The following is a 61,315-nucleotide window of genomic DNA, read 5'->3' as shown; positions in this document are numbered from 1 at the left end:
GGTGGAAAAATCAGTACCATCACATCCTTATCAAGTCCACCCTTCACTCACCCTGTGCCGCACTGACAAACATTACCTTAGCTTTCCGTGACTGCTTTGCCTTTGTCAGGTAAATACAAACCTTTTCTAGTTCCCATAAGTAGCTTGGTGTAATGTGTGGGTGTTAAGCAAGTCCAATACAATAGCGCTCTAAAAAGCACGCCCTGAAAAGGAAGAGTCGCATAGAAGCTCAACCGCGGTGGGGCTTCCCTGCTTGTTTTGGTCGAAAATGTGGAGTGCTCGCTTCTCATAGATCGATTTAAACTCCGGGTTTTAATTCATTATAAACTGCTATTCTTCTGCTCCAAGTAATTCAGCCTACAGGCTCCGGATGGAGGTCTTTCACACCATGAGACACAGGCGACCCAACTTACCTTATCGAGGATTTCCTGCAAAGAATCGTCACGGAACAACATTCTGCAATACCAACAAAACTGATCTTAAGAAACTTGTCAGGATTTGCTGGGTAAAAAGTTAGGCTTTGCCTGAAAAGGGCATCCCTTTAATTATCTCCCAAATTCAAATAAAAGGATTTAAGTTGACGTATGACCACGTGAGCACATAATACAGCGCATTATTGTGGCATTTGGATCGGAGACCTAGGCTGGCTTCGGCTGTGATTACGCTTTTCCACTTTCTGTTAAGAGCCAGCTTTTTTCTTCTAAAGAGATTGCACTCTGAGCGTCGGATTTCACATGAAGGAATATATGCGAGCAGGGAGAGATGCTGCATTTAGCGGAATGGATTTTATTTTGAGGTATTTCAAATGCTTCCTTTGATTGTTCATTAATGTGGTGAGTTATTGCTGTTCAAGGCAAAGGTCAGTGGAAAGGCTTACGGGTGTCAGATTGTGCCAGAACACGCTTAGTTTCCTCTTTTCTGCTTGTTTCGCCTCATAATCCATTTCCAGGAATGTTTTCTCTCCATATGGTAAATATAAAATAAGCTATTTTGTAAAATAGTATGCGGATCACATGTATGTGTTGTTCCTTAAAACATGAACAATCGAATATTGAAATCCTGTCAATGGCCGCTCTCTGTCCGAATAGGTGCAAACAAAAACAATGTATGTTTATCATATTTAATTCGACGCCAATATATCTGGTTGAAAAGGCCATTAATAAAATGATCATGATAACACATGGGCATTAATCTACATTTACCTATTCTGTTATTTTATTCATTATATAACAAGCTCTAATGAAAGGTTCATCGTCCATTTTTAAAAAAATCCTTGTCAGCTAGTTTGTGAATTGTTGTGTCCTTGAAATTAGGTTACTAGGTTTTTCCTTACTATGTGTAAATTGTCGAAATCATAATGAATCACGTCGCTTAATGGATGGGCGTTGAATATTCTATTCTGTGTAAATTGCACAGCGTTTTCATAACAAAAATGAAATAATCAAGGTTTTCAATGGTTGATCTAAAAACACATTGGCAACATTTGCGTCACCATCAGTGTGGTAATATCAGATTAAGGTAAAGTGTAAAGCAGGTTGTATCGGGAGATTATTTGCTAGCAGATCGTCGTTGTGTGGTGAATATTGAATGCGTGAAGAAATTAACGAAATAAATTAATAAGCGACGGAACCTGAACCAATACCGCCATTGCTTAAGCAATATGTGCGCGATGGAAAAGGCAGGAAAAGATCCGGTATGTTATGCTGGAGGTGAAAATGTTATAAAAAATTGCACCCACCAGTGAGCCCTGCTCAGAAAAGGTCAGGGTGCTGCGATTTGATTTATGTTTTTGGTGTGATGGGACAGCCATGCCAATGCAATCTGCTTTAACGAATGCTTTACTTCTTTTTTATATATGACAAACCACATTCGTAATTATTGATAGCCAGATCAGTATCCTACAAGTAATTCTACCAATCGTACAAAATTAAGCCAAATGTTGGGTGGGGTGGGTTTGTGGGTTGTGTGGGTTAAGAGGGGGAGGTATGCATTGTCGTGGTAAAAAATATATAATTGCCAATAAGTAAAGTTTGTTTTGGGGATCTATTGAATCCTAAGCGATTATTTAATGAATAATAGACATGTATTGAATTCTAACTTAACTTTGCAAATAGTAATGTCACAAAATGTACCATGTGTGTACAGTAATTATTGCCGCAGTTAGTATTTTTTCCCCCCTTTTCTGAGGTCTGAAAGTACGATTTTGTTTGTCCATTCGTGTATTGCAAGAGCCTTTTTTTGCAACCCTTTCACCCCAATATTAAATGTAAACACGGACAAATATTTTTCATAAAGGTTTAAAAGTTTTAATTGCAGTTCGGTTACAGTCTCTTTCTTACATACAATCCAATCTTGAAACAATTGGTCAAAGCTTAAATGCTCCTGCTTAACAACGTTTTACAGGTTGACTGGAAGTTTGGTGCAGATGAATTTGGGAAAGGCAGACTTACTTAAATAAGTTATTAGCAAGAACAAACAGTAGGTCTACAACATTTGTTTACGATAAGTCGTTAACCTAAAAAAATTCAACAAAGATACTGACATTTTTTACGCTATTTTCCCATTGATTGGAATATTGTAACTTCGTATAATCGATTCAAGATCTTAGCTTGGTTTCTGTCCGGTAATAATTCACATAGAATTAGTCGATGTTCATAATCGAGGATTTTAACTCCCCGGCGCCTTTCTTTTTTTTTCGCGTGGAAATTAATGATTTCTCGATTTCGTTGCAGACTTTGTCCTAAATAACATTTCCACAAGCAAATCCGAGACTGTACAAACTTTCGGTGAGTTTTCTAAACTTTTGCAATATCTAAAATTATTTATGGTCGTTAAGAATTTGAAATGTTCTCACTGCAAGGTGTCACATTTATTAGTTCCTGTCCAAGCGGTTGTTAATGCTGAGCTAATAAAAGAACCGCAATAGGCAGTTACAATTTAAATCACGTGTGCTTTAGGTTATCGGAAAATAAATCCCAGAAACATATCAGTTATAGAGGAAGTTGGATTCAAGCTATATTATAGGTCGTAAAATGGATGTTACATCATAATAGTTAGCATTATCCAAGCGTTGGAACAGCGACAAAAATGTAATCTTTTCGTTTATATCTTAGAATTCACATTATATCTTAGGTACATTCACATGAAAGTTATGATGATATCTGCTCTTTTGTTATAAAAACACCGGCGTCAATTGCTTATATCAATTCAAATCAATGTCGTTATATCCATTCTCCTCTCTCCGTTTACGTTCCCTTCTATAAATCTAAGCAATTGACTGAAAGGCTAATCGTTAATGAAAGAGATGAAACATTTCTTATCCAATATTTTAGTTCTCTACATCCAACGACCGTGTTTTACAAGGTACGCTGACATAAGCGGGGCCTTCAATTTCTATCCAGTTGCTCCTGAATTGAAATTCGTGGAGCCAGACTTAGTGACAGAAAGTTAAAGAAAATATCCAGCATCCGTTGGCGTTACCATTTCCCACCTTCGTAGATCTCATGAGAAAAGAAAAGTTGGAGTCAGCACATTAAGATAAGTGGGAAGGCTGATCATTGACAATAAAGTACTTCACTACAGAAAAACATCGAGCGGCTTACTTGTAAAGTTGCAAACGAGTGAATTTTTGGCCCTATCTTCCCTCCTACGCTGCTTGGCTTCCCCTTTCATGTAGTTGCTTCGCAATAAGCGATAGGGGCAAGTGTTTTCTCTTTAGTGCTCTGTTTACACCCTTAGTGCATGAAGTCATAAATCTTACGTAGCCATAAACGACAGAAGCATTGGTATGCATAAGGGGTGACTATAGCTCATATACTCTTTCATTGCTCGCCTTCTCCCCTTCGTTTTGTTTTCTTCCGGAGTGTTACTTTTCACTCCTACAGATGAAAGACCTTTACTTTAGTATTTTTAATACCTTTAGTTTCGGGAATATAAAAAAAATGGATTTGCTTCCGAACCAACCGAACCTATTTGAAAGCGGCTGCACTTTCACCCTTGCGCCGTATTTCCTCCTAACTATTCTCATGCTATACTTCAAACAAAGGCCTTTCCTCGCAACAAAGAGTTAATAAAAGTTAAGCCAGTACTTTTAATGCGCAAGGTTGAGCACATTTAAAGAATGCTAGGCTCTGTTAAGATCTGAGTGATTATTAAAATGTGCGTTGATTTACATGGGGCAAACTGGTTTCAAGTTTGATTGCCTAGATTCAATGATTGCCAAACCCAGGCGCTTGTGTTCTCCGTGTTGGTTAATTTGCATAATTTTTCACTTGTGACGCTATGTTTCGGGGGAGTTTACCCAGCCTGTCTGTTCAGTGCTGCCAGACAGCAAACTTAAAATCCGCGCTTTTAGCATTCAATATTCATAAGAAACATACCCCATTTCTTTGGTATTAGATAAGAGCAGCCAGGGAAGCTGATAGTAGTCTTATCTCCCTGACCAGGGCGCGCTACCATAATCACAAGGGTGACCATCCAAAAGCTAGAGCCTTCTCTCCAGTGGTTTTGTTTTGCAGCTCTACCATTTTCCTTTCACTATTTGCCGTTGTCGCCAACGAGTGAATTTTAGCGCATAAAGTAATTGTTTGCCTTCATTCCAATTAATTCCGAAGTTTTGAAACTCCTGCTTATCGATTTCCCCGGTGAATCTGAAAATATTGTGCCGTGGTCTGCGTCTATCGTCAGAGACTAAGGTAAGCTGGACACAAATAGGCTATCACTCGTGAATGGCGGAGTTTATGTCCCAGTGATTTATGACCATATGACTTAAATCTCGGTTCAAGAAAAGTTCACATGCTATAGTTTCCTTTCATATCGTGACTGATACCCGTAGGCTCCCAATTCGTCTTTTATTTCAATGTTCTGCTTCTCCTTCGCCCTTGATCCGTTTCTTTGAGCTATTTCCCTCGCATTTTCGAAGTTTTATGAATTTATTATTGCCTGCAATGCCGCCTAAGGCATACAACCACATCCACCAAGACACTCATGCTGTTGTTCTTGATATAATCTTAGTTCCAATGCTTTTCTTCCAACTTTTTTCTATCTTTCTAACCCTAGGGATATATAGAACGACCAAAGTTTTTATGGTGGCATTTTTCATGACAATTTGTGTAGCTTGATGTTACTTGAATCTTTAATTAACAACAGACTAGTAATTTAACAATTGAACAGATTTCCAACTTGGTGGAATGTTTGCTGGGTACATACTGTGTGTTACTTCAATAGACATTCTTTGTCCAAATGGCAATTAGTATAAGAAGGAACAGTAGATGCTAGTTTAAACTAAAGATAGACACAAAATGCTGGAATATGCATGCACGTACGTAAATATGCAGTAATAACTGTGCAAAGTGTCGGTTCCCTGATACAAACTGTCTCTTCACTCAAACATATGAACAAAACGAGAATGAATAATACTCCAAGATTAAATGTTTTGATTTAAAATGTGAAATGGAAGAAAATAGTTTAGCAAAATATTGGAGTGTTATTGAGTATAATCTGGTAGAATTAAATCTACGGCGTTTATCCAGGTGAGTAAAGTTGTGTGTTTGTTGCTTCAAGAAAAATGGCGGACGGTACATGGGCCAAGATACCAAAAGGTTTTTTGTTGTTTTTTGAGCAGCGATTTTATTAATTGGTTTTCATGAAGGAATGAATAAATCACAGCATTTCCTTGCTAGTTTAATAAGTTTTGATAACACAGAATAAGCTGTTTTAATGTAAATTAGTGGCAACTTCTTAAATTAATACCCAATAACACCATACTTTTGGTGATAACTAGTTCCTTGCGCACATATATCCCACGGCCTGGGGTTCAGGCTCATCTGGGGAGAGCCTGCAGCGCCATACTGCTCCTGTTATGGTTTCAATATTACAACTGCTTTGTTGTAATTAAACGCTGCTGAAAACAATGGCAGAGAATTCGTTCGGAAGATAGAAGGTCAAACATATCCGAGAAACTAAATTTGGCGGTTAAAGCATCCATTTTCAGAAACACACACAAAGGTGTCATTTAAAACCTGCACTTAGAGCAATTGTGTCCTCGCATGCTGACATCAGCAGTTTCGTTTTCATTTGTAATGTACAAAATAACAGCGGCCTTGAAGACCATGTTCAGGTCATATTCAATGGAATGCTGCGAAGTGTATTGGGATGTGCAAGAATATAAAATGGTCATGCAGTTCATTAGTATTTTGCCCGCCAATGACTGTACAAAGCACAGAGAAAACATTTTGAAATGAACGCTTTGAAAGTGTACGGTGCATCTCGCTTTACCAGGAGCCCGAGCAATTTTATAGTGGTCTCAGCTTGGCCTGTTGGATATCTCTAGCTTTTACTGTTTTATTTCAGCTTTTCATCATCTGCAATTGTTTGCATTTCACATATACCCGCTTTGTATGAGAGTGGCTGTTGCAAAGAAAGTCCTGGGAAACAATGGGTTTGCTGGGTTAGGCTAAATTCTTGATGAAAAGAATACTCAAATGTAAACAGGGATCCTGAGATACATCACCCACTGAAAGACCGCACTGGTGCCAATTATCCGAATATTATTTCTACATTAAATGGTTATCTCTAGGTCATGGCAAACTTTGTGCATCCGATGCGAAAATAATTCAACACTATGAACTTACTCCACGTGACAGATTAGACTTATTCTTTAACTAAGGGGATTGTTGTATTTTGGGGGGAAATAATAATTAACTGAGAAGCTTGAAGTGGGTTGTTTACTGCCGCTTGCTCGTGATGGAGGCGCTTTCTGTGGGCAGGGTTTCCAACTCTTCCCCCGGCCTAGTGACCCCATACATCAAATTACGAGCAGTTTCAGAGACAGAGCCTATTATCGTTTGGTTGGAAGAAAAGTTCACACCGTGGTCATGAAGAGGAACGCCAGTTTTTCAGGTTCCTGGCGCTTTCCGATCCATCATGCGTTTAACAGGTAGAATTCAAACAGTAAAAGGAAGCCTTGAAAATTTCCGCCCGACCAAATGGTGACCCGTTAAAAGTGGAACCAACAAAAAGCAAGGCATTTCTACTCGCTAGTCTGGGGAAGTCCGGAGAGTCAAAACAAACACAAGTTAAATTATTTAGAAAACAATGCACTCGATGCGGGGCACATACTGAAATTTTTGTCCAAAGCTACGGGCATCAGAATGTCAGCGATTTAAAACGAATCCCCCCCCCGCCCCCAGAGCAGAATAAATACGATTGATTTCCATGTGATAGGTATGTTCAAAATCTGGCTAACATTAAAATACAATCTGCGACGAAGTCTGGCAATAGTTTTCAGTGGTGTTCTAAATACTATATTCGCGCATGTTGTTGGCAATTAACTTGATGATTATCAATTTAATTGTAAAAGAAATATATCGAAACTTTGCAAAATCGAGTTTACGTTTTTGCACATTTCATTGCTGAGGAGTTTGTGCTGCTAAAGCCGCTTTGGCTCGTTTTCATTTAAAAAAACAAATATTGCAAGTGATGATATTTCATCTGTATGAATTTATCTCATTATATTTGCTTAATTAATGAATGGCACATGTAAAACCGACCAGTTTAAACAGATGTATAGAGATTTAAAAAAAATCATAACAAAGCCATAAAGCTCAATAACCAGCAGCTTAAAAAAATGTTTTATTGAGACGCAGTGATTCTTTTTAACTACTCAAGACAAAGGGTGCTTCCAGTTCAACCTACCGAAATCCATGTTTCAAACGAAACCATGTGTTGTATTGTGTTTCCATAATCAGAGAAAATAAAACAAGAAGTCAGAATCTGTATAAACTAAATGCTTGGTTCTCATCCACACTGAGTCTTTACTGCAGTTTTAAACCGCTGTTATACTCAAAATGCCTAGGGCTAAGCTGTGTGACCAAATATTGCTGCACACTTTTTCCTTTATGGCTTTTGATGTCAGTTGCTATTGAGAGTAAGATGGATTTGTACTATTTCACCATTATGGTTTTGTTTCTTCTAACACTAGGTCTACCCGAGGAGGCCATTGGAGGAAGAGTCACGTGACACCGGGTGCCAATGTTATTCTATAAGGGTGTCAAGACCCTGTCAGTTTGTGAAATAAATATTGGGAAACAACGAGATGCAAAAAGCGACATACTACGACAGCTCTGCAATTTTCGGTGGTTACACATACCAAGGAGCAAATGGTTTTAACTACAATGCCAATCAGCAGCAATATCCGCCTTCATCCCATGTGGAAAACGACTATCACCGGCCTGCCTGCTCTCTACAGTCACCTGCTAGCACTGTCCCTCATCACAAACCCAATGATATTAACGAGAGTTGCATGCGAACCAGTGCCAACCAAACGAGCCATCTCCCAGTTATTGCAGAGCAACAGAAGCCACCACCACCTCCACCACCCCCACCCCCACCCCCACCCCCACCTTCTGTATCCCCACCCCAAAATACCAGCAACAACTCGAATCAATCCAGCACAAGCAAAAATCCCACACTTACCTCACAAACCACCATTAGTAAACAAATATTTCCTTGGATGAAAGACTCACGCCAAAACACCAAGCAAAAGACCAGCAGCTCTAGTTCAGGTATATTGTATCCTATCTTATCCTTTGAGCGTTAATTGCCATGCCAGTGTGCCAATAAGTTAGGTGCTAATGTAGTGATTCCCATTCTCTCTATCATATATGGACAAACATGGAACAATTGTAATAGTTGTGGAACTCTAATCTATTAAAATGGGTCTCTTCTGAGATGCTGCCTGACCTGCTGAGTTACTCCAGCATTTTGTGAAATAAATACCTTCGATTTGTACCAGCATCTGCAGTTATTTTCTTATATTAAAATGGTTCGGTCATTTTCACACAATGATTGGACAAATAGCCTGTGAACATAAGCATCCAAATGTTCTAAATGTAGTTTAAGTAAATTAAGATAAATGTTTTCGATATGAGTTGAGAAAATTCATCCTATCTTCTCTTTATTGCAGTGTTCAACCCTCCTCTCTCTTTTCCTCCTATTCTTCGATACCACTGCTGTTATATCTCTCTCACACATACAGACATACATACACATTTATTCAATACTTTAAATTATTGAGCTTAAATTATACCAGGTTTATTTTAAGAATGTTTGTTGTTTATGAATATGATTGCACTGATTGGAAAAATACTCGCAAATCTTCAGTAATGTCCCAATGGTTAATTAAATATATTGTCAGTGCCCTGGACTGGGCAGTGAATAACATATTCTTCATATAATTTCAAGTTTTATTGCCCAGTGTATATGTGATTCAGCTTCAGTTGTCAGTTGCAAAATGCAAAATTTGAATATAAACACACATATATTTCCAAATGTATAGATATGTATATGAGAAGTAACAGGATTTGTGGACAGCAGTGATGCTATTATAAATTGAAATAAATTAGAAATGTTTGGAAATTTGAATTGCATCTGCGGTTGCAAGCCACTATTATGCAAACCTATATTTATATTCACAAACTGAAAAATATGTTAGTAAGGGGGTTTGATAAATTTTCTGTAAACCATAATTCCAAATTGTAATCAGTGGATATAAACTGGCATTATCCACATTTAATATATTTTTGTTCATTTATTAAAACTGTGCATTGCTGTGAAGGACAAAATCTTTTCCCCATTAATAATTACCTTTGATTATGTGTGGTGAGCCAACTTCTTGAACCACTGAAAATTGTATGTAACCAAGTGGCAAATGTTATATTTAAGTAACTGCTCAATAGCTTGAAATAACATGCCATGTTAGGAACTATGGTGACATAATGGTGGCTCAAAGGTGGCTCGAAGGGCCGAGTGGCCTCCTCCTGCACCTATTGTCTATTGTCTATAAACAAGCACTTTTCTCATATATGATGAGGGGGAATTCTATTTGGTTTGTTAGTGTTTTATGTAAAATACATCAAGCATTAGAAATTAGTTTTCATTTCTAAGCATAACCAAATGTTGTGATTAGCTATGTATATATTCTGTAACTTCATTAATAACGTGCATCATACTTTTTAAGAAGTCTACTTACAGATTGTTTCATGGATTATTGTAACTTTTTACAAGTATTTTGGAACGTTAATGCACATATTTCTAACCTTTACAGATACACTTAATGATTGTTTTCTTTATTTGCAGTTGAAAGTTCTACTAGTGAAAAAAGTCCATCAGGCCCTGCTTCCAAAAGGGCACGCACAGCATACACCAGTGCTCAGCTAGTGGAACTGGAGAAGGAGTTTCACTTTAACCGCTATCTTTGTAGGCCCCGGAGGGTTGAAATGGCCAATTTGTTAAACCTTACTGAAAGACAAATCAAAATCTGGTTCCAGAATCGGAGAATGAAATACAAGAAGGATCAGAAAGCAAAAGGCATGCTCACTTCCTCTGGCGGACAGTCACCATGCAGAAGCCCCATCCCACCTTCAGCTGCAGGAGGATATGCAAATTCGATGCATCCCTTGGCAACCAGTGCTCCATATGATCCTCACTCACCTACTTCATTTGGCAAACCTCATCAAAATGCATATGTCATTCCTACATCTTATCCTGGGCCTCTCAACAATTGCCTGCCTCTGCAGAAGAGATATGCTGGGACAACAGCTGTGACGCCTGAATATGACACACACCCACTTCAAGGCAATGGCGGCTATGGGACGCCTCATTTACAGGGTAGCCCAGTGTATGTTGGAGGGAACTTTGTAGAATCCATGCCAAGCTCTGGGCCTTCTCTTTTCAGCCTAACCCATCTTGGCCATCCTCCTTCTGGAAATATGGACTATAACGGTGCAGGGCCAATGACCAGCAACCATCATCATGGACCTTGTGACCCACATCCCACATACACAGACCTTTCTTCACACCATCCGTCTCAGGGAAGAATTCAGGAAGCACCCAAACTGACCCATCTGTAATGGACCAGTTGGCTGCTGGTTTACTATCACTTTCTTATGCATTTATGTCTTCTTCGCTATAATTACATTCCTTCTTCCACTCCTATCTCTTTTTTTGATTTAGTATCACTCTTTATAATTTCCATTTAATGGTGTTTCTATGGACAACCAATCCTTGCTTGTATTACTCTGTCTCTGGTTAGTGGTTGTTCTTTTCATGGACTCCAGCCTTAGCATTCAGTAGTAGAAGTGAAGTACTAAGGCTTCCAGAACTTTGCATATATAATCTTCTACTCTTATGGAACAGGGTATATGAACAAATTTTCTAAAAAAAATACCTGAACGTGAATTTGTTTGTGCTTTATTTTTCCTTACGAGGAACAGTATATGGTTTATATTGCACTTCTTTACATTGGATGGCTAAACAAGATCGATACATTTGTACAGGGGCTCCCTGGGCAAATAGGAGTTCTTGTCCATCTTTCAGTATGTGTGTATGCTGGTGAACATTCAAATTTATTTATTTGCTCTTTCAAAGGAGAATAATCTAAGTGTTTAAAATATTATTTATCCCCATTGACACATATTTATAAAGAGATCTGTACATTAACTATTTACTTGGTTATGTTCAGCCTTGTGTTTTAAGTCATGGTAAATATATATGTTTTTTTAAATTCCTGTAAGATACACAGAAAAGTAGTTTTCTGTTCATAATGTAATAAAGAATTGCAATTTGGTCAATTGTGGGAATGATGCCAAGAAAACAAAATTTAGTCTGTAACTGTAGTATTCTTAAAATGAAACACAGAATTGCCACAATTTTGTTTTAGATATGCATTCCATGCTGCAAATGAGATATCCGTTGAACAGCTAGTTCTGAAGAATAAATTTTTTTGTCAGCAATACGGTGTTGCTTGGAATGTTAACTCTGCAAAACATTGCACACTACTTCCCTTTTGAAATGTTTGTGAAAATGTAAGCTAGTTCAGCAGTACACAGCAAAACACACAGCCCTGCAGTCAGGATTCCTTTGTGTTGTGTGGCGACAGCCAAGTGCTTCAACCCCCACACTGTAACATCATCCATTTTCATGTGGCTTGCATCTGTCTCCAATGCTGCATTTATTGAAGCCCCAAAACAGAAGGACTCATTTTATTTCCCCATGCAGGAAAAAAAAGCTCGACAAGGATGCATATTGGATTCATTTTCTTTAATTATTAATAATAGATTGTTTGATCAAGACATATACATAGCACATATGAAAAGGTTCAGATATTACAATGCACACTCAAAGGATCACCATCCAGGATGTACTGCCATTATTGCCTCGTTCCTTCTCCAGTATATAATCCACATGCTGAGAGGAGAGAAAAAGAGGGAAAAAGTCAGGATTCAAAAATATTTGACTCATGTGGTTTAATACGTGATTTAGAAGCATTACTTGTAAAGATTTTAAATTCCAGCTGATAATTATACAAAATCCATATGTAAGCCGATTCTAAATAATGAAGTATCATCAGTCACACATTCAAGTTGAGATCTTTAAACGCCTAACGTTCAACATACGAATAAATGCGAACGAACCTTTTTTTAAACAATTTTGTTGTGGTGTGCCCTTTTAATTTTAAAATATCCTTTTAATTCCATTGAACTTGTCACTTACTATTTCACCCAAAAGTATTTGCGTGTAAACTGAAAAATGCCATGAAAATAATATTGAGAAATTCAATATTTACAGCAATTATTGTGAATTCTGGTGGCATTTTCTTCCTATTGCACGTTTCCAGCGTCAATCAAAGGAGCTGGAAAGAATAAAAGTATCCCGATACATTACAATTCTAGCCTGATAATAGCTTTAAAAATTACCTCATATGGTTTATTAATTGTTAAAAGATTTTAAGTCTAGATACAACAGACGTTCATTAATAAATCCATAAAGTCAAGATCTATGTCTCCAAATATAGTTGCGTACTGTATATACAGATATAAATGTTGTTTTAGAAAGCCCATTATAATACGTAAGATTATGCCCGCATGTTTCTCAAATTATGGAACAAATTTAAAAAAAGAAAATTTGTACCCTTTAGGCAATATTTGTAATAAAAGAGATTCTTTCCCATTGAACAGTGTCTACGCACTAAGAAAGGAGACGCCATGATGCCGGCATCCTCTCTTCCCGTGCTTCCCAAAGGACACGTTGTCTAATTTATCTTCCTACTCAAAATGCATGGGAGACCTTCTTTGCTCCGGTAGCAACGTTTTAAATGTGATCCAACTAAAGTGCGGCTCATCGAACTGAGGTTTAAGGTAGACTGCATTAGACCAACAATTTATTATGAAGCACGAGTTTGATAAATTCAGATTGAACGAAAAAACTGCGCGCAACCTTCGGAGAAGCCTCAACTTTTCCCGCAAATTAGTTGAACGTAAATTATTTTAACAAGAACATCCTTTTGATGTGACCCGAAATATTGCTGCGATTCAGTGCAATGATACAGTAAAGTTTTATTTCTTTAATTTTGAAAGGTTAAATCCCAACGAAACAACCCGCAAACGCGTTATTTTAATTCAATATTTATCATCTTCTAGGCGCATTCAAACGTACAATTTTAAATGAATTAAAATGTTAAAGTGCTTCAATAAAATAAAACCGAATCTTAATCACAGAACAAAATACCAGGTTACCCACAATGTAGTGGCAAGCTAAACAGCGTAGAGGAATATGATCTTTATGTTTCCCTCAAAATATTTAGGCTGCAGCACTGAACTACTTTCCCCGCGTTTCTGTTTTATTGACAAATTTTACAAGCGACAAAGATATTCATAAAATCAACATTTCCATCTCTTAAAATACGCTATTTTCTGTTCCATTTCTTTTGATGTTGCTAACAAACTGAATAAAAGGGATTGGCTTTCGCCCACATATCCTCGCAATAGAGACACTGAAATGTGCAGAACGCCAACACCTACTCACATTTCACATACAAAAGCTTCATTTAATTGCAAAAGCTCTTTCCATTTGTAGGTTAGCACCGAAGTCCTCACTCGAAACTTGGAAGCAGGAAAACTAGTGTTAATCATGAAATGTTTCTTGATGTAACGAACTCACCCTTTAGTGTAATATAATACAGCAGCGTTGGTTTTGCTATGAAGATAAATAAAATATTCTCTGCAACATTTTTAAGCACCTAACAGTGTTCTCACACTCATGATATTCGACATTGGAGCGAGAAGCTTTAAATGTGTTCTTGGGGCCAGAAGCTGTCAGACCTTTAGCCGAACAAGATTGATAGCGCACATACTTCCTTACAGCTTTGTTTGCGGTATAAGCAAAACGGAGGCCTAGCAAACCACACCACCATTTCCATCTTGCTCGTTTCAATAAACCTCCAGCACCCATGAATTCCTCGTTCGCGAAAGAGATTTTTTTAAATAAGTGCTCGTATATTTATAAAATACTGCTTGGGAAGAACGAATATGTATATCATGACCAGGTTTTCATCCCCTCTCCAGTCCCACCGCCACACCCGCCCTTCATAATTTAGATGAAAACAGACCACAATGTTTTCAAAGATTAATTTAAATATAAGTACTTGAAAGCCAAATATCGGTTTACTTATTTAACCACGCTAAGAAAAGTAGTTTCTTCCTAAAACGGTTTCGTTTTGTAATGTCTTTAACAATTCTATTTCTCCATCTATTTCACGATTCGTGCGTTTATCTGTACGAATGCTTGTGTGTTTAGGTCTGCAAGTGTCTTTACGAACGTTTTAAATACAGTAACCTATTATAACTAAGTGCTAATCCTCGCATGTTACAGATTAAAATAAGATAATACAATACCTGCAGTGATATGCCGTTTACGTTTTTCGTTGGCCATAAACAAACGGCTATAAAAATGTAATGGAGTATCCAGAATCACCACCATATTCGATCTCCTGCGTGAATTATTGCCTCCGTACAGCACAAAAATCAAGGAATATCCGGTACAGTACAGATATAATAATAGGGGGCAGAACTCCCAACGAAAGCATGGAAGCAAATGGCTGTCGCTTCGCCTTGTGTAACTTCTTGTGTGGCTGGGTTCTGGGGTCCAATGTCAAAACTTTGAAGATTAATGGATTACTTTGTTAATGACTCTAGGCGTCAGATTTAGGTGCAAGATGATTTGTGAGGTGCAAGTCGTCTTCGTGACAGTCGGTAACACATAGAGAAAGAGGAGCCAGCAAGTGTGCGGGAGACAGAGAGGGAGACAGTAAGAAACAAGCAAGGCTGTGTGAACTGATTTCCACAAGCTTTAAAACTGAAATTTTTTACACATTTAATATGGGAAGATTGATTATAAAGTAGAAATCAAAACACTGCTGGCCCAGAATGAGGCGTTCCTCTCTGACTTTTTGGATCAATCACATAGACAGTGCCTTCTTTTGATTAAACCCCAAATTGTCATTGGGCAGACGCAATCATGTGACAGCGAATTCGGTCCAATTTCAACCTTGTCTCCATGAATTCAATAGTTTAATAGTAGCACGGTCCCCATACGGCTGTAATCAGTGAATTAGAAAAAAACAGCAGCGATATTTATTTTTTTAAAACGGCCCAAAAAGATAACTAACACCTAACTTTCTTCCCCTACGTTCTGTGGAGACGGCAATGAATTACGAATTTGAACGAGAAATTGGTTTTATCAATAGTCAGCCGTCGCTTGCTGAGTGCCTGACATCTTTTCCCCCTGTCGGTGATACATTTCAAAGTTCATCAATCAAGAACTCGACGCTTTCACACTCGACAGTGATTCCTCCTCCTTTTGAGCAAACCATCCCTAGCCTGAATCCCAGCAGTCACCCTCGCCAAAGCCGGCCAAAACAGAGCCCAAATGGCACAAGTCCTTTACCAGCCGCGACTCTACCTCCGGAATACCCCTGGATGAAAGAGAAAAAAAACTCCAAGAAGAATCACCTGCCTGCTTCTTGTGGACCCGCAGAATCCTGTCTTTCCCAAAAAGGTCAGCTCAAAGACGTTTCCTTTGTAATTATTGTCTTAAGTTAGTCTAACTTATTTGCATGGAGTGTTTAATCAGTTTTATTTTGGCTGCTAGGTAATAATTATGAAATCGCAGCACTTTCTCCTACTTATTTAATGGAGAATGATTTATTTGGCGAGCTAGTCAGAAAGTGACCTTCTGTGCTCTCCCCATCCCAGAGTTTTTATATTTGACAGTAATGAAGAGTGATAGATGAGCGCACTTTCATGGTAAAGCAGCTGATACAGAGATCACCAAATGTGCAAAGGCTGTTGCGAACTTGGCTGTAAGATTGGGGCTATTGCACATGTATATTTTGCAATATCTTTAATATTTTAGAAAGAGTTATATACGCCACAGCCGCAGATTCTGAAACAATGGATTTACTGCATTCAGGCGGCCATTTTGTTGCAGTGGGTAGTCTATATTTTATATTATTTTGATTCAAGTGGTTATAATATGTTTTATGGTTGTTTTTTCGCGTCCACTTATTTGTAGAACCTCATGAAATTCCGGATAATACAGGCGGGGGATCGCGGAGGTTAAGGACTGCTTATACCAACACACAGCTTTTGGAGCTGGAGAAAGAATTTCACTTCAACAAGTATCTGTGTCGACCCAGGCGGGTGGAGATTGCAGCCTTGCTTGATTTGACTGAAAGACAAGTGAAAGTGTGGTTTCAAAACAGACGAATGAAGCACAAAAGACAGACCCAATGCAAAGAAAACCAAAACGGAGATGGCAAATTTAAGAATTTGGAGGACAGTGGGCAAACTGAAGATGACGAAGAGAAGTCACTCTTTGAGCAAGGCATCAACAATGTTACTAGCGCTCTCTTGGACAGGGAAGGCTATACTTTTCAAACCAATGCACTGACTCAACAGCAGGCCCAGAATTTACACAATGGAGAATCCCAAAGTTTCCCAGTTTCGCCTTTACCCATCAATGAGAAAAATCTAAAACATTTTCATCAACAGTCACCCACTGTTCAAAACTGCCTGTCAACAATGGCCCAGAACTGTGCAGCTGGCCTGGACAATGACAGTCCAGAGGCCCTTGATGTCCCTTCTTTACAGGATTTTAATGTGTTTTCTACAGAATCCTGCTTGCAGCTTTCAGATGGAGTATCGCCTAGTTTACCAGGGTCTCTGGACAGCCCTGTGGATCTTTCTGCTGACAGTTTTGACTTTTTTACGGATACTCTAACTACAATCGATTTGCAGCATTTGAGCTACTAACTGAACAGTCGCTGTAAGGAAAATATGCCTTTTAAATACGTTTCCTTTCCTTCATTTCCTTTCAAATGGTCAGTATTTTTTCCATTTTAATTAACTTGAATGTGTTGAGGACCACGTAGAATTGCAAAAATCAATTATCATTGTACTTTCTCCCCCATATTTCACAACTTGCTCTTCAGCAATACATGGGTCCACGTGAAAATTATTTGATACATATTGACCAATCGCTCTATTACCTCTTTTACTTTTGTATTATTTTAGGGTGCATTTCCATTAATAATTTGATAGAATAAAGTATTATACGCTACAGGTAGCCACCCTGAAGCATTTTCTCTCTCAGGACTATTTACACTTAATAAATATCCTTTGTTTTCTTTTTGACATAAATTCATTAATGAAATCGAAGACGCTGGTCAGTCTCGTTCTTTGCTTTTTCTTAACGTATTTATTGAAAAAGGTGAAAACAATCCAGTATCTCTATTGTAGTAAACCTCCACAGAGAGAGAAAAAAATAAATCGATGGTTGAAAACTTACCAAACTGTGATACAGAGACGAAGTAAATCTAATTAAGTCACGTTTATTAACTCACACAATACATTAGCACTTTCATAAACTGCATAAAAGCAAACAAGCGGCCACAGGTGGAAATCAACAATATTTTGCAGAAAAATCTTCTTAACATTTTTAATCTTTACGATTTCACCATGGAATTATCAGCCACCTCTCTGAAAATCTAGGAAAGAAGGAGAAAGGTTTAAGTGTCCATGGCCATGTGCACTTGTTATCAAACAACGCTCTTTATTTATTGATGTCAGTAGCTAATCTTTAGCGCCGATTCCACTATCCCTTATCTCGCTTGCTGCCAGTCATCATCAGCAATATAGATTCTCATGTTTTACTATGTCATGCGCGATCAACCTAGTATTAAAAAGGGGATGTTAAAGATTCAAAATATTACCACGCACTTTACTACTTTTATTTTTTTAATTGCTCCTGCGAAATATATGGAGAAACGATTTGATTCAACTAAAAAAGATGGGCTTCGGGAGAGTGTTAGTGCAGCCTATTCCCTATTCAGCACAAATGTTTACTTTGTGATAAAATTCATTTGGATAAAAGTCTTCACTAAACATGACCTTATTTTTGACCACGTTTCATACAACGCAATATAAGTTATACTTTGTTTTCACATTTGTATTTGTACAAATAAATCAACAGCTGTAGGAATGCTTCCTCATTGTGCATTGGGATTTATAGGCAACCATTCTTTTTTTTGTTCTAACCTTTTTTATAACAATGCCCACCCCCACCCCCATCCCACCACATGGTCATCCCCGAAGAATTTGTTGTAGTTCTTATTTCGATTCAAAAGAAACTTTGATTACGAGGGGCGATGCTCCAGCGTTCGTGTTTGTGTCCTAAGCACGTTAGGCTTTTGCACAAGGCAGTGACGGGAACGGCTCTGGAGGTAATACTTCCCAATCTCATAAATCAACCCTGATTTATGAATGAGAATGTCATCAAATGGATCAATCGCAGTAGCACATAACAAAAAAAAAAGTCATCTTACGTATTTGGCTGGCCGGGGATCCTCTGTCAGTTTCTAGGTTGTAGGCGTTGAGTCGTAATTCATTTTCACAGAGCACTGCGCTGCTGACACTCACTTCGGATTTGAAACAAACTACTTACGGATTTACAGCGATGTTACTGTTATTCCGGAGTTCAAATTGTTTAATGACTAAGCAGGAAAATGGCGGAAAGAGCTTTTTTAATTGTACGCTATTACTGCAATTGTGTTTTTTTAAACTTGATCAGGCTGCTATGTTCTGTCCACGGGGAAGACGATACTTTTGGCTACTAAAAGCAAACGCACGGGCAAACAGTGACGCATTGTCAATAACATGTCGCTATGAAACATGTCTTTACACGACATAATGGGTAGGCTACCAGAAATGTGGCTTTCCTGCAAACGTATCAAGGAGGGAAGCACGCCCAGTTATTCCACAAATGGCATGGTTAAGGCAATTACAGTTAAATACGCTCAGGCGGCCTTGGTTTACGGGCGAGATTGTCTGTATGTGTGTTGGTGTGTGGCTGGGTGGTGGTGAGATGTGGTAGTAGATTACTCACGAGCGTCCGTGGGATACTTCAATCGATAAATTATTTTTAGGGAAGGGGAGAATTGTTTTTATTTGCAAATTCAACATTTACATTATTTTCCCTTGAAAATCCACATGCTCCAGATTTCTTCAAGAGGAGTTTCCTCTCCATTGATTGAACAGACCCAGTGAATAAAAATGGCGGAGCTGCCTGTTACTGTAAAGCTGATTATTTGTTTCAACTTACGAGCACATGGAAGGCGGGGAAAATGTATTAAAATATAACTTCTAATTGCCGCGTTCTATAAACGGGAAATAATACATTTTGAAGGAATTCAGGACGGGGAAAAGTATATTTGAAGGAAAATCGACACAATCTACTGCTGCAATCAGTGACAAAAGTATATTTTTATAAACTTGAAAAAAATATCATATATTTTCTCAGTACTTTACCATTCATTTCTGTGGTCCCGTTGCCTGCTGGATATGAAGCCGTATCTGCACCAGTACGTTTTTACCACTGGTTTAAACTGGGTGTTTTACTAAGGTCAATGAATGGATTACAGAGTGATTTTGTGTTTACAAAATTGTTCCTTAATATGGGAGTATATGCAATATATGCTGACATTCTTTTCCTAATTTGTTCACTATATATTATACATTCACTATATATATTTAATGCATTAAACACAAACACAAATAGCAATAATTAGCTCATTTGCTAATGTTATAATTGTGTATTTGGTTGATTTGAGAAAGCTAAATATATTATAACACTGAAAGAAACATATCTTTTAATTGTTGTTAATCCCCATGCTGATGTTCAATAAGCTAAAAGTATATAGAAGTAGTCTCGATTTCCACCTCTTGTTGATATACGCCAATTTTCCTGTGGGATTAGAATCCACCGTTTGACATCATTAATTATTCCGAGTAAATTATTGTCTGTAAACCTGATCCACGTCAGTCTGTAATGCGCAAAAGATTGATCTCAAATCATGACCGACCCTCTCTGCTTTGAGAGGACTCTACAGGAAGCTGACAGATGGGCGGCTGCGCCTTCGAATCGACCGCGTTTGGCTGCATTATGCTACGGCCAAGTGGAGTTATTATTCATAACTCCGTGTGTGTAAAAAAAGTACACTCTGATTCCCGCAGCAACCAGAATGAATAGGCAGCCTGCCAATGTAAGGAATATCCTTTGGCTGCCTGTAATCCTATAGTGAGGGGGAAGCTCCCAGCAGCCTGTGTTCGGTGGACAAGGCTGCTCATTTCCATGCCAATAGCTGGAAAGCTGAGGGAAGGCGCAGGCCAGGCCTTGATAGGCTGTGCTGACATCCGTGCACGCTGAAGACATGGCGCCTCCTTTTACAAGCGGACGCCACATCACACACAGCTTAATTATAAATATCTACATCATAAACCTCTTGATCGAATTAATAATTTCGTCCTCCGCTTTGCACGGATTATCATTGGGGGTATAATCAGTGAATAATAAATTTGACCGGGCTATCCCATGCCACAAGGAACTGCATTAGTTACCTGTATTTTCTTTCATTAAAGTGCGCCGTCCGGTCTAACGCATGATAGGTTTTGCATTGATTTTCCCGACCTCAGATCGGCGAGTTGTGTGCTTCAAATAAATAAAAGATTGTTCGCCTCTATGCTGTAGCTGAGACACTGGGCAGAAACATCTAATTCCCGTAGGTCGAGGATGGCACGAATGTCTTTCTCAACGCTTTCAAATGCAAAGTGTTCAATATTAAAGCTTCGAGCAGTTTTCCTTACCTGTCTGAGAGGCTGCTGTGCGGAAGAAGACGGATATCTCCCCATTGTGGACGCGCGGTCGGCGCCTTCACTAATACCACTGCAGACCCAAGTGGAACAGTACGTGTATCTTGAATAAATTCCTGCTGCATTCTGCTGGGCATGCTTTGAAGTATAATGCATTTGTGGGCTAATAATGCTCGCAACCTTGATGGAAGAGCGTTTGTAATTTAAATGCCACTACAGTGATCGATCACCGCAAGAGCATGCAAACTTCGCAGCGAGCCTGGTGGTTGGCTGGCTGGAGTCACGTGGCGACACTTCACTGTATATTGATATCATTTTCTTTCAGCTCTATTGAGGAAGTGGGGAAGTTGGCACGGTCCATCCAGGTTGGGGAACAGTCACTTTATAGGCTGGTTATCCCATGACAGATGGACAATGCAAGGATGAACTCCTTCCTAGACTATTCTATTATTAGCGGAGAAAGTGGGACTTGTTCTTCCAGAAGTTACCATGCAGATCAAGGAATTACAACTTATCAGTCTTGTGCCGTTGGCAATAATAACAGCAACGTTGATGACCGCTATATCGTGAGCAGAGGTGTTCAGATAGGCGCTCCTCTCCATCATCACCACCATCAACATGCTAGTTACACACATAACAACCTGAGCATCCCCTACAGTGCCCACCCTAATTGTGGGACGGGATACCCAGCACAAAGCTTTAATACAGGCTACAGTCATCACTACTCACTGAATCAAGAGACTGATGGCAACGGAGGATATCCTCAGTGTAATCCTGCTGCCTATCCTGGCAACCTTGCCACAGCGATTAACCCACAGCACCAGAGCTATGGCGGGATGGTGAGACCAGGCCAATATACCCATCACCATTACAAGCAAGAGCAGCAGGGCTTAGTACTGGCTGCAGGCTGTCACCCTCTGTCACCTGCTCCTGGCGGTCACCACGAATCTTGCTGCTCCCCGTCTGCTGAGACCTCTCCTCCAGCACAGACCTTTGAGTGGATGAAAGTGAAGAGGAATCCGCCAAAGACAGGTAAAGTGGATTTACTGTGTATATCTCTTTTTATGCTAAACTATAGGATGAAGCCAGACTCTCGCAAGTATACTGGAAAAGTGATGGCCAAACCAAAGACTCTTAATCTGTTGTATATTGTTTAAGCCAACATGGTGTTAGCTTTCGTCTGAATTGCCCCCCCCCCCCCCCCCCCGCCCTCCCAGTGATCTATAATTTTGTACCTATCCCTCTGGGCCTCACCCGAAGTCGATGTTAAACATGAACCAATTGACGATATGACGGTAATAATTTCGTTTGTCTATGTACCCTAAATACTACGCAGGAATATTATTTTTTTCGGTGCATGAAACCTAGACCGGAATTTGCAAGCAATTGAAACATTATTCTCTTCAAATCCTCTGTGACTTACTCATTTGTTTTGTGATCAATTCTTACCGGTTTAGGAAAGGCTGGAGAGTATGGTTTTGCCGGACAACCCAATACAGTAAGAACCAATTTCACCACCAAGCAACTGACAGAGCTAGAGAAGGAGTTCCACTTCAATAAGTACCTGACCCGGGCCAGGCGGGTGGAAATTGCTGCAGCTCTCCAGCTCAACGAAACCCAGGTGAAAATTTGGTTCCAGAATCGACGCATGAAACAGAAAAAGCGGGAAAAGGAGGGTCTTACCTCAGCCTCGCCTGCCACGCCTGGGAGTGAAGCAAACACAGAAGACACTTCAGACAAATCCAGCTCTACCTCATCGACCCCCTCCCCTTCATCATCTACCTCAGAAACTCTTAATACTTCAGGCTGAAACATTCCAAAACAAACCCAAACTGGAACCAATCATCTTCAGTTAAAAATAAAACAAAATGTAATTCTGTATGAATTTCTGGGAAGCAAACCAAACAAAAAACATTGTGACGTGGAAAAAAATCTGCCAATCTCTAAACGAACCGGAGATGCACTATTACAAAAGCGTTTACACTAAAAACTAACTACTGTATAATATAATTGTCCTATTTTAATTTAACGTGTTGCATATATATTGTAAGCTGCGCTGGTTGTATATATTGTCAAGAGTTTTATCTTTTTACGAATATTTTCTAAAATTATGCCGAGAGCCTGGGTCACGTGGCCCTTATATGAAGTAGATGTAGAGATTTTATATTAAAAAAATGTAATCAATGAATTGGTGTGGGAATGATGCATTTCTTGTTCATGCTAAAAGTGGAGCTGAGCAAAGAGAGCTGTTCTCTTCACACTGTGAAAGGTTATATGTACAGGAATTACTGTATACTTCATTGCACTGGACTATGTAAAATGTGAAAGGTGAAAGGTGAAAGGTGTTAAGTATGTTCCCCTTCCAAATGTACGTTGGTTATCTTAAGACCAGCAGTAGCACATTGTTAAAATACCTCAGTAAATAATGTTTACTCCGATATATGTTGGGCTTAATGTTATGAACTACCTGTTAAAGAAAGTAAATTAAGAATGTAAGCCAGCCAAATGTTTCTTTTTCTGTGGTTTGTGTCTAGAATTTTGCATGATACAATGCTGTCAGTGTTTACTTCTACATTACTGAGTTTTATCAGTTATTCTGTGTGACTAGATGTTATATACAATCAGCACGTGATTTGAGACAGTTCTAAGATTTTCTGTGACTGAAGTCCAGAACAGAATTTACGGGTCCAGATAATAAATTATATTAAAATGCTGGGTTTCCTTGTTATATTCTACTATGTAACATTGTTCTTCTCGTTTCATGAACTTCTTATTAACATTATTTTAAAACGTCTTCATTTTCCCTACAACATTGGGTATTCTTTTTTACGTTATACGTATTTTATTTAGTTTAGATTCTTAATTGTCAAAATACGAGGAAAGACGGAAAAAAAACATTCAAGTTGATGCTTGCCGATTCAAGAAAAATGAATTAAAACCCCAAAAGGGGACGTGTTCTGCTCTTACGATACATCAGTGGCTCTTCAAAGGACTTTTTCAGATCAAAGTTAAATGCCACACATACCAGATCGAACGACTGACCTTTTCACCTTGAACAACCTATTTACATATATGTAAACAACCCGCTTTCCCAAAATATTGCCATCAACAATTTCAGATTATTACAGCTCGATTTATTTTACTTTTTTCCCCACATTCATACACAAATAGTCTCATCAAAATGTAAATAATGAAAACACAGGTTTATCGAATTAACTTTGTAAAGTAAACTATTTTGTTGGTATCTGGACGGAACAAACTGCTGACGCAGTGTGCCTAGAATGTCACTGGCATTTGCTTCAGAATCAACACGATTAGATTCAGTTTGGTGTCAATAGCAAAAGTCGATGGTGTTTTAGGGCACGTCGGCCACACCAATGGAGAAATCTGCTATGGAACTGTCTGCATCTATAAGATTGGAGTCGATGCAAAAGAACTTCAAAGAAACGAACTACTGTTTTATTTGATGCTCAAATATTCCAGTATCATTTTGTTTACTAAAAGAAAATTGTACAAAATTACGTCGAAAACAACCAACTATTTTTTGTCCCCTTTCTTATATAGCGGACTAAATGTCTCGGACAACAAAATTTGCGTTAATTGATATACTTCACGCGCACCTGGAGTTGCAATGTGAATCATAAGTGATGGAAACAGTTTTCAGAAGAAAGGCACCAGCCTGTTTTTATATAACACCCCTCATCGCTTTAGGACACCCCAAGCATTTTACAGCCACCGAAGTGCTTTTGAAGTTTGAGCAACGTAGGAAATGCGACGAGTCTAAATTATATAGAAAGATAATTCCTTAGAACAATTTAGATTTTGTAATTGCTGTGCTTATGTGTTCCATCTGTACTATAAATGTTCACGTACTATTATTAGGGATTCCCGTAAACACTTTACAAAGCGTTTACACAGGCATTAGGCACGAGTGTAATGCCTGACCATCTGTTGCTGGTGAATAGGTGCAAAATGCAGTCCCTAATGAATCCCGTTTGCTTTCTCACTCCGCAGATCTTAGCCATCGCTGTAATAAACAGTGTCATTCTATTGAAAAATAGATAAAGGAATGTGTGCACTGTATCGTCTTCTTGCAATGAATATACTTACCAATTATACATGCATTCGAGAAGCATCACCTGTAAAACTATTAACAGCAAATGCCACTACTTCAAAATTAAACCCAAGAAAGTACAAATAAATCGTGACATTACGTTTCTACACGCTATAATCTATTGGAAGACATATAAGAAATCTCTATATTTTCAAAAATCCAACTAAAATCTAAATTCCCGGTTGCCTTCTTTGTAAGCATCTTTCAATTCACCAACATATCTAAAACCGAGCGATGATGTTTCTTATTTTTCTAATTTAGGCTTTGGTTCCTTTCAGGGATCAAGTTTTTGAAGAACATTGAGAACAACCATCAGGCGAATGAACACGACGAACTTCAACTAAACTCCGAACTATGAACTGCCGGGGTTGCACTGGTGCTTTGGCTTTGTGGGTTTTTTTTGCACTATATTTGTTTGTTTTATATTGATTAACCCTTTTTTATTTGTGTATTATACCATCTATTCAGTACTGGGTTAACAGACCTGTTGTGCTGTTGCTCCAAGTAAGTATTTCATTTCCCCGTTTCGGTACATATTGCAATAAAACACATTTGACTCTTCAACATTATACCATTTGTTCTTATTCCAGGTTACTTTTTTAATGTATTGAATTGACTGTCATGAAAGGACCAATTTTCTTAGGTAATGATTTGTTTAATACCGGTGACGAGTCAGCGCATCTAATATTAAGGAGAGATAGCCCACAACCTTCATTCCATTGTAACGTTCATCCTCATGAATTTTACCTTTTCCATCTAGAGTCTCCACATTTTCCTCCAGGGCAATCAGATTAAAGCTGATCAATATTTACTCGGCGTGGAAGGTTTACTGAAAACCCTGTAGCTAAGAAACTATCCCACTCTGCCTGTTCAACCTTGTTTAATCTCCAGTTCACTGAAAGTTCAAGCCGAATTAATTCAGTGTTGGGTCATTTTCAAATTAGCTCTCCTGTTTGCAGCTCCGCGTAAGCCCCAACATCAAACTCCAGACAAATCTCTTATACCAGCGACATGTTGTAAGCTAGCTACGCATAATCACAAAAAAACCCTCACAGAATCAAGAGCAAAATGCGAGGTATTAAGCAAATTGTTATCCTTGTTTGGGGTCAAAGTTCATCCTACCACTGAATAAATGAATGTTTAATTATTCTTTATTGCCCTATTCTAATGACAGGTCACGTTCTTAGTAATCTTCTCTATAAACATTGACGTCCTAATCAATACTGGGGTTTAGTTTTATGACAGAACTGAGACAGAAATTACCAGCCACTATTGCAAGTCCTACTAGACTTCATTGCCTACAGCCATTGCATTCATACAACGATGTATTTCGTTGAAAGATGACAAGTTGCGATGGAATTCCGATTATATAATATTCACAAAGCTAGTAAAATCAACCTACAGTAAGATCCTAAAACCAGAATATTACCACGCATGGTTATGTAAAGCCTTGGGAGCACCTTTCCATTTTGTAGATTTGTGAATATTCCCAGTCAGATTAATTTCTCATAGAATTCTGAAAACTCTCTCTTCTTTTTTTCCGTATTTGGAATTCGTACAACAAAGGCGATTCTCATAAATATATATAAAATATATATTTCATCGGTCGAGTTAAGCAGCACTTAAAACTGCGAATAAAACGGACTAAATCGAGATATTTAATATACTTCAGAATCTGATCTGATTTAAAATAAACTGTAGTGAACTATTCAGTTGCATGAAAGCAACACAAATGTCCTGTCAAATTAGAACTTCGTGCAGTGATTAAGAAATATCTATGTAACTACATAAATGCCTCTCAAATAGTCAAATCAATCCCCGATATATTATTTGTCTATCCTGTGTCAATCACTTGATAGATATATATTAGGTCAGACAATTGTCAGAATGAAGAAAGGCTTAAAATAAAGCGGACATTTTAGTCAATTTAGACAGTACAGAGAGATTATTCGTATAGCACTGTACCGCGAATTGCTACATCGAGTTTCCCGTTACACAAGCATTGGTAGAAGAGATTCTTACCTTACGATATTCCCACTGGACGCATGGGCAGGTGCAGCGATTGAAAGCACGCCTTAAATGTCAATGATTTATAGAGTCCGACCATTTATTTCACTTCAGTTTCAGAAACATTCAACAAGTTAAAGTTCAATTGTAACTGGTTCAAATGTGCCTATTTCCCAAACTCTAAATCGCTTGTGTCCTTGTGATCAAGAGATTAGCAATAGTCTCATACTCTATCGCATGCTGCTCGAGAGACCTTTAAAAAAAAGGGTTTCGCCTGAAACGTTTGAATATTTACCTGCTCAGGTCGACATGTTTATTTTAGTTAGTAACTGGTGTTATCAATGATCAATGAGAACTTCTTTCATTTTTAAATTCACTTTAATAACAATGTATGGACTATTCAATCTGTACAGTATTAATCTACACTAAAAGACAGTAATTTGTTTCGAAATAATTAACTGAGTTTATATACTGCACAATCCCAGTTTTGACCTTTTGATAGTTTTGGCCGTAAGGTTAAGCAAACGTACTCCAGGATGTAAGGGCCGATTCATCAATTTAAGAGGCCGTGCAATAGCTAGCTGGTCGTGCGTGATGGCAAATATTTTACATCTGGAAACAATAGGAAAGTTTAATATTATGCTTTAAATGACATGATAACTACTAAGAAATAGGTAGCATGGGCCACTTTTGTTTCTATTCCCGATAAATATGCAAATTATAACCCAAAAGATGAAATATTCAATCAAATTTATCAATCATTTGTCTACAACGGATTTACATTTTTCATTAATCAGATCAAGTTCAAAATACAACTGAGTTGACAAAATTTTACTAACGTAGCATACATTTTTTTCAATTGTAAACAATAATATTTGTGGATTTTGTCAGATGTTCTTATGCATATTTACACAGTTCATTGGTCGGTCTTTCTCTTACGCTGCAACATTAATGTACAATTTCGACAGTCAATAGTATTGATCGATAGTTTAAACATAATTTTCCCAGTTAATAGCAGGAAGTGTGAAGAGATGAAATCGATATCGGTCAGGGTGTATAGATCATACACTTGGTAATATTTACTAATACTTCACATTATGTCATAACGTACTGATAACGCTTGCCATTTACATGAATCAGATTGAAAACTCAAAAACAAAATAGCTGGAAAATGAAGGCCACTATTTTGGAAATAGAATCAAATTTTGAAGAAGACAAGCTATCTATTCGTTTCACTGGTGCTGTTTGAAGCAAACATACTTCACTCATTTTGAAGTGAATGCCGAGTACAATCTTTGTGACATTGCTCGCTTGGATAGATATGTTTAAGCCTTAACCTCAGACGTATACGTACGGATGCATCAGTATGATTGGAAGTGTACAATGGCGACATTTCACATTCAAAGTTTTTCGACTAATGTCAAACAACGTCCAAATGGCTGAAGTTCATTTTGCAAGCATTAAGCATCGAAAATCAGAATGAACTGCTCAGGGGATGTATTTTTTAATATATATTTTTCATGACCCGAAACGTCACCCATTCCTTCTCTCCTGAGATGCTGCCTGGCTTGCTGAGTTACTCCAGCATTTTGTGAATAAATACCTTCGATTTGTACCAGCATCTGGTTATTTTCTTATATTTCATGAGATGCACACGCTTCTCAATAATTTCAACAAGAATCCACTATATGGGACAACTGAACAAGTATCAACCAGTCTGTTAAAATGCGGACAGGGAAGATGTCTTGCACTGTGTTAGACACTGAGAGCGAGATTAACCTTTTGTAAAAAAAATCATCGTTCATCAGCGAGAGTTATGCTGCAGGCGCTGGTTCTGTTAGTTGCCACGACTAGTGTGCGTCTGAATGTCACAGGCTACCTGTGGGGTTCCAACTTGCGCTAAACAGGGTGATTCTTCCGTTTAGATTATGCTACTTTTACACAAGTAAATTCAGCCCTCCTACAAATTCAATGCTTTTTATTTTCACTTCGAAACGTAGGCCAGCACTTACTTGAGAACATCTTTGCTATTTTTATTGATGTAAATGTCACCAGTCACCAATAACCCGCATTCAAGGTAAATCCTTTTAATATATCTAGAAGAATACGGTCAACAATGAACTCGGTGAGACCGCACGTCATTGACAATATCAGCGCAATCCCCAACCCCCAACACCTAGCCTCGACTAATGAATGAAGATTCAATTCAAGTCATTTTATTCATCAACTGAAGCTTGTAATGTTTTCATCGCAGCTATAATCCGATCATTCCTTTTATAATCGTTCTCTCTGAATCCGATTGGGCCGCAGTCCCTGGCTCCGGCACATGGCTATAAGGTTTTAGGATGGAAGGCATAGGGTTAGTTGGCGCAGAGTTGTTGAAGATTTGAGCTAAGGAGTAACGTGAAGGGACATGAGCCTACCTTATAATCTTTACAATCTGAGTGTTGTTTTGCAAGTTAAACTTGGCAGGGTTTTCTTTTATCAGCACTATACTGCAGTTGTACTGTCCAGTGCGAAGGCGTACATTTACAGATGAGTACCGAAAATACTCATCGTGATTCGTTTCTATTGTATGTGTTGTTTCGTGTAAAATATTTTATGGGATTTGCTAACCTGCTTTCTCCCTATTTTTCTTGCTGCGGAATTGTGTTCAGCTGCAGAACCAAGAGAAAATAAAACGGCGCTCTGTGGCATAATGAGTTCTTTGGGAAATCAATGGCATTTCCATAGAAGGAGAATTGGGTTTAATGTGCACCGTTAAGATCCGCGAGCTGGTTTTCAACTCAAATGAATTAACCTGTACAGTAAATTATATGAATAAAAAACACATTTCAGATCCTTTGAAAACAGAATTCTTCAGAAACATTTAAGTTTTCAGATGTGTCACATTTTAGCTCTCGTATCAGTTGACGTAATTTCCAAATGACACATCCCGCCTGCCATGTACAAATCAAATATGTACCAGTCTAACTTTAAGACGAAATGCTCTTTTGACTTCTTAATCAAATTGGAAATTTAGAAAATCGACCACGGTGAATTCCCAAAACTGGTCCTTCTAAAAGATGACGGTAATATGGTGAATAGAATGCACATGAAAACAAATATTTTAAATGTGAAATTACTTATGTCTTGAATATAACAATTCAATTTCTCGTTTCTGAGTAAAAAATGTATCCACTTGAAACTTGCCCTGGATGCCCTTTGGAGGTTTTATGGAAACCGCATTTAAACTGCACGATCAAACTGAGGGAAAGCACCGGAGAGGAGAGGCTTTCATGGTTCAGCTGCATGTAAAAGGTAACTATCTTGTTTTGCTAAAACATAACTGGAGTCTGTTACTGAATCACAATTTTTCTTTAAAAAAAAGTAAAGCAGTATTGACAGATGAGAGTGGACGGGTAGCTACAGGGCTGGAGGATACAAGAGGTGGCGTTTGGTGGGTGGACGTATTTTAGTCATTCTTATGTCTTGTTAAAACGCGCATACTCAGTGCCGATGTGACACAATAAGGAGATAGATGCAGTTGAGAAAGCCCATTCAGCATGTGCTAGCTCATCTTTGCAAGGACAGGTCGCACGTCGTTTCACCGCGAACTCCCAGTTATTCATCAATTTTGCTGCCGAACCCGTGTCTCTTTATCCCGTGGTCATCGTTGGATTTATTGTTTTATTTATTGTTTATTTATTGTTCCATTTATCAAATGATAGTTGCTGATGGGTTGCAATTACATACCACAGTATCCTTCACATACCAGCTCCATGGGTATTTCTTTCTGTCGGCCTTTGTGCACATCAGCACATTCGGGCAAAGAGTTTAAATTATTTTTATTTTTGGAATGCAATGGGTGCTTTCAGTGAACCTTAATTCTTTGAGATTATTCTAACTCGCCTGAGGATTCTCCTGGGAACTTATTAAAACTAGTTTGATGCAATGCCACAATTGCATGACTTGTGATCACAACTCATTTAGAGAGCCTTGTGGTTTGAACTGGCACATTCTATCCCTCTGAATGATCACTTCCTCTCAAGACTGAACAGTCTAAAATTCTTTAGTCTTTATACTTCCCCAGTATTCTAATGATTGAGATGCCTACATAGGCCTTTACATAATAGAAACTCAATGGCATAAATTAATTTTTAAATATATGAACAATAATTCGTAATTTAACATCTATTGTGTTTAAAATTGTGTAAGGAATAAGAAAATGCAAAGAAAATATTTTATACTTATTATCTGGATCTGAACATTGTTGACATAGCCAGCATTTATTGTCCTTTTTTAAAAGTTTTTTTTTAGTTTTAGTTTTTAGAAATACAGCATGGAAACAGGCCCTTTGGCCATTAGTCACCCCATACACCATATTCTATCCTATACACTAGGGACAATTTACAGAAATCAATTAACCTATAAACCTCCTCATTTGTGGATTGGGGAGGTAACCAGAGCACCTGGAGAAAATCCATGCAGTCACAGTGAGAACGTGCAAACTATAAACAGTCAGCACCGGTAGTCGGGATCAGTCAGCTACTCTACCGCTGCATCACCGCCTTTGAGAAAGTGGTGGTTAGCAGTCTTCTTGAACTGATTCAGTTCTGACAATGGCACTCCTACTGCAATGGTGATGTATTTCCAGGATGGCATGGTGGGGAATGTGTGGGTGGTGGTATTCCCAAGCACTGACTTGTCCTCCTTGATGTAAATGTCATTAGAATGCAGAGTGCTACCAAGGCAGTTTGTGTGACAAAATGCATTGCATTTTGTAGATGGTGCAGAATACAGCACTTCTGCACACATGGTGGAAGGAAAGAATATCTTGGGAGTGGATGGACTGACAGTGAAGTGAACTGCATTGTTCAGGATAGCATTGAATTTCCTGATAGTTATTGGCATTGCACTTACCTAGGCAAGTGAGCACATCCAGCCTCTGACCTCTATTGCAGTTAAGTGGTATTTATGTAGCCATAAAGAACTGCAGGTGCTGGTTTACAAAAAAGACACAAAGTGCTGCTATAACTCAGCAGGTCAGGCAGCATTTCTGAAGAACATATCCACATCTGTGACATTTTGAGTCAGGACCCTTCTTCAACTGTCCAGAGATGCTGTCTGACCTGCTGAGTTTTCCAGCACTTTGAGTCCTTTAATGGTATTTATTTGGCTGGTTTCGTTGAGTTTCGGTCAATGGCAACACCAGGATGTTGGCAATGGTGGACTTGGTAATAGTGACGTTATTGAATATTATGAGTAGGTTGATAGAAACTTTTTGTTGGACTTGGCTATTGTTTGGTACTTCATGGCAAGATTGTTACCTGCAGATTATCACGACATGCTTGACTGATGTCCATGTCTGCTGCACATAGGCATGGGGTGCTTCATTTGCTGAAGAGTTGCAAATGGAAATACACAGAATGCAATCATGAGCAAACATCTCTATTTCTGACCTTTCCAGCCCAACACCATTTGGTGGGCAGTAATTGCCTCCACTTCATCAGAGTGGTCATCAGCCATTGCACTCAGTGAACGGAATGCTTAATAGAGATAATTTTCATGACCAATCTGCAAAATTGCCATCCCCATGAGCAAAGCAAAAGAAGCTCTTCAGAGTCTAATGTTAATCAAAAGCATGGTACACCTATTATCAGTCAGGGAAGGGCATGTGTTACCAAGTAATCTCTACATAGTAATGTGCAGCATCTCTGAACCAATTTCCCCTCTCCCTCTCCCTCTCCCTCTCCCTCTCCCTCTCCCTCTCCCTCTCCCTCTCCCTCTCCCTCTCCCTCTCCCTCTCCCTCTCCCTCTCCCTCTCCCTCTCCCTCTCCCTCTCCCTCTCCCTCTCCCTCTCCCTCTCCCTCTCCCTCTCCCTCTCCCTCTCCCGCTTTCCCTCCCCCTCTCACTCCTCCCTTTCTCCCTCCTCCCCTCTCGTCTCCTCCTCTCCTCTACTCTCCTCCATAGTAGCCTTGTTGTGTGTTACTGTTGTTTGGCTGCATCTTTAAAGTGTACCTTTAAGGTTTGATACCCTTCTTAGATTGGTACGCAGTGCATTGCCAGAAGCTACATTCAAGTGTGGTATTGACGGGAGTTGTGCAGCTTCCATTTTAATGGCTGTTTCTGGGAATAAACCGTTCTTGTGCTTTTTCAAATAATTTGATGTTTAGTCTGAACAAGGGTCTCGACCCGAAACGTCACCCATTCCTTCTCTCCGGAGATGCTGCCTGACCCGCTGAGTTACTCCAGCATTTTGTGATACCTTATGGGTTTTTTTGGTGTGGTGACCTGAAATCGCTTTAGCATTAAAAATAATGATTTAGCACACAGAAAACAGGTGAAATATAACTGCTGGGCAATCATGTCTGACATGTGGCATAACCAGACATTCTTGCTCTTTTACTCACAGCAAGAATACTGAATTAGTACCTCAGATCTGTTGTTATATTTCTGGTCTAATAAAGGAGATTCAAGTTTAAATTCACTTCTTGTAAAAATGACAAAGAAGCTAATGGATTTTATAAAAACCCAAATGGTTCTGTGATGCTTTTTATGGAGTGACACTTGTCATTCGTACTCAGTCTAATGCCAAATAGTTAGCTTTTAACTGACCTCCAAGGCAATTATGGATTAATGTTAAATGCTAAATTTCCTTGTGTTGCTACATCTTGAGAATGCCTAATTGTTAAAAAAAGATTCACCCAACGAGAACCTTGCAAAAAAATAACTGAAAACCATCCTTTTGCTACTTTTTTTCTGTTACCATCTGATGTGATTACAGAGTTTAACTAAAAAGATAGAAAATAGATAACAATGTAAAATTGCATATTTTCACAACAGAGGGTTGATGAAAACACATAAAAACCATGCTCCTCAATCATTTCATGAATTACCTATCTGCAGCCTGTAAACAATAATAGCATAACAATGTCTATTTCATTGATTGACCACTGCTTTACAAACTTTGAAAGAATATTATTTATCATTTGGAAAGCATTTCTTCTATCTGGAGACCTTGTACTTCATTGGATGTTCTCAGCCACAAGGAAATTGCAGTCATGGGAAAAGATAATTGCTTCAGAATGGTACAGAGAGTTATAGAAAATGTATGACACAGAAGTAGGGTGTTTGATCCATCAATTAAGAAAGAGCTTTGCAGCCAATTCAGACCTTCCAAAACTAAATTCATAGTCTTTAGTTTAGTTTGGTTTTGAGATATAGAGTGAATTGAAACAGACCTTTTGGCCCAGACTGACCAAGACTGACAAAGATCTATATCTTAGTTCTATCCTACACACAAGGAACAATTTACAGAAGCCAATTAATCTACAAATCAGCACGCCTTTGAAATGTAGGAGGGAAATGTAGAACATGTAGGAAACTCGCCCGGTCACGGGGAGAATGTAGAAACTCCAGCACTCGTAGTCAGGATTGAAACCAGATCTCTTATGCTGTGAGGCAACAACTTTATCGCTGCACTACTGTACAGCCTACATCTTGGCTCAACCCCTAATACCCTTGAGGTGGGAAAACATACCCTTATCACTTTTTATAAACCTACCACCAGCTATTTTAATTCTGCATCCACTCATGTTTGGACACACTGCCAAGGGCAATAGATACTCTACCTAGGCCCCCCATTATTTTATATATATTAATTAAGTTTTCATTCAGCCTCGTTCCAAAGAAAACATCCTCAGTTTAAGCAATCTTTCCAAATAGCTACAAGTTTCCAGTTTTGGCAAAAGTCTTGTAAATCTCCTTTGCATCGCTTCCAGTACAACCACATCATTCCGATAAAGTAATGACCAGAAATGTAGACAGTCCTCAAGTTAACACGTACAGTATACAATTCTAATTTGGCTCCATGCTCTTTCATTGATTGCCTCGGCTAAGGAAGGAAAGTGTTAACATATGTAATCGTTAAGCAACTTTAGTTGCTTTGGGAGATCACAAATCCTGGAATCCGTCTTTGCATTCTGATTTCCTCATGGAATGTGACTTTTCCTATTAGTTTTTCACAACTAATACACTCTGCTGATATCAAACACACACATAGTTCTTTGATATCAACAGAGAAATTAAAGAACCATTTTGACCCACTGAGTTACTCCTGCGTTTTGTGTCTATCTTGAATATTTTGAATACCGACACAGTTTTTAAAAAAAAGATCAGTTTTATAGAATTGATCGGATTGTACTCAATACAATTGTGTGGTAATACTGGCTAGATTTTTTTGAATCATAGTCAAACCAGTAATCATTGATTTTCTTCCATTTACTGTATATTGTCGATGTTCCTGTCAGCAAGCTAGATTTTACATAGGTAACAATTGATTAATTCTCTGTTACTGGAGTCAGCAAGGACTTACAATCTATTGATGCTTGATACTGCCTTGAGACTTCAACTGGAGCCATCAGTGATGCACAATCATGAGTCTGATGAGGATTCAGGGAGCTTCATCCTCTTCATCATCTTCTCAGGTATGTGACAACATGTACAGCCTGGAACTGGATAATGTGACAAATTATCAACATTTTTATGAAAAGCACTATAACAAGTCTCTATTGATTTTTGCTTCAATTTGAGTGAGCCCCAGTGGCCTAATGGATAAAGCAATGGCCTCCTAAGGCAGGGATTGTGGGTTCAAGTCCCTTCTGGGGTGATGAAACATTTTCCAGCTAGGCTCAGGTTTGAGGGGCTGCACAGTGGCGCAGTGCCCACGCCAGAGACCTGAGTTTGATCCTGACTCTGTATGTTCTTCCTGCGATATAGAAAATAGGTGCAGGAGTAGGCAATTCGGCCCTTCACTGCCAGCCAATGATGGTGTGGGATTTCTCCAGCTGCTCTAGTTTCCTTCCGCAGTCTAAAGAGATGCGGGTTTGTAGTTTAATTGACTTCTGTAAATTATCCCTAGTCTGTAGGATAGTGCTAGTGTATGGGCTGATCGCTGGTCAGCGTGGACTCGGTGGTCTGAATGGCCTGTTTCAAAGTTGTATCTCTAAAACTATAAACAATCACATTAAACTAAATTAACTCAATATCTTTTCGAATTAATTCAGAATAATACACAAGGTAGCCCATGAAGAGTGTTCTTTCAGTTTATTTTCATTTTTGAAGTATTGGATATGATCATGTTTTACCAAATTCTGATGATTCCAAGATTTGCCAAAAGTTACTGCTGATAAAATATTCCACTCCCACTACAGTCAGCTGAAATAAGCAGGTAGCATTGGTTTCCATTCAGATCATGTTTAGAAAGCTTTATCTAAATGAAGATAAAATTTTCTAAACGTGATCTGAATTGGAGCTAATTTTGATAAATTGGACCTGAAAAGATGAGCAAGTGCTGAGGCTGAAACTTCATTCCAGAATTACAGAACCTCTTAAAGAAGAAATAAGCCTATAATGCTGTAATGCTGTAAATACTCGGCAGATCAGACTGCATCTGTGGGAAGCGCAATTGAGTTAACATTTCAGGTTGAAATCAGACTAGGAATGAGACAAAAGAAGTTTGTTAAGGTTCAAGGATTGTCGGGGAGGGGTAATGTCTATAAGAGGATAAAACAGACGTGATCTGCTGAGAATTTCCAGCATTTTCTATTTTTATTTTAGATTTTTAGAATCTACAGTTTTTATTTATTTAAACCTCCAGATCTTCTTCATTTGACACACTTCTCTTTAAGTCAATAAAGGGTTACATCAACAATACTAACACAATAGAAGAAAGTTTCCTATTATAATATATACTCCAAGCATCGTTTATTCCCTGAAGACAAATTTTCACTTAGACCACTTATAGGCTTTGATTATTTAGATTTGAATCAGCTAACATACCTCAAACAAATAAAAATGCACAAAGCTGAACTTCTAAGGAACTTTCATTGACATGACCTAGTTATCCAGATGACATTAGTTGGCAAAAAAAGACACAAAATGCTGGAGTAACTCAACGGGTCAGGCAGCATGTGTTGAGAACATGGGTAGGTGACGATTTGGGTCGGGACCCTTCTTCAAACTGATGTTGGTGTTGGGGTGGGGGGAGGGTGGGGAGGCTGGAAACAAGGAGGGGCATGTGAAAGCCTGGCATGTGGATACAGGTGATGGTTTTTTTTTTGTTAGGCAGGCAGATAGTTGGGCAAAGGCCAGAGATGAAAAAACGGAAGGATTGAAGAGTTGCGGAAACACAGAGAGGGGAAATGGCAGAGAGCACAAAGGGAATGTCCATCACATCATATCATGTTATCCTGAAAACACAATTGGTTTTGGTGTCATTTAAGAGAGGGAAATGGATGCTTGTTACTCATAGTAGATCCATCTGGTGGAGTGCAAACAGAAAAAGATGAATGAAAACAGAAGAGGAAAAAATGACATGCACCTAAAACTCTTGTCCTTTTTGGTAATAGAGTCTTCAGTTCTACCAGGGCTGTTTGATATTACACTTGGTTAAATGTTGCCTTAAGTAGTCATTCTTAATTCACTTCGGGAATTCAGCTTCTTGGTCCAGAAGTGTACTTAGCCACTTCTCAGCAAGAAGTTCACCTCAAATCCAATATGCAGTACACCCTTTTGTGCCTGGGGAAAAAATAGAGAGTTTGAAAGCTGGCACCTCAATTGCAGCCATATGTTCATGATCTATCCTTGTGTAGGCATTGGAGGGGATGATTTATCGTAGGATCCTCAGAGCACTGTGGAAATGCTACCAACGCTGTCTCTAAATACTGAGTTTCAATATTAGTTGCATTGCTTTGTTCAAGCCCTCCAGCAAAGGAAGTACGTTCTTTGATCGATTTTACCAAATCCTTTGGGAATGCCAATGAAGAGTGAAGCCACTGTGGAATGTGCAGGAGGCCAGAGGTGCAGAAATGCAGAGCTCTCCCGAGGTGATAGAGTAAGGATATTCATAAGTTCATATGTTTAAAAGTTCTAGGAGCAGAATAAGGCCATTTGGCCCATCAAGTCTACTCTATCATTCCATCATGGCTGATCCATCATTCCCTCTCAACCCAATTCTCCTGCTTTCACCCGATAATCCCTGACACGCCAATCTCCGGCTTAAAAATATCCATTGATTTTCCCTCCATAGAAACATAGAAACATAGAAAATAGGTGCAGGAGTAGGCCATTCGGCCCTTTGAGCCTGCACCGCCATTCAATATGATCATGGCTGATCATCCAGCTCAGTAACCTGTACCTGCCTTCTCTCCATACCCCCTGATCCCTTTAGCCACAAGGGCCACATCTAACTCCCTCTTAAATATAGCCAATGAACTGGCCTCAACTACCTTCTGTGGCAGAGAATTCCACAGACTCACCACTCTCTGTGTGAAGAAATGTTTTCTCATCTCGGTCCTAAAAGACTTCCCCCTTATCCTTAAGCTGTGACCCCTGGTTCTGGACTTCCCCAACATCGGGAACAATCTTCCCGCATCTAGCCTCTCCAACCCCTTAAGAATTTTATATGTTTCAATAAGATCCCCCTGCCATCTGCGGCAAAGAATCCCAAATGTTCAAGATGATAGAGTGAGGAAGTTACAAATGTTCTCAGAGGCATGGTTATGGAGGTGAGAATGCCCCATGGGGGTACTTAGATCAGAAAACATGGGGGGGGGGGGGGGGGGGTCGGTAGGATGTAATACTGCAGCAGAGTTTTAGATAATAAGTCATGTTAATAGAGGGTGTAAAAAATGAAGGGCACCTAGAAGAATATTGTAATAGTACATTGTACATTTGGCAAAATCATGGATAAAGGTTTCAGCAGCAGATGAACTGAGGTTGGAGTGGAGATGAATGTTATCGCTGAGATGGAACCAAATGGTGTTTATCATCACAATGGATTCATCCTCATCACTCCGTTAAGTAGGAGATGACTTTAAGAGTAATTTGGTTTAGTATACAGTCGTTGGGACAGAAAGATGATTGCATCAGTGTCATTTCTGCACAGAGGATTTGCACAAAGCTGGGTGGCAGTGTGACTGCAAAGTCAGGAGGTTGCAGGGTGACTTGGATAGGTTGAGTGAGTGAGCAGATGCATGGAAGATGCAGTATAATGTAGATAAATGTGAGGTAATCTACTTGGGCAGCAAAAACAATGAGGCAGATTATTATCTCAATGGTGTCAGATTAGGTAACGTGGAAGTGCAACGAGACCTTGGTGTCCTTGTACACCGGTCACTGAAATGCAGGTACAGCAGGCAGCAAAGAAAGCTAATGTCATGTTGGCCTTCATAACGAGAGGATTTGAGTATAGGAGCAAAGAGGTCCTTCTGCATTTGTATAGGGCCCTGGTGAGACCACGTCTGGAGTATTGTGTGCAGTTTTTGTCTCCTAATTTGAGGAAGGGCGTCCTTCCTATTGAGGCAGTGTAGCATAGGTTCATGAGGTTAATCCCTGGGATGGAGGGACTGTCATATGAGGAAAGATTGGAAAGACTGGGCTTGTATTCACTGGAGTTTAGGATGAGAGGGGATCTTATAGAGACGCATAGAATTATAAAAGGACTGGACAAGTTAGATGCAGGAAAAATGTTCCCAATGTTGGGGGAGTCCGGAACCAGGGGACAGTCTAAGAATAAAGGGGAGGCCAATTAAAACTGAGTGAGAAGAAACTTTTTCACCCAGAGAGTTGTGAATTTGTGGAATTCTCTGTCACTGAAGGCAGTGGAGGCCAATTCACTGGATGAATTTAAAAGAGAGTTAGATAGAGCCCTATGGGCTAGTGGAACCAAGGGATATGGGGCGAAGGCAGCCTACTGATTGTGGCTGATCAGCCATGATCACAAGGTATGGCGGTGCTGGCTCAAAGGGCCGAAAGGCCTCCTCCTGCACCTATTTTCTATGTTTCTATGTTTCTATGTGCCAAAAGCCTTTCTGATCAACCTATCTACCTATGACTCCACCTTCAAGGAGCCATGCACCTGCACTCCTAGATCTCTCTGCTCTGCAACACTCCCCTGACCCCTACCATTCACCGTGTCTGTGACCTTTGAAGTTTCACAGGAATGTCTCCTGGCATCTCTGTGCTTTGCGAGATATATATTAACAACTTGGACATAAATGTAAGTGGGTTGGTTAGCAAGTTTGCAGACGATAACAAAACTTGTGGAGTTGCGGATGGTTATGAGAGCTGTCAAAGTATGTAGCGGATATAGATCAGCTACAGAAACAGTTGGGGAAATGGCAGATGGATGTTTAATCCAAGCAGGAGTGAGGTGCTGCACTGGGAGTTTGAATGTAGGGGGAAAGTAGACAATTAATGCAAGACCCATAACAGCATTGATATTCAGACGAACTTTGGAATTCATGTCCATAGAGATGAGAAAACATTTCTTCACACCAAGATGAGAAAACATTTCTTCACACAGAGAGTGGTGAGTCTGTGGAATTCTCTGCCACAGAAGGTAGCTGAGGACAGTTCATTGGCTATATTTAAGAGGGAGTTAGATGTGGCCCTTTTTGCTAAAGGGATCAGGGGGTATGGAGAGAAGGCAGGTACAGGCTACAGAGCTGGATGATCAGCCATGATCATATTGAATGGCGGTGCAGGCTCGAAGGGCCGAATGGCCTACTCCTGCACCTATTTTCTATGTTTCTATGTTTCTATAGCTCCCTGAAAGTGGCAACATATGTAGATAGAGTGGTTAAGTAGGCATATGATATGTTTGCCTTCATCGGCCGGAGCATTGAGTATAAAGAGTCAGGAAATCATGTTGCAGCTTTATAGAACTTTGGTTAGACTGCATTTGGATTATTGTGTGCAGTTTTGATTGTCCCATTACAGGAAGGGTGTGGAGGCTTTGGAGTGGTTGCAGGAGATATTTATCATAATGCTGCATGATTACAGGACATTACGTGCATGGTGAAGTTGGACAAACTTGGATTGTTTTCTCTCGAACATTGGAAGTTCAGGGGAGAGTTAATAGTTGTATGTAAAATTACGTGAGGCATTGATAGGGTAGACAGTCAGAACCTTTCTCAGTGTGGGAATGTCAAGAACTAAAACACATAGCTTTTAGGTGAGAGGGGGATAGTTTAAAGGAGATACGCGGGGCAAGTTTTTTTTAACAGAGAGTGGTGGTTGCCAGGAATGAGCTGCCAGCTTTGGTGGTGGAGGCTGATAAGAATGTGGCATTTAAGAGGCTTTTAGATAGACACATGGACGTGCAGAAAATGAAGGGTTATGGATCACGTGCAGACAGAGGAGATTAGTTTAACTTGGGATCATGTTCAGCGAGGACATTGCGGGCTGAAGGGCCTGTTCCTCCACTTTACTTTTCTATAGAAAACCACCATGACCATCTTTGCACATGTCTACTTATTGTTTTCCACACAATGATCAATGGATCTTAACTTAATTAAGTCTTGTAAATCTATTAACTTTTCTGGAGTTCAGGACTATCCTTTTGCAGGCCTAGGCTAGACTGTACTATAGATACAGACACTGCTTTTGTGTTCTGCTATTCATTTGCTTAGTTGTTCTACTGGTTTTTCAGCTTCAGCTGCAGTCTGTTTCCAGGCTAGAATTTCATGTTTCCAGGCCAAAGTACATCTCTCCATCAGGCCTGGATCTTCTAAAATGTAATTTTCTCATTTTGATTTAACTGCATCAATTTATTCCCACACACAATGTCTGACTTTGATTTTGGGTCTCTTCTACTTTTCAACCTTCATTCTCAATTTAGTATCGCAAAAACAGATGTATCGTAATTAATCATTCACCACTATATCAATGTAATTTGAGTTGTTTCTGTGCCCACTAGTACAAGTTTTAGCTGTTCCCCTGGTTTTCATTCTGTTGCTTCTATTTCCATTTTATCACTTCATCTTTCTAGGATTTTCTCTCCTGTTATCATACACTTGCTTCTTACTTCTTCTCACGTTTTCTTATTTTCTTCGAACGGAAAAGGTGGCTAATCATCCCATTAGGTCCATTCCAAGTTTCCAAGTTTCATACCATTCCAAGTTTCCGGTGGTGCATAAGCTGACAAGCACCACGAGTGCCATGGTTGAAATATGGTGACTGCAACATTTGGCGTCCTAGGAGCACCGACGGAAATCATCTCCGACAATGGTCCACAATTTGTTGGAGAACCTTTCAAGTCCATGTGCAATCAATGGGGAATCACCCATACGACGTCCTCACCTAGGTACCCTCAGTCAAATGGACTGGTTGAGAGAATGGTACGACCGGTGAAATCCGTCATCAAGAAGTCCTTGACAGTGGGACAGAGTGTAGCAGCAGCTTTACTCAACTTGCGTACTACGCCGATTGATTCCAAGTTACCGTCACCGGCAGAGATGATGTTTGGAAGACAGATTTGGACACTTCTACCCACTAACCTTGACACGAACAAGGCATACGAAGGGCAGAGGAACTTTGAGCGATTTGAAGAGCGCAAGCAAAGTATGAAGGCGCATTTTGACAATTCGGTCAAGAGACAAGACTTGAAACCATTACACATTGGACAGAAGGTCCGGGTTCTGGATCAAGCAAATCATGTCTGGATACCAGCAGAAGTGAGATCGATCTGTGACGAACCCCAGTCAAGATCTTACATCATTGAGACGCCAAATGGAAATAGATTAAGGCGGAATCGAGTGCAGTTGAGAGATATTCCTCCACTGGAGAAGCCAGGTTTTGGTCCCCACTGCGTCACTCCAGACAGCAACAGGACTGAGACCAAATGTGAAGAGGAGGAATGACCGGCACATAATGCTGATGGAGATTATGTGACACGTTCAGGAAGTGTTAGTAAGAAACCTGCATGGTACCGTTGATATTCGTTACTATTTTATGGTGTTTATAAAAAACATTTGTGTTTATAGTTTGTTGTTAAATATATTTTATTTTATAAGACAAGGGGGATGTTGTGATATTGCAAGGACTACTTTGTTGTATCACAAGGACTACTTTGTTTGCCTGTGTAGTAACGTGTATATAAAAGAATGAGGTGATTTGGTGGTCACTCTGGTTCCAGGTGGCCGTGGAATAAACAGCCTGGATTTAAGCTCCAGCCTTTAAACCTTTTAAACACGTGTACTTGAGGTCCATCCAGAGTCATAACAAAGGTATAACAGATACCGGACCACGAAATACAACAGTTAGCTCCTTGGGCAATCCCATCAATCTTTTCTACCACTTATTTCCCTGTAACCCCTATTCTCTCACATAAGCCTGAGCCATCATAAGTTGAGTAACCCCACGACCTTCCTCTACATTCCATTTGGAACCCCCATAGAACCAGCCAATCCCCATCTACTGACACTCTCCTCCGCCTAGCAGAGCTGGTTCTTACCCTTAACAACTTCTCCTTTGACTCCTCCCGCTTCCTCCAAACCAGATGCGTCGCTATGGGGACTCGCATGGGCCCTAGCTATGCCTGGCTCTTTGTCGGGTATGTCGAACAATCCCTGTTCCAGACGTACACCGGCCCCATCCCCGAACTTTACCTCCACTACATTGACGACTGTATTGGTGCTACCTCTTGTACCCATGCAGAACTCACTGACTTCATACATTTCACCACCAATTTCCATCCTGGTCTTAAATATACTTGCACTATCTCCGACATCTCCCTACCATTCCATCACAGGAGACAGACTAGTGACCGACATCTACTACAAACCCACTGACTCCCACAGCTATCTGGACTACACTTCTTCCCACCCTGTCTCCTGCAAAAAGTCTATCCCCTACTCCCAATTCCTCCGTCTACACCGCATCTGCGCCCAGGATGAGGTGTTTCACACTAGGGCATCAGAGATGTCCTCATTCTTCAGGAAACGGGGCTTCCCCTCTTCCATTATAGATGAGGCTCTCACTAGGGCCTCCTCTATATCCCGCAGTTCCGCTCTTGCTCCCCCTCCCCCATTCGTAAAAAGGATAGAATCATCCTTGTCCTCACCTTCCATCCCATCAGCCAGCGTATCCAACAAATCATCCTCCAACATTTCTGTCACCTCCAACGGGACCCCACTACTGGCCATATCTTCCCATCTCCTCCCCTTTCTGCATTCCGCAGAGACCGTTCCCTCCGTAGCTCCCTGGTCCACTCGTCCCTTCCTACCCAAACTACCCGCTCCCCAGGCACTTTCCTATTGAACCGCAGGAGATGCAACACCTGTCCCTTTACCTCCCTTCTTGACTCCATCCAAAGACCCAAACAGTCTTTCCAGGTGAGACAAAGGTTCACCTGCACCTCCTCCAACATCATCTATTGTATCCGCTGCTCTAGATGTCAACTTCTCTGCACCGGCGAGACCAAACGCAGGCTCGGCGATCGTTTCACTCAACACCTTTGCTCAGTCCACCTTAACCAACCTGATCTCCCAGTGGCTGAGCACTTCAACTCCCCCTCCCATTCCCAGTCTGACCTTTCTGTCATGGGCCTCCTCCAGTGCCATAGTGAGGCCCACCGGAAATTTGAAGAACAGCACCTCATATTTCGCTTGGGCAGCCTACAGCCCAGCGGTATGAACATTGAGTTCTCCAACTTTAGTTAGTTCCTCTGTCCCTCTCTTCCCCCTCCCCCTTCCCAGTTCTCCCACTGTCTTCCTGTCTCCACCTATATCCTTTTTTTGTCCCGCCCCCCTGACATCCGTCTGAAGAAGGGTCTCGACCCGAAACGTCACCCATTCCCTCTCTCCTAGATGCTGCCTGACCTGCTGAGTTACTCCAGCATTTTGTGATACCTTCACTCAGATTGAAGCAGAAACTAAAATCTGCAACTGATTTTAAATAAAGCCAGTAAATGAAAAATACTTGGCTCTAGATTTAGTGATGATAACAGATATTGACACTCAAATAAGTTCATATTCAAAACAACAAAGAGGCTTCTACTGAGCTGCCTTTCACTTTATTTACACCCCAGAAAAACAAATGTGCACAACTTGCCCAGGAGAATGCTACCAAGGAATTGGAGGATTAACTGGCTGCAGATTGGAGATTGACTGAATGGTGATTGATATAAGTGCAGACTTAGAACGATCATCCTGCATGTTCAAATGAAGTACAAAACTATCTGTTATCCTGCATGCCTGTATCATTGGTGTCTAACTTAATTAGTTGGAAAGACACATGAGTAGAAGGTATCACATTATGCTTCTCAGAAACAGTGTATCGAAAGCAATAGTTACACAATCCAGTACAATAGACGTGCAAGCTAATAATTTAAACAAAGACGTAAACCGTCGTGAATGATTAAAATCAGAAAGATGAATCGAAGGAGGTGGAAGTAGTCAGCAGATGAGTAGCATCTATTAGATTGTGCACGTCGGGTTGATTGCATTAGTCAAAACAGGGTGGATCACGTGAAGGTTGCAATCTCCCACCTTCGCTGGAACTTCAGGAAAGCAGATTGGAAAGGTTTCACACAAGAAGTGGAGGAAAAGATCATGTCTTGAATCTGTCCCCAAGAACTATAAGTTCTTCTGTATGATCCTGAAGGCTGCAGCAAAGAAGTAGGTCCCTGGAGGCTTCCACAAAAACTTCACTCCCTGCTGGCTCCCTCAATCAGAAGACCTCTTGAAGCAGTATAAGGCCACAAGTAACCCACATACTGCCACAGAACAGCTAGATTCCCTGGATACAGCAAGACGACAGCACTGGCAAGAGATTATAGATGACTTCAACTTCACGCACTCCAGCAGGAAGGCATGAACTCTCCTTCACCATCTTGGTTCAGCTGCCCCTGCCCGGTACAACCCCCCAAGGCATCAGCAAATGCTGTAGCTTCTCCCCTGCTGGCAAATTTGAAGGTCGGCACTTCCAAAGAAGCCCGACAAGAAGTGAGACGGAGCTTGACAAAGTCCATCTCTTCTTCACCATCCTCAAGCTGCCTTTCTAATCCATACACTCCAGTTGATGTAGACAAAGGCCTATCCTCTCCTAAAGCTGGGAAAGCAGCAGGAGTTGATTGGATTTACCAAGAATTTCTGAAGAATCTTGGCCCCCAAGGATGCAACAGGCTGTTGTAGAGAAATTATCCCTAAGGCCTGGAGAGAGTCTAAGGTCATCGTCATCCTCAAGCCTGGGAAACCTGCTGATGATCCAGCTAGTAGAATTACGTAGATTTAGGGTCTTGCTTGGGGACCAGACCAGCTCTGTTAGGACCCCGAATGATGGCCTCCCCCAGGGCTCTGTCCTAGCTCCCCTACTCTTCAACATCTATGCGAGTGACATGCCAACTACCTCATCCAGGAAGTTTGCATATGCAGGTGACTTTGCCCTTGCCTACCAGGGGGCTGCCCTTGAGGATATCAGCAGAGTGCTAACACAAGACTTGAAGAGGATGGAGAAATACTTCACCTTCTGGCAACTTCGCCCCAACCCATCTAAGACAACTAACTGTCACTGCCTTTCACCTCAGCAATCGGCTCGCCAATGCAAAGCTCCGAGTGTCCTTTTGTGGTAAGCCGGTGAAGAATGAGGAATTCACCGAGTATCTCGGAGTCACCCTGGACCGCACCCTCACCTATCGTGAACACCTGAAGAGGGTGGCTGATAAACTGAAAGCAAAGGGTCAACATCATCAGGGAACTTGCACGCAACAGCTGGGGATCTAATGCATGCACCCTCTGTACTGCAAGCTTGGCCCTAGTCTCCTGAACAACCGAGTTTTTCTTAACAGCTTGGGCTAATAGCTGCCACACCAAGCGAGTTGACACTGTCCTTAACTCTGCAATGCGGGTCATCACAGGGACGCTTAAGTCAACATCTTTGTAGTGGCTCCCTGTCCTCTCTCACATCGCCCCTCCAAGCATACGCAGAAGGGAGAGGATGTTGAAAGATTGGTGCACCATCGAGGCTAACCCTGACTTTCCCATCCATGCTGACTTGAACAATCTGCCCAACATGCGCCTGAAGTCCCGCAAACCCTTCTGGTCTTCAGCCAAATCCCTGGAAGACTTTGACCCCAAGACCGTGTGGCGCAGAGCCTGGAAAGATGCCAACACCAACAATGGAGAGGTGATCACAGAGCCCACAGTGAAACCACCGGGATTTAACCTCCATCGCAAGCAATGGCTAACCCTGAACAGGATCCGCACCCTCCATGCAAGAACAGCCCATCACCTGCACAAGTGGGGGATGACAGACAGCCCTGCTTGTGACTGCAGATATCCAGACCAGACCATCCCACACACCGTGAATGACTGCTCTCTGAGGCTTTCCCTGGTGGCATCAAGGCCGTCAACCCAGCAACTGATGCTGCTCTGGCCTGGATGTCTACCCTTGACCTACAACTTCAGGCTGTGCACGCCGTATGCAAGAAGAAGAAGAAGGTAGCATCTGTGAGAAACAATTTTAAAACATCAAGCTGATGATCCTTCACCAGAACGTGATAAATGTTAGATGGGCAACATTTACATATACCTGAGTTTCTGCAAGGCCTATGTTGACATAGCTGATTTCCGACAAGTTAATGTTGATAGATAACTTTAGAAACTAATCAGAAAATGATGGGAACACTCAATAGTCAGACAGTATCTGGAAGAATAAATAGAAAGTTTCAGGTCAATTATACTTTTCTGATTTTATTTCATATTTTTTGCATTTACATTTGTTGATGTTCAAAAACAGATCATTTAAAAACAGTACATATATTCTCCAGTATCAAAGACATTTTTTGGTTCAGAAACATAGTGAAGAGCAAAGATAATCATAGGAATCCTCCCTACAATCACTTTCTCCTTAGACATTTCTACTCTCATAAGCGTCCTTCACCATCATTGCCTCCTCCTTTGACTTTTCTTCTCTACCTTCACCACCACTGACAAGTCACCAACATTGTGATCATACTTGTCACTTAGATTGGGAGAATCTTTCCAAGTTTTGCTGCCTTCCTCTTGCTTCATGTAGAAATTTCTCTCAAGAATCCCATCGCGTCTGTCATTCCGTAGTTTCTCCAGCACATTTTGATCACTTCTAAAAAGTACCGGCATCTCATTTTCTTTTCTTCATCAACCAACTCATCCAAAACACAGCTGCTATGATCCCATTTCAGATTAAGCACTACAAACCCAATAACCGTGCTCTTGTTCATCTGCATTAGTTCCTCGTCCCCAAAGCCTTAAATTTGATTAAATTCAGTTTCTTGTCTCCTTTGACACTTCATTTTGTTCAGAAATCTACATTTGATCAAATCTGGTCTTTTGTGCATTCCTAGTACTTTTCCCTTACCTTTGCTGCCTGTATCATCTAGGTCCTACTGTCTGGAATTTCCCAGTTTCCATCTCTCCACTTCCTTTTGTGTCTCTACAGAAAGCCTTCTCTTGGACTAAATGTTTAATCATCTATTGTACTTATTTTTTCCTTTGGGTCAGCATCCTGTGAGAGCTGATTGCACTTCTGTAATGCATCTTGGGATATATGAAGTAAAAAAATACTCTTTCAACTAACTGGATAGCGCCTCTAACACAGGAAAATATTCTAATAATCTCATCAGAGCACTATGAAACAAAATCTAAACCAACCATCAAACCTTAAATAGTAAGACTTTAAGTACTGTCTTAATGGATGAAATGGAGTTTACAGATGGAATCTAAGTGCCTTAGAGATTTTGGCAGCTGAAGGCATAATGGCCAATGAAAGAATGACTCTGTTAAGAGGCCAGAATTGGAAGAGAGCAGGTATCCTCATGGACAGGGTGAAGACAGTGCTGGAGGAGAAAACAGAAACAGAAAAAAATTAGAAATTAGTGGGAGTTGTAAACAAAGATGATAATTTAAATGGAGGCATTCCTCTCTGCGAACCAATGATGTTCAGCAAGATTGGGTGAGCTGAACTTTGCCCGAGTTAGAGTGAATATGCTGTTGTTGGGTGATATGAAAGAACAAGCATTGATATATATTATTATTGGCTTTTGCGTGTATTAATGTTGATTGCTGGAGAAAATTAAATAAAAAATAAAGTTAAAATTCCGGAATGTGTCTGTATAGTTATAAAGAAAATTGGACATTCATAACTTCAGACAGTGAAACCTGGTTGGTGAAGAAGGCTAGGTCTAGGACACTGCCCTGAGAAACCCCTGCATTGATAACCTGGAAGGACTGGAAGGATTGATCTCCATCAACCACAACCATCCTTTCTTGGGCATGCTGCAAACCTCAAATATCAAAATGTTTTCCCTTATATATTCATTGATTTTGATCTTACCAGGACTCCTTGATGCCACACTTGGTCAAATATTGCCTCGATTTCAATAACAATTACTCTCAACCCTCCGAGATTTAGCTCTAAGTATATATTTGGACAAAAGCTGCGATGGATTCAATGTCAACTGGCCCGGACAAAATCTAGACTGAGCAATAGCAAGTCAGTTATTGGTAAATAAATGCCAGTAAGTGTGAAGACTGGGAGACTTTACGAATTCATTGAAAGAGGACCAATTCATAAAGAAAAAAAGAAAAAGTAGAAGATTTGTCTCGAGAAACATAAAAACAGACTGCAAAAGCTTCTATAGCTATGAAAAAAAGGAAAATAATATTTAATATTGATAGAGGCTACATGGAGGATAAGGCTGGAAATTTTATATTAGTGTCTTAAATAAATATTTTGTAGAAGTATTCATGGAAGAAGATACATAAAACCTCACAGAAACAATGAAGAATTATAGATTAAGTGTGAAAAAGATGGCCTTGGAGATAATGGATGTTAACTTCCAAAACAGCACTGAGGTGAGAGAGACAGCAGGGAAGTATACATCACTTATCGTGACATCAGTAAAGGCTGCAATCCATTATTGAGACAATTAGAAAATAGTAAAATTGTCAGGTCCAAAATGGATTTATGATAGGGAAATTAAGTTTCATAAATCTGCAGCAAGGTTTTATGTTTGTAACCAGCAGAATAGACTACAACAAACCACTTGATATAATGCATTTGGTTTTAAAGAGCCCTATAACATAAGGTGTCGCACATGAGATTACTGAACAAAGTTAGCGAGCATGGGAGTAATTCACTGAAGTGGATGAGGATTGGTTAATGTTCAGTAAACAGACAATATGGATGACTCAATTATCCCTTCAATCATTCAAGGGGACAACGAGATAGAATGGAAGATCAGGAATTCATCCTTAGCATGTGAGAGTCCATTTAAGAGCCTGATTTCAGTGAGGAAGAAGCTGTTCATGAATCTGGTGATATGTATTTTCAAGCTTATGCATCTTCTGCCTGATGGAACAAGAGAAAAGAGAGAATGACTGGAGTGTGTGTGGTCCTTGATTATGTTAGCTGCTTTTCCAGGGCAGTGTGGTACAGATAGAATGAATGGGGAAGGTGGTGAGGTGGGAAGGCTGGTCTGCATGATGGACAGGATTGTGTTCCCAACTTTCTGCAGTTTCTTGCGGTCTTGGGCAGAGCAGTTGCCGTAGAAAGCTGTAATGCATCTGGATGCATTTACAGCACATAATCCTCCGACATTTTTGCCACCTTATCGGGATCCCACAACTGGCCACATCTTCCCATCTCCACCCCTTTCTGCTTTCTGCAGAGACCATTCCCATCCAAACCATCCCCTCCCCAGATACTTTCCCCAGCAAACGTAGCAGATGCAACACCTGTCCCTTTACCTCCCCCCTTGAATCCGTCCAAGGACCCAACAGTCTTTTCTTTCAGGTGAGGCAGAGGTTCATTTGCACTTCCTTCAACCTCATCTATGGTATCTACTGTTCCAGGTGTCGACTCCTGTATATTGGCGAGACCAAGCACAGGCTTGGTGATCGTTTTGTTGAACACCTTCGCTCAGACCACCTAAACCTACCTGATCTTCCGGTTGCTCAGCACTTTAACTCCCCCTTCCATTCCCAATCTGACCTTTCTGTCCCGGGCCTCCATTGTCAGAGTGAGGCCCAGCGCAAACTTTAGGACCAGCACCTAAAATTTTGCTTGGGAAGCTTACACCCCAGCAGTATGAACATTGACTTCTCTAACTTCAAGTAGCCCTTGCTTTTCCTCTCTCTCCTTCCCCTCCCCCTTCCCAGTTCTCCCACCAGTCTTACTGTCTCCGACTACATTTTATCTCTGTACTGCCCACTCTCCTGACATCTGCCTGAAGAAAGAGCTGGAAACATAACGTCACCGATTCCTTCTCTCCAGAGATGCTGCCAGTCCCACTGTGTCTACCTTCGATTTCAACCAGCATCTGCAGTTCTTTCCTACACATGCATCTGGATAGGATGCCTTCTACGGAGCATTGGAAATTGATGAGAGACATTGGAAATATGACAAATTTCTTTAGACCTCAAAGAAAGTAGAGGGGTTAGTGTGCTTTCTTGGCTATAGAATCAATGTATTTGAACAGGATAAATTATTGGTGATATTACACCTAGGAATCTAGAATGTCTAGGCAGTGCATAGAGAAGAAGAGAGAAATGACTCTTTGGAATTGTCTAACCAAGAGGACAATGGAAGTGCCAGTGACAGTATTTTTGAGAGTGTGGCTGATGAATGGTTAGATTTTGAGGAAATCAAGGGATATGGGGCAATTGCAAGAAAATAGTGCTAAAATAAAATATCAGCCATGATCTCATTGAATGGTGGAACAGGAGGAGAGGAGAAAATGGCCAATGGTTGTTTCTGTTTGTAATATTTATATATTATCATTCATATTTTCTATGAGTTTTGAGGAAATTAAGGATATTTTCATTATTCTGATCTGGATATAAGGGAATCTGCAATGTTGTGAGGGGGTGGGGGGGGGGGGGGGTGGAGGGGTGGAGTATGAGGAGTGGAGTAGTGTTTTGGGCTTGGTCTGTTGAGTCAATTCAATATTAAAACAATTTCTCTTGTTTAAGGTTTGCACATTACCAAGAAATACAGCCAGATAATCAATTATTCAAAAAATTCCTTGTTTTTCTTCATGATTCCCTTATCCTTTGAATCTGACCAGGATCCATATTGCATTAAAGAAGTACACGCAAAAGACACTTGTGAATTATCCTGAAATACACACTTACATTTGTTACTAATTTAAACAAACAACCTACTCGTACTAAATGACATGCACTAGGAATATGAGAGGGGAGGGAATACAGCAAAGGATTGGGTATTCCTGTCTTTCTTCCTGTCAGCACAGTCTGGTAGAGCATATCAGTCACTTGGATGTGAGGAATTCATTGTATATCTCAGAAGAACCCTTACACTGTAACAGCCATTAGAGGATGTGATGAGAGATGCTGACACTTCTAAAGGTTCTTGTAAACAAAATGTACAGTGAACGGATTTGAGCCACATGTGTTCTCTATCACTTGCACCATGTAAAGAGCAAAAGGACAATCCCCTCCTCATCAAATCATTTGTCTTGCAGTGGTCAGCTGGACTTCTGTGACACCAGACAAGAAACAGGATCAAGCAAAAGGCCACATCCGTTGTCAGTGTGAATCACAGAATAGCTTGCAGCATCTGGCTGAACCTCGTGGAATCAGTTCCTGAGGACAGTCTTTGTCAACTGTTTCTCCAGAGCCAAGTCAAAAGCAGTTACAATGTGAAAATTGAATGTTTCCGACATTATATTAGCAACATGTGCATGAATAATCTTGTTATGAAAATAGGGTTTACAGCACAACTCATGTCTACCCTTTCATGCCATGTTTTTCAGTAACAGTCTCCAGAGATATATCTACAAACTGTTTTATTGCTCACAATCAACTGCAGAATATTGGCACACAAAGAACAAAATACACTTCCATCTGGTGAATTAGCTTATTATGCGCACAGGTTTACCATCATTTACAGCTGCTTTAGCAACTTCAATAATTGTATCAGTAAAGGCTTGGTCCATTTTAATGAAATTAATTTAGTCATTCTCTTTAACTTTTGTATATATCCAGCCTGAACGCATTTTCTTTCTCAAATGCTATTGTACGTTTATACCAGGAATAAGGATTTCTGATGTGATATTCCAAGCCCAGCCCCATATCCACCCCATCCATATCTGAACTGTTTCTGTCATCACATTGTTGTTACATTTTTTGAGTGATAAATCATTCTGACTTAAAAAGACACAAAGTGTTGAAGTGACTCAGCCGGTCAGGCAGCATCTCTGAAGAACATAGTTAGGAGACCCTTCTTCACCTATCCATGTTCTCTAGAGCTGCTTCCTGATCTGCTGAGTTATACCAGCACTTTATGCCCTTTTGTGTACTAACCAGCATCTGCAGTTCCGTGTTTCTTCATTCTGCTTATATCAGCTTGAGGCTTGGTTTAAGCACTCTTGTTACTGTCTTTCCTCTTTTTGTCAACCTGTGATATAATTGCGTCTATCTTCTGTGATATAATTCACCTGAAATAGACCATTCATGGAGGGCTCAATCTTCATACACATTCCCATTGAAAGTTGGAGTCTCCAATCCTCAATGCTATCCTGAGAATGATTCTTCTTTCATTTACTTCCAGAGGCCTAAAGTACAAATCCCATTACTTCTCCCTCACTCCATGATAGCAGATGCTCTGAACTGCACAGTGTTATGTTCCCCCTCTCCCTAACAACACAAGTTTCCTGCTAAATGTAGGATCCATTGAACAATTGGGCATTTAAATTCCAACTTTAACCACTTCCACCCTTTGTTATGGGCAATGACTCATTTCATTTTGGATCTATTGTTGCCAAGGATCCTTGCTGGGCTCCAGTGTTGAGAATTGTCGTAGAGGATGTATTGTCACCTAGCCTTCCTGATCATGATCTATGGGTCAAGAATTTGAGGATCTAGTTGCAGAAGGTTTGTTAAGTCCTCGGTCCGGGAATTTAGAGAAGAGTTTGGCTGGAATTATGTTGTTAAAGGAAGCGATATAGTCAATAATTAGAAGTCTGAAATAGCTATTCCACATGTTCCAGGGATGAGTGTAGGGCCTGGGAGATGGCATCTGCCATGGACCTGTTGCAACATTAGGCAAATTGCAGTGGATCAATGCTGTTTGGGAAGCTGAAGTTGATGTGTGCCATGATTAGCCCCATGAAGAACATTATGACGGGGGACGTCAGACTATAGACAATAGACAATAGACAATAGGTGCAGGAGTAGGCCATTCAGCCCTTCGAGCCAGCACCGCCATTCAATGCGATCATGGCTGATCACTCTCAATCAGTACCCCGTTCCTGCCTTCTCCCCATACCCCCTCACTCCGCTATCCTTAAGAGCTCTATCCAGCTCTCTCTTGAAAGCATCCAACGAACTGGCCTCCACTGCCTTCTGAGGCAGAGAATTCCACACCTTCACCACAGGGGCTTTTGGTGTCCTTGTACATCAACCACTGAACGCAAACAAAAAGAAGGCAGTTGAGAAGGGATATGGTAGTTTAGTTTTTAATTTAGCTAGCTTAGTTTAGTCTATTACTGTCACGTGTACCGAGGTGCAGTGAAAAGCTTTTTGTTGTGTGCTATCCAGTCAGCAAGAAGACTATACATGATTACCATTAAGCCGTCCACAGTGTTCAGATACAGGATAAAGGGTATAATGTGTAGTGTATGATGAAGTCCAGTAAAGTCCGACTAAAGATAGTTTGAAGAACTCCATTGAAGTAGATAGGAGGTCAGGACTGCTGTCTAGTTGGCGGCACGGTGGCGCAACGGTAGAGTTGCTGCTTTACAGTGAATGCAGCGCCGGAGACTCAGGTTCGATCCTGACTACGGGTGCTGTACTGTAAGGAGTTTGTACTTTCTCCCCGTGACCTGCGTGGGTTTTCTCCGAGATCTTCGGTTTCCTCCCACACTCCAAAGACGTGCAGGTATGTAGGTTAATTGACTGGGTAAATGTAAAAATTGTCCCTAGTGTGTGTAGGATAGTGTTAATGTGCGGGGATCGCTGGGCGGCGCGGACCTGGTGGGCCGAAAAGGCCTGTTTCCGCGCGGTATCTGAAATATGAAATATGAGAGGATGGTTCAGTTGCCTAATAACAGCTGTGAAGAAACAGTTGGACTTCATTGCAATAGATTTTGTTTGGAAGATCAAGGCTGCCTTGCTACAAATCTACAGGTCACTGTGAGAACAAGGATGATAAAACCTATGACGATTGGTCAACGCATAATTCTAAAATAATGCAAACAAATTATTTAGAATAATCCTGCAGAAACATGGGCATGAATTTCCGTATTTGTACACAGCACTAAAGAAGCAAAAACACTTTAGTATTCTCTAATGTATTCCCCTCTTCTTCATACCCTCTGTAAGCTCTGATCCATGAGATTCAGATTTTTCAGTTACTCTCCAATCTTACTGAATTTCTGATGATCTGACATCCCTTCTTGGATGGCACTTTATGTGAAAGTATCTGCAGTGCATTCTTTGTTCTTCTTTTTGACAATTCTGCAGCCTCGAAAAAGCTGGCACCCTCTAGGACCTCTTGTCCAATGTTATCGTCAATTACATTAATTTCACTTTTAGCGCTTAACTCTCTAATTACAATTACTGTATTTGAGCAATGAATTTCCTTTGCAGCTGTGCATCACCACCACGACTGTCCCTCAAAGATCCACAATTATTTCCACCTTCTAACAGAACTAGTCAGATCCCTCTCTCTTTCTGGCATCCGTCCATCTGCGGGAGATGATGGTGCGAATTGGCGTTGTCCTGCTTGGAGAGGGGAATTTTCCATCTGTGGTTACATTTCCTTGTGCGACTGACTAGGCCTATCTGTGACAGGCAGATCCTTCCACAGGTGAGGTCGTCTCTGGTCATTGTTCTGGGGAGTCCGTGGCTGCTGTCTTTGACCATATTGTGGCGTTGGCGCCTGTGCTCAAGGATCTTGAACCACATGCTGTTGTGATGTTTCATGCCCGCCTGGAGGTCCTTCCTCCACCTGCCATGGTCCTCAGCATCCGCTTCCCAATAGTCAATAGTCAATAGTCGTTTATTTGTTACATACACATAAATGTGTAGTAAAATGAAACATTACCCGCAGTTGAACAATAAGACCAATAAGATTAATCAATAAAAATGCAATAACACATACAATCACAACTAACACCAAACAAAAAGAAACATCCATCACAGTGAGTCTCCTCCATTCCCTCCTCACTGTGATGGAAGGCCACAATGTCTTTTCTCTTCCCCTGCCGTCTTGTCCCGCGGTCAGGCTGTTGGAGTTGCCACGTCGGGGCGGTCGGGGCTCCCGATATTGAAGCCCCCGCTGGGCGGTGAAAATCCCGCGGCCTATTCCAAGCCGCGCCGGACGGTGAAAGGTCCGCGGCGGGCCGACCCAAGCCCCGCGATTCGGGGCGGGCGAACACGTTGTCGCTGCCGCTGCCGGAGCTCCCGATGTCGGCCCCCACCCAGGGGCCTGCGGGCTTCCGCCGTCCACGCGGCCCGCGCCGGAGCCTCCGGAGACGAGTCGCAGCCGTTCCCGCAGCATTCGCAGGCAGCCAGCGCCGCAGGTGGTGAGTCCGGGCCGCGGGCTCTGCGAACCAGAGCCCCAGGTGGTCCCAGGTGCATGGCCGGTGGTAGGCCGCAACGGGAACAGAGACACGACACAGAACAAAGGTCGCGTCTCCGTTCTGGAGAGAGAATGTTACAGTTACAGTTCCCGTTCCCTCCCACCCCCCCCCCCCAAAACATAACATACAACACTACATCATATTAACACTACAATTGAGACAAAAACAACAAAAAACACAAAAGACAGACGGACTGCAGGCAAGCCGCAGCTGCGACGGCGAGTGTCAATATTGAAGCTTGTCATATCCCTTTTAATTGTGTCCTTTTAGTGGAGCTTTGGTCTTCCTCTTGGTCTCCGAGCATTGGCAACCTCCCCATAAAGCACATCTTTGGGGGTACGCCCATTGTCCATCCTGTGTATATGTCCAAACCAGCGGAGGCGCTTCTGCTTGAGAATAGCAGGGATGCTAGGCATGTTGGTTAGAGAGAGGACATATTCGTTGGTGATTTTGTCCTGCCAAGAAACTCCCAGGATGTGGCGAAGACAACGAAAATGAAAATTATTCAGTTTCCGTTCTTGATGTTGATAGGTCGTCCAAGCTTCACTGCTGTAAAGTATCGTGCTCAATACGCAGGCTTTGTAGACAGTGACCTTGGTTTTGATTGTGAGTTTCCTGTTCTTCCATGTCCGCTGGGTTAGTCTCCCAAAGGTGGTTGCTGCCTTTCCTATGCATGAGTTGATTTCCTCATCTAGTGATCATTGATAAAGTTAACCACAGTTATAGATGATGGAACTATCGATGTTAACAAAGGATCAAAAATTGACCTGTAGATCAGCTGTCCATGGCTCACATCTTCCATTTTATTTTATTTTCATTGAAGCCAACTACTTATTGTTATCTCATTCACAAAAGCTGAACCTTTCATCTTGGGTCAGCACCAAGATAAACATCAAAGATAGTCAGGTCTATCACTCCACTACCTTGCCATAGCTTCCAGCTGTCTCATTCATAGCAGACTTTGACCTGGAAATTCCTTTGCACATTTCCAAGATGTCAGGGAGACCTGGACAAGCCTCATTCCTTGTGCAAGACAGTTAAAGAGACCTTCCAGGTCTACAACCAGAGAAAATATTTCCAAAGAAAATAGACAATAGACAATAGACAATAGATGCAGGAGGAGGCCATTCGGCCCTTCGAGCCAGCACTGCCATTCAATGTGATCATGGCTGATCATTCTCAATCAGTACCTTGTTCCTGCCTTCTCCCCATACCCCCTGACTCCGCTATCCTTAAGAGCTCTATCTAGCTCTCTCTTGAATGCATTCAGAGAATTGGCCTCCACTGCCTTCTGAGGCAGAGAATTCCACAGATTCACAACTCTCTGACTGAAAAAGTTTTTCCTCATCTCAGTTCTAAATGGCCTACCCCTTATTCTTAAACTGTGGCCCCTTGTTCTGGACTCCCCCAACATTGGGAACATGTTTCCTGCCTCTAACGTGTCCAACCCCTTAATAATCTTATACGTTTCGATAAGATCCCCTCTCATCCTTCTAAATTCCAGTGTATATAAGCCTAGTCGCTCCAGTCTTTCAACATATGACAGTCCCGCCATTCCGGGAATTAACCTAGTAAACCTACGCTGCACGCCCTCAACAGCAAGAATATCCTTCTTCAAATTTGGAGACCAAAACTGCACACAGTACCCCAGGTGCGGTCTCACTATGGCCCTGTACAACTGTAGAAGGACCTCTTTTCTCCTATACTCAACTCCTCTTGTTATGAAGGCCAACATTCCATTGGCTTTCTTCACTGCCTGCTGTACCTGCATGCTTCCTTAAAGTGACTGATGCACTAGGACACCCAGACCTCATTGTACGTCCCCTTTTCCTAACTTGACACCATTCAGATAATACTCTGCCTTCCAATTCAGATAATACTCTGCAAAATATACTTTGGAAAATTAGCTTAACCTGAACATTAACATTTCTAAGTGTCTTGATGACTTCACAAAAATGAATGTAGAAAGCTCCTAATTTCTCAGTGGAATTTTTTTTCAGTCATTGGATCTTTCTTCTGTCATAACACTCTTAGAAACAATCTCAAAAGTAATGCAACACACCAAATTCTTCTGTGGTGAGATTTTAATGAAAATTATAGTTTTTATTAACTCACAGAACATCTCACAGACAGCTTTTCCTAAAATAAGCAAAAAATGATGGAAGCACACAGTAGGTCAGGCAACACCCATGGAAGATATATGTAGGGAGGAACTGCAGATGCTTGCTTAAACCAGAGACAGACACAAAAAGCTGGACTAACTCAACGGGTCAGGCAGCATCTCTGGAGAAAAGGAATATGTGATTTCGGGTCGAGACCCTTCTTCAGACCGAGATTCAGTGGGAAGAGGAGCGAGAGATTGAGAGTGGGGGATAAAGTCTTTGCAGGAGGCAAGGTGGGAAGAGGTGTAGTCTAGATAGTTGTGGGAGTCAGTAGGTTTATAATAGACATCAGTCGATAGTCTATCTCCTGTGATGGAGACAGTGAGATCCAGAAAGGGGAGGGAGGTGTAGGAGATGGTCCAAGTGAATGTGAGTGCAGGATGAAAATTGGTAGTGATGTTAATAAAGTCCATGAGTTCTGTATGCGTGCAGGAGGTATGCAGGAGATATCCCATTGAAGCAATGAAATCATGGTATTTAAAGGGCCAAGACTCAAAATGTGTTCATTGTTCCCACTGGAATCTCTAACCACCAATATTCTCAATCGCAACTTTGTTGACAGATTTATCCTTAAAGATAAAGGGACAGTCACATTTAGTGTCCTACTCCAGGATCATCCAGGCTATTGCTGCTGATCTGTGTTATATCTCGTTAGGTCACCCAAAGTAAATAATCATGGCGAGGAGACATCATCCTTTCCTTCAGCCTTCTGGAGCAGACAGAGCAGAGCATTGCAGGCTTCCCCAAAGTGCAGGTCTTGCCTCATGACTGTACCTGTTAATCTCCTGCCAGTGATGACTGGCTATAGCTCTACAAGTTCTATGTTTCCCTTTTACACAAGGAATGTGCCATTGGCCTGTGCAGGTCTCTCTGACATCTTGGCGTATTCTTCCACTAACCCCCCTCCAATTACTGCAATATCGCAATATCACCCACTATCTGAAAGTGTATTGCTTGGAATATGGTATGTCCCTTTAAGAGCCGGCAAGAGAGACTGCATTCATGATGCTAAATACTGGCAACTGTGAGAATGTGCAATAGATCAATTGAGAAAAAAAAGTGCTGACAACAATGATACTGGGAAACCTGATAACTATTATGCGAAGTGCACAGATGAAGATTTTTACCTTTATGGGAATTTCACTCAGCTGTATTGGAGTGACCCAAATTGTTGCTTCCTCACAACTAAAAGATAATAAAGCAAGTTTTAGGCTTATATATTCAGTCCATTTCAAGGAGAGCCAGAATTTGCCTCATTAAGCTGTGACTCCACCAAGAGGTTGATGCCTTCACCATTCACTCAATGTCCTAACATTTCTCTACATTAAAGACATAAGTAAACACAAACTACAAATGTTATATATTCTCTTAAAAAAATTACCTGCACCTGACAATCACAGTAGAAAATTTGTAAAATTAATTATTTAAAATGGAGAAAGTCAGTCAGATTATGTTAAAATTAGCAGCTAATGTTTCTGAGATCTTTCAGATCTGTGGATGTAATGGGAATTTTTAACTAGCATTAAGCAGTTGCGTAAACAGTAAGGTTACTGTGTGGCCTATATTGTTACATAAACAGCAAAGGACATAGCACTCTAAAAAATATTTGGGGAACAACAAAGTCTAATCAGTAGGGGATCTTTCTTTTCCTCACAAATAGTTCCAACCACACAGAACCTCCAGTAGATCTAAACAATCACAAGGAATAAATGCATTGCAGATTGGGAATAAAAGTTGTATCCTGTTGTTTGGAGCAAATGCTTTCTTAAAACATGAACTAAATTAAACTGGTTTCAGGAATAACCAAAAACAGAGAATTAGCAAAATTAAAACTTGTTTTACACAATTGCAGAGGCTTTTTTAAAAATAGAATTCAAAGTCAGTCATAAAGTGTTCAAACAATTCTGTGTCACTTATTTTGCTCTATTTCTGAAATCCTATTTTGCCCTTAGTTTCCCTCACATTTTATACACATGGCTAGTTCTGCTGGTACAATGTGGGAAACACAAGTGAATTTTGTCAAATCTGCCTGTAGTCTGTTGGTTGTGGCTAGGCCAGCATCATTTCTTTTGCCATTATCTTTGTAAACAATATCTGATTCAGACACTGAAGAGAACTGTAGACTTAATGTAAACTAAAGATAACTCTGTATCTGGATTACAGTCAAATTGCCAACAGCCAAGTGCAAAGCTAGTTGTATCTTATCCCCTTCCTCACATATTTCCAATGTTACTTTAAACCATGAAGCATGACAGGATTTAATCTGCTCAGTCCTGGTTGGAAAAACAGGGGAGGGCAGGGGAGGGGGAAGTTATGGGTCGGGGTTGGGAGCACCACAGAACAGCAAAATATCAATACAATAGGCCTTGTGTATTTGAATGAAATCCTATGATGCCATTTGCAGCATGGCAAAATGTCATGAACTTAGAGTTGTTTTCCTTCCTGTCCTCTGTATACACTTACACTCACTAATATAAATAAGATAAAAGCACAGGAATCTGGATGCCTTGTGACTCAGGTGGTGAGATGACAACTACCTTTCACCAGCCCAACCTGTGTTTGACCTTATCCCAGCTGG

At 40.5% G+C, this 61,315-nt stretch overlaps 3 protein-coding genes and 1 long non-coding RNA gene across 8 annotated transcripts; 3 read left to right on the top strand and 1 right to left on the bottom strand.

The window, feature by feature from the left end:
* The first annotated feature begins 8,031 nt into the window (after positions 1-8,031).
* On the top strand, positions 8,032-10,910 carry LOC144609909 (homeobox protein Hox-A3). 5 transcript variants are annotated; one of them, XM_078428320.1, is made up of 4 exons: positions 8,032-8,564; positions 8,751-8,760; positions 9,680-9,694; positions 10,154-10,910. In XM_078428320.1, the coding sequence occupies exons 1-4, from the start codon at positions 8,096-8,098 to the stop codon at positions 10,908-10,910; spliced, it is 1,251 nt and encodes a 416-aa protein (XP_078284446.1). In that variant the 5' UTR covers positions 8,032-8,095. The 5 variants fall into 5 exon arrangements, with proteins under 5 accessions (XP_078284446.1, XP_078284437.1, XP_078284465.1 ...); XM_078428311.1 differs by lacking the exons at positions 8,751-8,760; positions 9,680-9,694 and adding an exon at positions 9,273-9,284 and having other exon boundaries at positions 10,138-10,910; XM_078428339.1 differs by lacking the exons at positions 8,751-8,760; positions 9,680-9,694 and having other exon boundaries at positions 10,171-10,910.
* Positions 10,911-12,098: 1,188 nt separating this feature from the next.
* Positions 12,099-15,120, bottom strand: LOC144609905 (uncharacterized). Its single transcript, XR_013549380.1, has 3 exons — positions 14,733-15,120; positions 12,626-12,691; positions 12,099-12,246 (listed from the first exon to the last, which is right to left on the bottom strand). It is a non-coding gene; the product is annotated as an uncharacterized LOC144609905 (long non-coding RNA).
* A 422-nt stretch (positions 15,121-15,542) lies between these two features.
* Positions 15,543-17,150, top strand: hoxa2b (homeobox A2b). Its single transcript, XM_078428291.1, has 2 exons — positions 15,543-15,894; positions 16,411-17,150. The coding sequence occupies exons 1-2, from the start codon at positions 15,543-15,545 to the stop codon at positions 17,148-17,150; spliced, it is 1,092 nt and encodes a 363-aa protein (XP_078284417.1).
* A 4,301-nt stretch (positions 17,151-21,451) lies between these two features.
* On the top strand, positions 21,452-22,854 carry hoxa1a (homeobox A1a). Its single transcript, XM_078428278.1, has 2 exons — positions 21,452-22,076; positions 22,502-22,854. The coding sequence occupies exons 1-2, from the start codon at positions 21,452-21,454 to the stop codon at positions 22,852-22,854; spliced, it is 978 nt and encodes a 325-aa protein (XP_078284404.1).
* The last annotated feature ends 38,461 nt before the right edge of the window (positions 22,855-61,315 follow it).

Source organism: Rhinoraja longicauda, chromosome 2 (assembly GCF_053455715.1).
Source record: "Rhinoraja longicauda isolate Sanriku21f chromosome 2, sRhiLon1.1, whole genome shotgun sequence".
NCBI lineage: Eukaryota > Metazoa > Chordata > Chondrichthyes > Rajiformes > Arhynchobatidae > Rhinoraja > Rhinoraja longicauda.
The sequence above is the reverse complement of the archived record's forward strand: the minus strand, read 5'-3'. Positions and strand labels throughout refer to the sequence as shown.

What these genes read in the sequence shown, in the direction of transcription:
- LOC144609909 (XM_078428311.1), top strand. Translation starts at nt 8,096, where the DNA reads ATGCAAAAAGCGACATACTACGACAGCTCTGCAATTTTCGGTGGTTAC.
- hoxa1a (XM_078428278.1), top strand. Translation starts at nt 21,452, where the DNA reads ATGGACAATGCAAGGATGAACTCCTTCCTAGACTATTCTATTATTAGC. An exon ending in GAGGAATCCGCCAAAGACAG is followed by an intron (nt 22,077 to 22,501) that starts GTAAAGTGGATT and finishes TTACCGGTTTAG; the next exon opens with GAAAGGCTGGAGAGTATGGT.
- hoxa2b (XM_078428291.1), top strand. Translation starts at nt 15,543, where the DNA reads ATGAATTACGAATTTGAACGAGAAATTGGTTTTATCAATAGTCAGCCG. An exon ending in ATCCTGTCTTTCCCAAAAAG is followed by an intron (nt 15,895 to 16,410) that starts GTCAGCTCAAAG and finishes ACTTATTTGTAG; the next exon opens with AACCTCATGAAATTCCGGAT.